Raw genomic sequence first — 72089 nt, 5'->3', positions numbered from 1 at the left:
TCAATTCAATCAATTAGATTACCAATATTATATCAACATGAAAATTTGAAAGGGAACATAATAGTATTTTATTTGAGTATTTACTATTATAATATTAGTAGCCAATTAATTTGCAGCCCGTCCTAGGTTCTGATTGGCTCTCTAGGTTAGCACTTTAGCTTCTGATGCTGTGGTGGGCACTAGTCCTAACATTGCTAACTAAACTTTTAGTCAGAGAAAAAACGTCACGAGTCACGACTATTTACGTCCACGTGCTGTAAGGAATCAGGAATACGGAAAGCACATTGTCTTGTAATAGAATGACTGAAATCACTGCAAGAACTAGTATAGGCTAGCTAGCCCTCATGAACCGGCACACACCAACAGTAGAATATGCACTAGGCTACTGCACGCACCTGTCATGTTACTGTTGGTTCCTTCCACTTGAACTTCATCATCATTAGCAGCAGCAGCTACTCTAACGCCAGCCCTTCCTCTACTAAACATGTCTGTAATTTTAGAACATTGTTCTGCGTCTTTCACTAGCAATTCTAGCTTTTTCAGCTCCACCCTTTCTTTTTTTGCATTCTCCATTTCTGCGCTTCTAGGCCTACTCGCGGTTGGGAGGAAACGTGAATATCATTCACTGATGTCTCATGTCTCATTCAAGACTGGCTAACAAAAGCATGTCTTTCACTTAACACCAAGAAAACAGTGTGTATGATGTTCACAAAGTCACCAGTAGAGGTCACTCACTCTAATGTGTTTCTGGGAGAGGCGGAGCTGGACATTGTACATTAATTCAAGTATCTTGGGGTCACATTGGACTCTACATTGACCTTCAAAAAGTAATGTGAAGAAAGTGACAAACACAGTCAAGTTTAACATCGAAAACTTCAGGCAGATCAGGCCCTGCCTGCCAGTTAATGCTGCAAGGATGTTTCTGCATTCAATGATTTTATCACACATCGAGTACTGTTTTATCAACTGGTCTCTTTCATATGTCACTACTCTTACACCAATAGAATTACTCTACAAAAAAGCCATAAAAGTATTTGATAGGAAACCAATTTCATTTCATCACTGTAATGTTTTAAAAAAACATAACATGCTAAGTTTCGAGAATTTCCAAGTTTTCAAATATACTTGCTTCATGTACAAGGTTCTGCATGGACTTGCCCCTCCCCCATTGAATGAGTTCATCCAACAGAAAGCAGACACTGGCATTACGACCAGGGCCATCAGTAGAGGGGACTGTAAGGTGCCTTTTCGGTATACTACCATTGCAAAAACTGTGTTCTCTGTTAAAAGTGGTAACTACTGGAATAGCCTACCAGTTGTGATTAGAGAGTGCCCTACATACTCCATGTTCAAGACCCATCTTAAACTGCATCTTAAGGCAAACCAGAACTGTGATCATTTTTAATCTGATTTAGTTTATGCAACTTGTTTATTGTTTTATTGCCGGCCCACACACTGGCCCACACACCGGCCCACATAATGGCCCACACACCGGCCCACATACGGCCCACACACTGGCCCACACACTACACCGGCCCACACACTACACCGGCCCACACACTGGCCCACACACTGGCCCACACACCGGCCCACACACTGGCCCACACACCGGCGCACACACCGGCCCACATACTGGCCCACACACTGGCCCACACACCGGCACACACACTGGCCCACATTAGTGGCCCACACACCGACTCACACACCGGCCCACACACCGGCCCACAGACTGGCCCACATACTGGCCCACACACCGGCCCACACACCAGCCCACATACTGGCCCACACACCGGCACACACACTGGCCCACATTAGTGGCCCACACACCGACTCACACACTGGCCCACACACCGGCCCACACACTGGCCCACATTAGTGGCCCACACACCGACTCACACACTGGCCCACACACTGGCCCACACACTGGCCCACACACCGGCCCACATTAGTGGCCCACACACTGGCCCACACACTGGCCCAAAAAAAAAAGTTAAACAAAAAAAAGGTTAAAAAAAAAGTATAAAAAATAATTTTTTTTTTTTTTTTTTGGACCAGCCCACTTTGGTTCCGGCCCATCGGGATTCGTCCCGAACGTCCCGATGGCCAGTCCGCCACTGTCTGTAGCTCAGATGTTTTGTTTGAAGGCTTGCCAAACAAAGAGACAATCAAATCAAGGATAAAAGATATCCCCATGTCAGCTTGAAGTGTCGAGCGACGCATCAACAAAATGTCAGAAAATATCAGAGAACAGCAAAAAGCTGGATTAAAAGATGCTCCGGTGTGTAGCTTAAAGTGACCAACTACAGCCCCCAGATAACGGAGCTCAGTAAAGCAAAACTGTTTGTCTGCATTGCACCCCCGCCCCAACTCAGATTTAGGGTTGATACAACCATCATAATAATATTGTTAATAATAATTATCATAAAAAATACGTGATTATGAGAAGAAAAAAATTACGATGCATGGAATATTGTTGATATGGCACAGGCACACTAGTTACAACTATATTTCAAACTGGCACTTCATGTCAAAAAGGTTGCTGAGGCTATTACTTCACATAAAATATCATGTCTAAATGAAATGCACAAAACAACAAAATGTATGTATCATAACGTTACCCTGGTATAGATCTGTATGCATGTATTTATTTATTTATTCATAACGTTATACATATTCGTTAACGTTAGATCGTGCATGGCTTTTACATTGAAAAATGTACTTGTCACGTGGTTCCGTTCTCCATTCTTCACATCAAAAACGAAAAACTGTACACTGTACATTGAAATACTGACCAAGCCATACTTGGTCATTTACTGTACTTGTAATTCTCTTGACCATCTTCACATTTCACTGGGTGAACTGTGATCTTGGAGCAATCAGCTTCTTCCAGCCCTTGATCTAGTTCATCTTTAATCTGCTCTGGGTCCCGGTTTTGGCTGAGTTGTGAGGACAGAGTGTTCTCACTTTAATTTTCACATTTCATATGTTGTAAGGTCTTGATCAGCCTCCTCTAGATCTTGACACAGTTCCTCCTGTTCCTCTTTAATCTGGAGGGGCTGTGTCCTGGGTTTGGCTGAGCTGTGAGGACTGAGGTTTCTCTTCATCATGTTCACTCTTCACAGAGACAGGAAGCTCCTCTCCCTCCTGACTGATCCAGAGTTCCTCCTGTTCCTCTTTGATCTGTAGGGGCTCTGGCTCCTCCTGGTACAGACTGGGGCTCCTCTCCTGCTGCTCAGTGGGAACATCTTCTTCACATACACACAACTGTAAGGCAATGGAGTCTTCGTCATCATCATCGAAACCATCTCCCTCGTGGTCCTCGATGTCGTACCCGTCCAGGTAGGTGAGCTGGGGGAGGAGCTTAAAGATAGAGTCTCTGTAGTCAGCCAGGTTGGTCACCTCACAGTTAAACAGGTCCAGAGACTTCAGCTGAGGAAGCTTTTTCAGAGGTTCCAGAGTGCTGATATCTTTAAACTTGTTGCCGCTGAGGTTGAGGTGCGTTAGGCTCACCAGCCGCTCTGCCAGCACCTCCAGACCACCTGATATCCTGTTGTCACTCAGCTCCAGCTTTCGGAGTTTCCCCAATTTGGGGATGTTGTCTAGGCTGGTGAGGTCTAGGTCTAGGTAACCACCGGCAAAGTGGGGTTGTTCCTGGAGAGCTCACTCTCGGCCGTGGTTTCTCAGTGTATAATGTATGGTGCTCTCCCTCAACATGCGAGTAGGGTGAGACAACACCATTCTTTAGTCCAAATAATACCCTACTTTATACTATATTATTGTCATTCGTTTAATGTAAAATCAGTCTTACATGCTTTAACGGTGCATTTACCCATAATCCATTGCTTTATTAGACTGTGCCAGTATAACTTTTGTAAAGTAATGAAGAGCAAATGTAAAGTTAATCAATACACAATGAAACAATATCTTTATCTATATCACATGTCAAAACTACTTTAATAAAAGAAGATTTCCGTTTTTCATTCCTACTCATTCATCCAAAACAAGACAGCAATTCTACTTCTACATGCACCGGGAGAATTGAGCTCATAGCACAGATTTGGAGTTGATAGAATGGACATTGCTGTTCTTAGTGTAGCAGCCTGAATATTCTACAAAGTATTCAGAAGTGCTAACTAACTGTTACTTTCCCTGTGTGTGTATAACGTGTGATTAACAGTGTTCTTTTGGATAGCTCGCCCAGTCTAACGACGAGGTGAGGTGCTACTCTTCTCCGGCTTCAGTATGAATCACTAACAATAACATTGAAGCCCTTTTTCCCTTTCTGGAGCGGTCCTAAAGTGGGATCAGTGGAGGTTGCCAGCAGGGGTCGGAGTGGCAGTGGTGGCAGGTGGAGCGGAGGAGAGAGGAAAGCAATGAGGAAGAGGGAGTTACCTGGGAGCGAGAGTACCAGGAAGCTCTCTTTGGCAGTGGACTTGACCGTGATCAGTCGCAGTTACAGTGGGCGGGTGCTCAAACGAGCCCCGTTGTTGGAGAGCCCCGTCGGAATGAGCGACGGGTGATAAGAAGAGAGCCCCGTTGGAACGAGCAACGGGTGATGAGAAGTACTTTCTAGTGACGGGTTATCCTAGAAGTACCAGCGATAGTGTGTGAGTAAGAGATACAGAACCGAAGGACTAACGTCTAGAGTTAACGGGACTAACGTCTATCGTTAGCGGGTTATAGTAGTTACAGTGTGCGGTGTATTAGCATGCTGCTAGCGGCTCCGTCTGACTTCAGTAGACTACCGGGCGCGCGGCGCTGAAGACCGGTGGTATAGCCAGCCACGTTGCGTTAGTAGTACAACCGATATAGCAGGAGGGTGCATCCAGACCCGAAGCTTAGCTGTGTTTAGGGTAGCAACAGTATTAGCTCGCGCGACAGCAGCAAGCAACAGCCAGCAGTGGACGTCCCCCAGACGGTACAGAGGACGCCTCTTCCCACCAGCAGAGGACGCCATCCAGCACGCTCCTCCAGCTAACCACTGCCTATGCTGTTCGCCCAGCCCGCTGGCTGTGCTCGCGGGATCGCCGACGCCATCTTGTCACCTGGACGAGTGGTGACAAGAGTGGGTCCGCCATCTTGGCTAAGTACTACCGGTACCTCGTGTATCAACAGCAACGTCCATTCAAGTGAACGCTAACAACCAGTGTCTAAGGGGTACTCCAAACAATTTAAGCCGGCTTAGGTTAGGTTTTATTTTGGTAACGTGGGCCCACATTTACTTGGTTTTATTTTTGTTATTCTGATTATTTGGTTATTTGAATTCCCAATGTTTCTCTACTTTATGCCTGGGTTCCCCTAGTACAAGCGGGGTGTTTTAATGTATTGAGCACGCGGTGCCTAAGGTGGGAAGAGCTTCCCCTACATTAACAGTGAGAGCACCCGGTGCCATGTATGAATAAATGGAAAGTGTTAATTGTAATTGATAACCTGCCCAGGCTTCAGTAAAGTAGACCTTATTGGGAGCATTGTCTGTGTGTCTGTTTCTTCCATTTGCTATTCTAACCCCTGGGTAAATATTGTGGCTGCATAATTATTTAACCCTTACACCCCATTCACAGAATAGCATTTGAAGGGTCTATACAGGTGGTCAAGGAAGGGTACTGCTTAAAGGGAAGCCCAATAATACTATTGACCTGACAGTCACTGGGTGTGGGAGGTACTGGGGGAAGTGAGGGTGTGTGGGGAGCTACTGCTGACCGCCTTGGAAGGCGAGGGAGACCAGAGTACCAGTCCCCAGGTTAGTAAATCCTGGGCCCCATCCACTTCAGCTGCAAGCCCTCCAGAACGACGTTCCGGGCCAAAGACGGGGGTACATATAGGTCCAATACTATAGTATCCTACTACCCAGTGTCTGTGTACTACTACTCCCACAAGCAGGGATAATCCACCCTTCTACATTTGGCGTCACGAACAGGATCAACATCCTACTCCACTTCCTTGACAGACCAGTAGAGAGACCATGACGTCCGACGAAGGGACCCGAGCCGCGCAGGAGATGGCGGCAAAGGTGGAAGAGCTGCCAGAAAAGTGCCAGGCGCAGAGGGCATGACTGGAGACACTGGAAGAACCAGTGACGAGACTGGAACAAGAAGAGGCCGTGAAGGGGTTGACCGAGAGGGCACTCCAGGAGAGGCGGTGTGTTCAGGTGGCTCTGCAGGAGCCAAGAGACGGCTCAGAAGCTGCCAACGGGTTAGAGATGACGTTCACCAAAGAGTGTATCCTCCTCGTGAAGGACGACCCCATCCGAGGACGCGCGAGCGACGTGGTCCGGGGACTTCTGCGGATGGGTGTCCTCGGCGGAGTGGACGGTCTCTTTCACGGGATGGAGGGGATGCGCCCCCCCCGCAGTTATCGCCCTGGCTCCGAGGATGTCGGCTTTAGCCCCATGGTGGTTGTTCACCACCAACCCAGCCGGGTCAGCCGGGAGGCCTACGCCCCGGTATGCACGTCAAGGAAGTCAGAACCGGAGGTGGAGGACACCGAGAGGGGCATCCCCATCGCCACGGGCCCCATCCCGTACTCGCCAGTCGGCCCCGGACGAATGGTGATCCAGATGAGGAACCGCGGGTACGACCGGGTGGAGATACGGTGAATCCAGGTGGAGGGGCCCCAGCTGGAACCAGTGGGGCGGGCAACGGTCCGAGGGATCCAGCCCCCTAAGACCTCGTTCGAGAAAGAACCTGATCCGAGAGAGCCTGAGAGGGAGCCCGACCGGAGGGGGTCTGAGAAGAGAAAGGCCGATCAGAGGGGGCCCGAACAGAGAGAGCCTGACAGGAGAGAGCCTGACCAGAGAAGGGCCAACCAGAGGGGGCCTGAACAGAGAGAGCCCAACGGGAGAGAGCACGACAGGAGAGAGCCTGACCGGAGAGAGCCGGACAGGAAGGGGCCTGAACAGAGAGAGCCCAACGGGAGAGAGCACGACAGGAGAGAGCCTGACCGGAGAGAGCCGGACAGGAAGGGGCCTGAATGGAGAGAGCCTGACCAGAGGGGGCCTGAACAGAGAGAGCCCAACAGGAGAGAGACCGACAGGAGAGAGCCTGACAGGAGGGGGCCTGAACAGAGAGGGACCGGCCAGAGGGGGCCTGAACAGAGAGAGCCCAACGGGAGAGAGCCCAACAGGAGAGAGCCCGACAGGAGATAGCCTGACCAGAGGGGGCCTGAACAGAGAGAGCCTGAGAGGAAAGAGCCTGCCCAGGGAGAGCAGGAGAGAGAGCCCGACGAGAGGGGGTCTGAAAAGAGAGGGGCTGACCAGAGGGGGCCTGAACAGAGAGGCCAACGGGAGAGAGCCCAACAGGCGATAGCCCGACAGGAGAGAGCCTGACCGGAGAGAGCTGGACAGGAGGGGGGCGGAACAGAGAGAGCCCAACGGGAGAGAGCCCAACAGGAGAGAGCCCGACAGGAGAGAGCCTGACCAGAGGGGGCCTGAACAGAGGGAGCCCAACAGGAGAGGGCCTGAGAGGAGAGAGCTTGACGGCGGAGACCGGGACCTCTGGAGGCAGAGCTACCACTGAGGTTTCCGACCAGGAGGTCAAGGAGGCGAGGACAGCCTGGAACAGGGGCCTCGTCGGCGTCGCTACCGGCGCAACTTTCAATACCGGTGCAGACGCTCACCGGCAGGTGTCAAACCGGGCCTAGAGGGTGGAGATGGGAGCGTCGGGAGGACTTCAGGAGAGGTAAAGTCGGTCCCCTCAAACGAGGATGGAGAAGACGGCGGAGACGGGGGCGAGGAGGGCGCCGCGGGCGGCTCCTCAGAGGCCTCGGCGGGCGAAGCCGTGGCCAAGGGCCTACCAACAGAGACAGATGAATCTGACGCAGAATCAGATGCAGGGGAGGTTGGACGAACCTGGCCCCAGAGGAGCACCAGAGGTCGGCTACCCGCTCGGGATCGCCAGGACGACGTGCTGAAGAGGATGGTTGTAGAACAGTGTGTGAAACTAATGGAACAATGTGTGAAACTGTGGGTCTAAGGACCGTTTTCATGTCATTAAACTGGTTCCATTGAGTAACTTGCAGAGGACTTGGCAAATTTAAAGTGGGGGGGAAATGTAGCAGCCTGAATATTCTACAAAGTATTCAGAAGTGCTAACTAACTGTTACTTTCCCTGTGTGTGTATAACGTGTGATTAACAGTGTTCTTTTGGATAGCTCGCCCAGTCTAACGACGAGGTGAGGTGCTACTCTTCTCCGGCTTCAGTATGAATCACTAACAATAACATCGAAGCCCTTTTTCCCTTTCTGGAGCGGTCCTAAAGTGGGATCAGTGGAGGTTGCCAGCAGGGGGCGGAGTGGCAGTGGTGGCAGGTGGAGCGGAGAAGAGAGGAAAGCAACGAGGAAGAGGGAGTTACCTGGGAGCGAGAGTACCAGGAAGCTCTCTTCGGCAGTGGACTTGACCGTGATCAGTCGCAGTTACAGTGTGCGGTGTATTAGCATGCTGCTAGCGGCTCCGTCTGACTTCAGTAGACTACCGGGCGCGCGGCGCTGAAGACCGGTGGTATAGCCAGCCACGTTGCGTTAGTAGTACAACCTATATAGCAGGAGGGTGCATCCAGACCCGAAGCTTAGCTGTGTTTAGGGTAGCAACAGTATTAGCTCGCACGACAGCAGCAAGCAACAGCCAGCAGTGGACGTCCCCCAGACGGTACAGAGGATGCCTCTTCCCACCAGCAGAGGACGCCATCCAGCACGCTCCTCCAGCTAACCACTGCCTATGCTGTTCGCCCAGCCCGCTGGCTGTGCTCGCGGGATCGCCGACGCCATCTTGTCACCTGGACGAGTGGTGACAAGAGTGGGTCCGCCATCTTGGCTAAGTACTACCGGTACCTCGTGTATCAACAGCAACATCCATTCAAGTGAACGCTAACAACCAGTGTCTAAGGGGTACCCCAAACAATTTAAGCCGGCTTAGGTTAGGTTTTATTTTGGTAACGTGGGCCCACATTTACTTGGTTTTATTTTTGTTATTCTGATTATTTGGTTATTTTTTTTTTTTTAATTTTTTTTTATTATTGCAAAACAAAACTTATTAAAAGTCAGTACTCAACACACAATGTATAATGAAACTTTCAGTAAAGGTGGTTAAAATATATGCAAGTACAGAAACAGGATAAAACAAAAATAGTCAATAATAACATTTTAACCGTATACCGTGTATATCCAGCGAAGTTACAATTATATAAATGTTAGTATATAATATACCCCGAATACCTATTTTCTAAAACCCTACACACATATGCTCCAGCTCAAATCCCCCCCTCCCGGACCCCCTCTTGGATAGTACCTCTATTATCCCTCACTCCTAACCAGACATCACCATTATAGGCTAGCTTTTATTCTCTCCACCACTTCTAACCACATTAACATTTTGGATTCATTGAGCCCTAGAATTCTTGCTGTTGATATTTCTTGATATATCACATCAAGATATGTAAGAAACCACACTTTCCGGCACATTTTTTCCGGTTGAAACCAACGTGATGCAATCAGTTTTTTAGCTACTGTGATACCCGATAAAACCAATCTTTTTAGTTGTGGGTTCACTGCAAACTCAAAAACATGATTATTTGGTTATTTGAATTCCCAATGTTTCTCTACTTTATGCCTGGGTTCCCCTAGTACAAGCGGGGTGTTTTAATGTATTGAGCACACGGTGCCTAAGGTGGGAAGAGCTTCCCCTACATTAACAGTGAGAGCACCCGGTGCCATGTATGAATAAATGGAAAGTGTTAATTGTAATTGATAACCTGCCCAGGCTTCAGTAAAGTAGACCTTATTGGGAGCATTGTCTGTGTGTCTGTTTCTTCCATTTGCTATTCTAACCCCTGGGTAAATATTGTGGCTGCATAATTATTTAACCCTTACACCCCATTCACAGAATAGCATTTGAAGGGTCTATACAGGTGGTCAAGGAAGGGTACTGCTTAAAGGGAAGCCCAATAATACTATTGAACTGACAGTCACTGGGTGTGGGAGGGCTGTCGGAGGTACTGGGGGAAGTGAGGGTGTGTGGGGAGCTACTGCTGACCGCCTTGGAAGGCGAGGGAGACCAGAGTACCAGTCCCCAGGTTAGTAAATCCTGGGCCCCATCCACTTCAGCTGCAAGCCCTCCAGAACGACGTTCCAGGCCAAAGACGGGGGTACATATAGGTCCAATACTATAGTATCCTACTACCCAGTGTCTGTGTACTACTACTCCCACAAGCAGGGATAATCCACCCTTCTACATTAGGAAATGTTGCACATGGTGGAAATAATGGAAATTAACATTTCTAAGAGTAACATTTAGTGTATGTTTAAAGTTGATACATTGAGGCATGGTAGAATTTCACTTTATATAACAGCAGTATCCGTTTTTAACATTACAATTAGTGTCTGACACTATAGACACATGTTAAAAGTCAAAGTCAACTTTGTCATTTTCCAATTTGTGGAAGACATACAGAAACATTCAATTACGTGCCCCCCTTCCCACAGTGTATATAGAAAGAGACAATAAACACAAAAGTAACATAGGACACACACAATATACAACACACAGGACTATGTACAATATAAACAGTGCCTACAATTAAATTAATGAATGAATTAAATAAGAGGTAAAAGAGAACTTCGTGTAAATATTCTTTAATTTGTGTCAATGTGACAAGAACAAGTTGCAGGTTGAAAAAACCCTCAGCTCGGAACTAGGCAAAATCTGCATATGGCTCGCTGATAACAAACTATCATTACACATGGGCAAAACAGAGTCCATTCTCTTCGGTTCAAATAACAAACTCAGCAAGACCGACGGCTTCTCAGTTACAGTGGGTGACAATATTGTCACAAGGAAAGACGAAATTACCTACCTGGGTTCCATCCTAGAGGCAAATCTTTCCTGTGACAAAATGGAATAAAAAAAGTCAACCAACGAACTCGATTCTTGTACCGGATCTCCTCTCTGGTAAACAAGAATACCCTGAAGACTCTGCCTTTATTAGTTGTGTTCGATTGGCTATATGATTTTTAGAGGCATCTATTTTGTTGTCGGCTAATAAAGACCGCGCTGGAATATGACTGCCTTTTCCTGTGTTGTTTGATTAATACCCAGGGATTAAAGTTCTCCTCAATTTTATTCCAAATCGCGATGGATCTCCCGTCAATTTTCTACCTGCTGCATATGATTTCTAGAGGCATACTACAATCTATTTTGATGTCAGTATTGGGTAGCCTATATAAACAATAATACGAGAGCATATACAAGAACAATGAATCTCACTGCATGTATGATGTAGCCTGCCTTTCAATACATGAACTTGAATCCCATCATATACATAGTCTGTCCACTATCTGGTGTCATTGCAATGCGTTTTCTATTCTTTCTTATACAGTAAAAAGGGGGAAGAACACTATATTCATATGACTTGTATTCTGCTTACAGCTTCGAAATTCCACTTGTTTCGTTTAACGTAAAGCCTTTTAAATATAATCAAAACGTTCCCGTGTTTCGGCGGTCTGTGCGCAAAATAATAACGAGTTGAGCTTTATGATTTATGATGAATTGAAAATGGGGGACCCTGATGTAAACAAGACGAAAGTCTTTCTCTGGTCTGCATCCCCTTAACAATTGTATGTACTGAGCTGTACTGTACTGTACCCATTCTGCAATCTGTTAATAAACTTTTCAATCAATCAATCAATCAAGCTACGCGGAGCGCAGTCAGTCAGTAGCCTACACCCTGTATATTCCGATAACGCTATATAAACCATGCTGCATTCATTCTGAGAGAAAGATCTATTATTCCAAATGCTATTTATAGGGTTTTGACCATAATTACACTACTGTTGCTATTTTACAATGAACTATAATGAATTACGGTTCATACAGAACATCCAGTGTTATTATGCACAGAAGCTCATTTCCTTGTTGTAATAATATATTCTACCACTGGGCGCCAGGTACGCATGGTCCGAGCTGTGCGTAAATATAAGCACGAAGTCAAGTTCAAGTTGAAATTGATGAATCCCACTCTTTGCTTAGAAATGATCGTACGCACAGGGTAAGCACAACTCTGTGCGTAGAACACGTTGATTAATGAGGGCCCTGGTCTACAAGATACACTATACGACTAAGGTACCCATGTACATGTCAAAATACTTCCCAAAGGTCAGTGAATACCACAACCACTACACCAGAGGAAGCTCAACAAATCATGTTAAACCCAGATTCGGCTCAAACAAGGGACTAAACACGTTTCGCAATTATGCCACATCAATGTGGAACGCCCTACCCAAAGCTGTAAAGGAATGTGAATCCCTACCCACATTCAAAACCGCTCTTAAAGAGCACCTACGGGAGGCTGCAATTCGAAACTGGCCACCGTAAATGCCCAAAACCCCCACCACCTCCTAATAGACAGTCTCCTCCCCACCGCATGTATATATTCCCTCCCCGCCGTATGTATATTTCTCTCCCACCCACCCACCCCCTCCTAATGTACAGTCCCCTCCCCATCATATGTATATACTCTGTCAGGATCTAGGGGTAACAGTACTGTATATTTGAATACCGTTTATGTCACAAATGTATCAGTACTAAATACCTATATGTCCCTATGCCATAAATGTCATGTATGTGGGATCATCCCTATGTTCCCCGGGTCCTATGTTCCCCCGGGTTCTATGTTCCCCGCTTTGATTGATTAATAGATTATTATTTTATTAATTATTAATGTCCGCCTTGTTTCGAACGGTTAAGCTTAGGCCCTCGTTCGAACTGGTTAAGGTTAGAGTTTGGAATCAGGGCTGGTGGTCTAAAATTTTCAATCTATCAATCAATCAAAGCGGGGAACATAGAACCCGGGGAACATAGGACCCGGGGAACATAGACATGCTCCCATGTATGTTGTGTTTCAAGTTTCTTTAATAGTTGTCATACAGAAGTACAGAATACTTTCATACAAAATGCTTCTTACTGTTACGCTCCAGAGACTGTGCTAGACAAGATAGTATCAAACATAGTATACATGTAATTTAGAAGAAGAAAAAGAGGTCACAGTGTTCGGTATAGACATATGTACAATGTTCTGAGTTACCATATAATATACAATACTATGCAGTGTACTAATGTACAGTACTATCTAGTGCAAAGCAGAAATGGGATGAGGTACAATTTAGGTACAATTTACAGTAAGGTGTACGAGTTGTAGTGCAATCCTTCATCAATAAATATAAAGTGTGGGTAGTGGGTGCTACAGTGTGTTTGTTTAAAGTGGGTGTGTGCTATAAAGTGTGTGGAGTGGGTGCTACAGTGTGTTTGTTTAAGTGAGTGTGTGTGTGTGGATGTGTGTGCTATGTGCGTTTGGTGGTTGTTGTTGTGTAGTGTTCATTCATTGTTCGTTTAGCAGCCTGATGGCCTGGGGATAGAAGCTTCTTCTGAGTCTTTCTGTGCTCGCCTTGAGACTCCGGTATCGCTTGCCTGACCGCAGCAGTTCAAAGAGGCAGTTGTTCGGGTGACTGGAGTCTTTAATGATTCTCTTAGCCTTGCCCTTGCAACGCTTGTTGTAAATGTTCTGGAGGGTGGGGAGCCCCCCTCCAATTGTGCGTTCGGCTGAACGTGTCACTCTTTGTAGTCTGCTTCGGTCTTGTGCAGTGCTATTCCCAAACCAGGAGGTGATGTTGCCGGTCAAGATGCTCTCTATTGTACATGAGTAGAAGTTCTTAAGGATCTTCTGACTGACTTGGAACTTCCTTAGGCGCCTGAGGAAGTAGAGGCGTTGTCGTGCCTTCTTCACAACACTGTCAATGTGTGTGGTCCATGTCAAGTCCTCGGATATGTAGGCTCCGAGGTACTTAAAAGCTGTTGACTCTCTCAACCGGTGCCCCGTCGATGCTGAGGGCTTGGCTATGAGTATGGAGGGGACTATGGTATTGAATGCCGAGCTGTAGTCGATGAATAGCATTCTCACATTGTGTATGTCATAAATGTCTATATGAATTGAAAATGGGGGACCCTGATGGAAACAAGACAAACGTCTTTCTCAGGTCTGTGTATTGAGCCGTACTGTATTGTACTTCCCAAAGGTCAGTGAATACCACGATCACAACACCAGAGGGAGCTCCACAAATCATGTTAAACCCAGATTCGGCTCAAATAAGGGACTAAACATGTTTCGCAATTATGCCACATCAATGTGGAACGCCCTACCCAAAGCTGTAAAGGAATGTGGATCACTACCCACTTTCAAAACCTCTCTCAAGGGACACCTACGGGAGACTGCAATTCAACACTGGCCCCTGTAAATATCCTAACCCAACCCCCTCCAATGTACAGTCATTTACCTAGTATGGTTTTGTCAATAGTTCAATGTACAATTGTGTTTGTTTGTACAGTGTCTCCTCCCCCCCCCCCTCAATGTACAGTGTTACTTGTTTATACAGTGTGCCCCCCGCCCCCCCCCCCCCAACCACCTCCAATGTAAATTACCCAGTATGGTTGTCAATATCCCAATGTACCCAACCCCCCCCACCCAACCTCCTCCAATGTACAGTTTCTACGTCAAATGTATATACTCCCTTTCTTGACTCCTTCTGTATCACAAACAGTACTGTATTTGCAAATCTGGTATGTCATAAATGTATAGATGTAGCAGTACTGACTATCTGTATGTCATGTATGTCATATATGTCTATATGAATTGAAAATGGGGGACCCTGATGGAAACAAGACAAACGTCTTTCTCAGGTCTGCATCCCCTTAACAATTGTATGTATTGAGCCGTACTGTATTGTACCCATTCTGCAATCTGTTAAATAAAGTTTTCATTCATTCATTCATACCCATTCAGCAATCTGTTAAATAAAGTTTTCATTCATTCATTCAACGTAATATAAAAATCCTATTGTATTCAACAAATTAATTATGATACACCACAATGTGCCCTTTTCTATCTATTCTAAATCTATGGCCTCGCATTCCATGGCTGCGCAGTGCAGACAATTATAATATAATATACATACGAGGGGGAGGAGACTACATTGGGAGGGGGCGGGGCCGGGGGAAGGGGGCGGGGCGAAATATCCAGTTTTTTCAAATCCCAATGTTGACAGTTGATTAGGAATGGCTCGCGCCGTGTTCAGGAGATTCAGGCGCATACAAGTCTATTCGATCATGTCTCTAGCACCCCCACAGCCGTATCGGCAACCACTTACAAGTTACATCACGGCTCTCATCCACATTCATTCATTTGCCCCCCCCCCCCCCCCCTCTCTCCTCCCCGCGTCTATACTTACGCCTCCTCCCCGATTTCAGAATCGGCCTGCTGCATAGTTTGTCCAATCAAAAGGCTTGTTTTGTGGATGAAGTCACGTGATTAGTCAACATGGCTTCTTTGTGAAAACTTGGGAGAAAGACAAGGATGTTCGTATTTATCTGTATTTTGTTGCTATTGATGTAAGGAATTCATCGATATCTGACATCCCACATCTATGGTAAATATAAATGTTTCTTAGATGTTTGTGTATCAGCTCGTCGGTCTCCCACAGACTCCTCTGACAGCCCTTGTGATGTCGCTAGTAGTGATGTGTAGCGGCATGACGAGGAATGGTCGGTTGTTTGGTTAAATTGGGTTAGGCTATACTTGTATAGAGTGTGTATTATAGCTAATTGTCTTGGCAGATAATGAAGTTCCGCGTCCAGCTGCAATGCAAGAACCTACACGAATACCTGAAAGAGCTGAGTCCTGAGGTCTTGGACAGATTGTATAATCACCCGTCTACGTGCCTGGCTGTCTACAGGTGGGTCGGCTATGGTTATTATTATATGAACAGCATATGAATACATTACATTACACAACCATATTCCACACGACCATGGCGTGCCTTTAATTCCTGTTGTGTTTCATGCTCCTGTTCTTCGACAGGGAGCTTCCCTCGTTGGCAAAGAACTATGTGATGCGCATGTTGTTTCTAGACCAGCCTCTACCCCAGGCAGCAGTGGCGTTATGGGTGAAGAAGGACAGTCAAAAGTGAGTCAACAACCATTGATTGATTGATTGATTGAAAACTTTATTAACAGATTGCAGAATGGGTACAATACAGTACGGCTCAATACAAACAACTGCTAAGAGGATGCAGACCAGACAATTAATTTTGTCTTGTTTACATCAGGGTCCTCCATTTTCAATTCATCAGGACATTTATGACATACAAGACATACAAATATACAGTACTGTGTAATAAAAAGAGATCATAAAAAAATATATACACCCGAAGGGGAGGAAACTGTACATTGGAGGGGGGGGGGGTATTTACCGGGGCCAGTTTCTAATTGCAGCCACCCGTAGGTGCTCTTTGAGAGCAGTTTTGAAGGAGGGTAGTGATTCACATTCCTGTACGGCTGTGGGTAGGGCGTTCCACATTATTGTGGCATAATTGCAAAATGTGTTTAGTCCCTTGTTTGAGCCGAATCTGGGTTGAACATGATTTGTGGAACTCCCTCTGGTGTTGTGGTCGTGGAATTTCACGGACCTTTGGGAAGTATTTCGATACATGGGTATCTCAGTGTTGTAGTGTATCTTGTAGACCAGGCCCATTGTAAGTTGCAGATTTTACCGAGTTCAGAGCTGAGGGCTTTTTCAACCTGCAACTTGTCCCTGTCAGAGACCAGCAGGGCTGATTCGTCCGTGAACAGGAACAAGCTGATGACATGTCATTTGCATAAATTAGGAACAGTAAAGGTCCTAGTATGCTTCCTTGTGGAACACCACAAGGTGCGCGATGTAGAGGAGTGTATACAGCCACGAGGTACACGATGTAGAGGGGCGTCTGCAGCCACGAGGTGCACGATGTAGAGGAGTATATGCAGCCGTGAGGTACACGATGTAGAGGAGTGTCTGCAGCCGTGAGGTACGGCATATGTTCCTCTACATTGGAAATTAATTGAATGCAGCCGCACTGCTAGACTTGGTTGGAGGCGGTCGGAATGGCCCTTTACAGTTACGTCAAGTTTACATACAGAGATAAGCAATCATAAATACAGTATAGAAATCACAGCATGTAAAATAAGATAAGATGATCCTTTATTGATCCCCTTGGGGAAATTCGGGTGTCAAAGCACTAGCAGCATGGGGGGGGGGGGGGGGGGTGATACAGGGTGGGAGATGCATAGCTTCACAGTCCTATATACCGGTATACACTATACTATAGGTACACTTAAAGTATAGATACAAATACAATATAATATAAAAAAAAGTACAAACACAAGATAGTCCAGTGATGAGAGTCCAGTGATATTAGTCTCTAGTGCAAAATACAAGATAGTCAGTACGGTGATGTGAGTCTCTAGTTCTCAAGTCCCGAGTTGTGATAGTTCTGGCAGCAGATCCAATCTGGCAGCAAATCACAACAACAAGACAAGGGTAGACAAAAGCAAGGATAGCAAATAAATTAAAACGCATACAACTTGATTGACAATGATTAGTGATCGAGGTCTTACATTCTGCAATAGAGGGGAGCATGTTGGGAGGGTGGGGGGGCCTCAAGGACCAGCCAAAAATGAACAATACCAGTGTGTTGAGCCTCTCCATCAGAGAGGGCCAACCAACCTTCTCACAAAGGTCACAATAACAAATCCAGCTAACAGACTACAAAGCTTTTTGTCCTTAAATCCTCTGAAGTGTTTCCACTGAATTCCAAACAGTAGCACTCTTGAGTCCTAACCACACTTCTATCATGCTCTTATGTTCTGCCCCTGGCTTCCGACGGCAGGGACCATGATGAATGTGTCTCGGTGCTGTCAGGGCTGCGTCTGTGGCACAGCAAGCAGCTCCAGGGTGGTCTGCAGGGAAACATCTTAAACCCTGTGTTCAAAGACAACCTCAGGATAGCTCTGCTCGGGGGGTAAGTTACTTTCCTAATGACACGCACAGCAGTCTTTAATTTCTCACACACATTCAAAGGCGTGTTGTTGACAGTCTTTTTAATTAGTATTTTTGGTTCCTCTTCTGTTGCTGTTTTTGCCCCATTTAACATCGTATAACATTGCTTATGACTTATTTATTATGATGCTAAAAGATTCTATTCACCTTCCTTTATTTCCTTTAGCGGAACTTTCTGATAAAGATTCTTGCTAGTGTGGATATTCCAAATCCGAATAAATAATGCATTTATAAACATAAAACCGCACACCTAGCTCATTATACTCATAGCAAAGATATCTACGAAGAAATAAAACAAGGAACTTGGCGTTTTGCATAAAAAATGCACACACTTAAAGGAAAACTCCAACATTTTGGGAAATTAGCTTATTTAACATCTTCCCTGGAGTTAGACAAGAAGATGCATACCTTTTTTGTCTCTCTGCATGCATTAGGCTTAGGGAACACCCGCACCGTTAGCGTAGCTTAGCTTCATCACTGGAAGTGGGTCAGACCTTTACCCTGAAGTTCCCTACAGTCACGAAAAAATACACTCCAAATACAACTCCAAAACGTTCCTGTAAACATGTTGTGACCTGTGTATTTACCACGTGGAGAAATAAAAAATAATTGAATTCGACATTTACGTTTTCTAAGCAAATATACTCTGAACTATTTTTTTGCCGAACCACTCCTCTCTGGGCTCAGTGATTTCACGTCACCAGTGCTATTTTTTTTTTTTTTTTTTTTTTTTTAATCTTTTCCCCCCTTCTTTTTCCTCCGATTTTCTCCCATCCCAATGTTAGTCGTTATGCCAATTCCCAATCCCCTTCCTGGTCGCTGCGCACTTACCCCCCACAGTCGGTCTGGGAGAGTGGAGGCTATCACGTGCTTCCTCCGACACACGTCTAGCCAATCGACCGCTTCTTTTCACCTGGCAGCGCGGACTCTCACTGAGAGGGTGTAAGGTGTGGAAGGATCACACTACCCCCCTTAGATCCTATCCGCGCTGAGCAGGCGCCCCGACCGAACTGTAGGAGTTGCTGTTTACAACGACCCGGACCCACCCCGCCAGCTTTCCCACCCTCTAATACTGCCAATTGTATTAGTGTGAACGGCCAGCCAAGCTGGTGACAACGCCGGAGCTGGGAGCTGGATTCGAACAGGCGAATCCAGCGTCTCCGGCGTTGGTGACGAACGCAATCTCCGCTACGCCACCTGACCGCCCACCAGTGCTACTTTCTAACGTGAGGCCAGTGTTTGTTTACTTTTTCATTTCATTCAAAGGATCCGAACCGATTGAAGTTTATGGATACCATGACTGTGGTAAGTTTTCACTTATGTTTTTAGATGGAAGGCTGTAATCCATCTGTCTAACATTAGCGAATATTGTGAGATTGATGAATAGGACAGTCACAACGTTGCTGGACTATCGACCTAGTTAGCCCCTTTCATGACTGCGATGCATGGCTACAGGGTTTGGGCGAGTGAATCCACACTTGTGGTATTATTATAACTCATTTATTGTGTAACGCTAGCCCCTTAAAACTTACCACAGTCATGGTATCCATAAACTTCAATCGGTTCGGATCCTTTGAATGAAATGAAAATGTAAACAAACACTGGCCTCACGTTAGAAAGTAGCACTGGTAGTGGTGACGTGAAATCACTGAGCCCAGAGAGGAGTGGTTCGGCAAAAAATAGTTCAGAGTATATTTGCTTTCTCCATGTGGTAAATACACAGGTTTACAGGAACGTTTTGGAGTTGTATTTGGAGTGTATTTCGTGACTAGGGGACTGTAGGGAACTTCAGGGTAAAGGTCTGACCCACTTCCAGTGATGAAGCTAAGCTACGCTAACGGTGCGGGCGTTCCCTAAGCCTAATGCACGCAGAGAGACAAAAAAGGTATGTATCTTCTTGTCTAACTCCAGGGAAGATGTTAAATAAGCTAATTTCCCAAAATGTTGGAGTTTTCCTTTTAAGGCCAATACAACCATTTGAAGGCCCTTTCTAGATACAGTGTCGCAAGCTCATAGGAAGTTGAACGAGAAAATCGACACGCTTTTAGTGAATGTTACATAGCTGTCTGCCCACTTCCACAGGGGCAAGGCGTGGGTGGATGAGGGCAGCTCTATGGGCCCCGACCGGCATCCACGTGACGTGGACAGTCTGGACCGCTATGCCATAGAGCGCTGGGAGGTCATCCTACACTTCATGGTGGGGTCTCCCAGTGCCGCCGTCAGCCAAGACCTGGCTCAGCTGCTCATACAGGCTGGACTCATGAGGAGGTACAGGACGTCACAGTGACTGCAAGACACACACACACATACACACACATACATACATACATACATACATACATACATACATACATACATACATACATACATACATACATACATACATACATACATACATACATACATACATACATACATACATACATTCACTCACTTACTCCTGCTGTCCCCCAATTTCACCTATGATGTGTAGCCCCAACTTGTCATTCTCTCTCGCTCTCTCTCTCTCTCTCTCTCTCTCTCTCTCTCTGAATATCTTTATTATCTACCTCTAAGAATGGCGCTGCTACGTCCGGCCGCAGTTCTGTTAGCTCCGTCGAGACTGCGCTTACTTTTGTTAATCTTTATAGTTTTAAGAGTTTTATTTGTACCAACTGTTGGTGCATTAAATGTGTATGACCGTCAGTCACTCATTGACATTGGATTAAGGAAAACTTACCAACTGGATTGCTCTCTGAACCGGCTCGCTGAAGAACAACAATGGCCTGCCGAGATCCTTTGTTGCGGCCCACACAAGGAAGGGGGGAGACGGCGAGGAAGGAGAGCCGGCGTCCGGAACAGACTGAAATCCAGGCGTCACAGAACGACATTGCCCAGCATATTGTTGGCCAATGTGTGCCCATCATATTGTTGGCCAATGTGCAATCAATAGGAAACAAACTGGACGACATCAGAGCACGGATTCAATTCCAACGTCTTTTGTTTCACCGAGACTTGGTTGACTCCGGATGTCCCAAACCACGCAATAGAACCGGCAGATAACTTCTTCGTTCTCCGTAAGGACCGAACGGCCGAAGAATCACTAAAGACGAGAGGAGGCGGCGTAGCTTTCATGGTAAACAAGGAGTGGTGCGATCCATGCAACGCAAAGGAATTGTCTAACCACTGCTCCCCAGACCTGGAGTTTATCACCATCAAATGCCGACCCTTCTTTCTTCCGAGGGAGTTAACGTCCATCATCCTGATCGGAGCGTATATTCCACCACATGCAAACACTGGGGTCGCACTCTCGAAGCTACACGACGAGGTAAATAAACTTCAGACAGCTAATGTTGACGCTGCTATTTTGGTTTTGGGTGATTTCAACAGCGCAAGTCTTAAAAAGGTGTTGCCGAATTTCTATCAGCATGTAACCTGTCCCACCAGAGGCGAGAACATATTAGACCATGTATACTCGCTAGGGGTGTAACGGTACGTGTATTCGTCCCGTGAATTTACGGTACGGCCGTCACGGTGCGGTACGTGCACCCATGCGACGAATACGCCCAACAGTGCAAACACACCCACATGCGCGCGAGGTCCGTGCGAGAACAGCGCACGTGGCCGGGCACATCGAGCTCAGACTTCAGAGCGGCGAAAGTGCACGGAGGAGAACATTTACATTGGAACAGCTGCAGGGTCATTACTGTTTTCTTTAGTTTTCTTGTGCGCCCAATAGTGTTGTCACGATACTGGAATTTCGACTTTGATACGATACCTTGAAAAGTATCGATACTTTCGATACTTTTGATACAAAAAAAAATTATAATAAAAAATCTTTTTATTATATATATATATTTTTTTTCTTTTTAGCAAATTTTGCTTTTGTTGCTGGTTGATTCTCCTCAGCTTCTCTCTGGTACTATACGAGAAGATAAATACACTTTTAAAAACCCTTTGTTTATCTTTAGATCAGAGAGAGAGAGAGATTTCTCCGGGGCTGGTAACGTTAACCTCATGTCGAGGAGAGAGAGAGAGAGATCTTCGGAGATTTCTCCGGAGCTATGCTCGGAGCATTTATTAACGTTACATGTTCAACAAGATTGCTGCTAATTAAACACTTCATGGAAACGGGGTAACGTTATGTCGAGTTCATACGTGTACTAGTGTAGTATGAATGAGTAGTATGAGAGATTTCTCCGGGGCTGGTAACGTTAACCTCATGTCGAGTGGAGAGAGAGAGAGAGATTTCTCCGGGGCTGGTAACGTTAACCTCATGTCGAGTGTAGTATTGTATGACCTTGACATAATGTTTAAACGTAATGTTACTCCGTTTCCATGCAGTAATTATAAAGGTAGCCGGCTAGCTAGCATAAGCTAACAGAGGAACGACTAGCAGTAGCTATCTAACGTTAGCTAATAGCTGTAACGTACAACGAATCAGCTGTTGATATTATGCGCCATCAGTAGACAACGTATCATGTATTAAACTAGAGTTAGTGGTTTAATGCTTCAGTCACAGTGACGTTGAAAGAGCAGCTGTCACGAACCTCTTTTATTTCTTTATGGAGATCCACTGCACTGCTCTGCACTGCTCTGTTTACAAACTGAAGACGGCGACTGTGAGGGGGAGGGCTGGAGCAGCCGGAGGGGCAAGCGTGCTCTGAAGAGCGCGTCAACAACTTGCTGTAGAACACTCGCCAGCTGGTACCGATACTGCAGAAAGTATCGGTACTTCGGGAAATGAGTATCGAAGCCGTTTTAAATATTCAGTATCGATATGTATCGATACTTCGATATTTTTGACAACACTAGCGCCCAATAACGTTAACCAAATGAAACCAAATGGAAAGAAACACACACGCGTCGCCGACACACACACGTGCGCCAACAAACGCATCAACATTTTCCCCCGTCGGACTCACAGGCACAATCAAATAAAAAGAAGAACCTACTTTTCCGGACAGATCATCTGAGCTCCACTGTGTTTAAATCCAAATAATCCTCTGCCATTGTTGTAATATGTCATCTGTTCTCTAGTATTCAGTCTGGTCGTGAAGTAAAATTCTCTCTGGAAGTGAAACTGAAACTTAGCAAGGATACGTTGTTAAAGGGGCAGTAAGCAAGTGGATGCCTGAACACAGAATGACACCAGTATCACTAATTACCACGGCAAGCCTATAGAAAATTATTCTATTTAATAATAATAATAATTATCATAAATATAATATATAAATGTAAAACTAAAAAAATAAATATATATATATATATATATATATATATATATATATATATATTAATAATAATTATTATAAATATTTATTTTCTGTTGTACCGAACTCGTACCGAACCGTGACCCCAATACCGAGGTACGTACCGAACCGTGGCTTCTGTGTACCGTTACACCCCTAATACTCACAATTTAAGAATGGGTACAAGTCACAGGCTCTTAGTCCATTCGGCAAGTCGGACCACGCCGCCATCTTTCTTTTGCCAAAGTATAAACAAAGTCTCAAGCGCGCGGCGCGCGCCGGTAGTATCGCGAGAGGTTAAGCGTTGGTCTGTAGAATCAGAGGAGACACTCCAGGCTGCACTTGAATGCACAGACTGGATTGTGTTCCATGATAACACAGCCAATATTAACGACTACACTGAAACGGTGCATGACTTTGTCTGTACTCTGGTAGAAGAAACAATCCCCTCTACCACAATTAGAGTTTATCCAAATCAAAAGCCCTGGGTAGATAAATCCGTCCGTGAGGCTCTGAAAGTGTGCACCTCAGCCTATAACGCCGGGCTTGTGACAGGCAACATGAATGACCAGAAGGTGGCGAGATACAACGTAAGGAGGACAGTAATAGAGGCAAAACGGCGTTACAGGGATAAAGTTGAACTTCAGTTTGAACAGGCTGACTCTAGAAGTATGTGGCAGTGCCTCAGAACGATGACGGATTACAAAGGCACCTCCCTCAAACAGTGACATCTCCTTAGCAAATGATCTCAATACCTTCTATGCAAGGTTTGAGGCTGTGAATAACAACACCAGCCTAGAAACCACTGCAATAGAGGGTGGGGGGGCACTGCTGATGGAGACTCAGTGTTCAGGATAACAGAACATGAGGTGAGGAGGACCTTTAAGAAAGTGAATATCAGGAATGCAGCAGGACCGGACGGCATCCCCGGCCGCGTCCTAAAAGTCTGTGCCGACCAACTGGCCCCGGTATTCACTGACATATTTAACCTGTCCTTAGAATAGGCTGTCATCCCCACCTGTCTGAAGAAGTCCACCATTATCCCTGTACCCAAAAAATACGCCTGCTTGCCTCAACGACTACCGCCCTGTAGCTCTCACCTCCATAGCCATGAAGTGCTTTGAGAAGCTAGTGAAGGGCTACATCTGTTCCTCCCTCCCCATCAACCTGGACCCCCTGCAATTAGCATATCGCCCCAACAGGTCCACGGAGGATGCCATAGCCCATGTGCTGCACACAGCAGCATCACACAAGAGGCAGGGGAACTATGTGAGAATGCTGTTCATCGACTACAGCTCAGCATTCAATACCATAGTCCCCTCCAAACTCATAGCCAAGCTCAGGGACCTGGGCTTGAACTATGACCTCTGCCAGTGGGTCTTGGACTTCCTGACGGGTAGACCCCAGGTGGTGAGAGCAGGCAACTGCACCTCCTCATCCATCACGCTCAACATAGGGGCCCCCCAGGGCTGTGTTCTGAGTCCCCTCCTCTACTCCCTGTACACACATGACTGTGTGGCACAGCGGAACAACACAATCATCAAATTAGCTGATGACACAGTAGTGGTGGGCCTGATCTCTGCCAATGACGAGAGGGCCTACCTGGAAGAGGTAGAGAATCTGTTGCAGTGGTGTCAGGAGAACTGCCTCTCCCTGAACGTCAGCAAAACAAAAGAGATGATTGTGGACTTCAGGAGGTCGGGCGTCAGGGACGCCTAAATATTAAAGGCAACCAACTTGTGTCTAACCACGCCCAACTTGCGTCTAGCCACGCCCCCGCGGAGCTCCGTCGCGGCAGCATTATGTAGCAGTAATCCGCCCTTTTTTACTATCCAGAACTAGCTCAATTGGCAGCGCTGCATTGCTGTGGATCCTACGGCCCGTTGCTGGCAAGTTCGATTCCCTTCAATTCTTTTTTTTTTTTTTTTAACGTGCATTCGCATTCTTTCGCAGTTAAGTTTAGGCTAGAAGGGTTAAGTTTAGGCGCTGTTAAGGAGCTGGTTAAGGTTAGAGTTTGTCTTAGAGAATGGCAATATTTTTTAACGTGCATTCTTTCGCCGGTTAAGTTTAGGCATTGTTTCGGAGTTGGTTAAGGTTAGGCATTGTTTCGGAGTTGCTTAAGGTTAGAAGGGTTAAGTTTAGGCGCTGTTAAGGTTAGAGTTTGTCTTAGAGAATGGCAATAGACAGCCTATTTCCGCGCTGCAGCGCGAGGCAATAGACAGCCTATTTCCGCGCTGCAGCTCTCTCGCGCTGCCGTGGTCACATGGGCGTATTGGCCAATCAGAGAAACGCTAAACACAAGTTGGTTGCCTAAAATATTCACGCGTCAGGGACTACAGCCCCCTCAGCATCGACGGGGCACCGGTTGAGAGAGTGAACAGTTTCAAGTACCTCAGAGTCCACATATCCGAGGACTTGACATGGACCACACACATTGACAGTGTTGTGAAGAAGGCACGGCAACGCCTCTACTTCCTCAGGCGCCTAAGGAAGTTCCAAGTCAGTCAGAAGATCCTTAAGAACGTCTACTTATGCACAATAGAGAGCATCCTGACTGGCAATATCACCTCCTGGTTTGGGAATATACCGCACAAGACCGTAGCAGACTACAGAGAGTGGCCTGTTCAGCCGAACGCACAATTGGAGGGGGGCTTCCCACTCTCCAGGACATTTACAACAAGCGGTGCATGGGTAAGGCTAAGAGAATTATCAAAGACTCCAGCCACCCAAACAACTGCCTCTTTGAACTGCTGCGGTCAGGCAAGCGATACCGGAGTCTCATGGCAAGCACAGAGAGACTCAGAAGAAGCTTCTATCCTCAGGCCATCAGAATGCTAAATGACAATAACACTATGTAACAACCATCAAATGCACGCACAGCACACACATCCACACGCACACACTCACTTTAAACAAACAACTCACTGCAGCACCCACTTTACCCACTTTAGAACACCTAAACACACTTTATATTTATTGGTAAAGAATTTGCACTACAACCCATACCTCATTACACCTTACTGTAAATTGTACCTCAATTGTACCTCATCCCATTTCTGCTTTGCACTGTATTGTAACTCAGTTACTTCTACTCTGCATTGTACATTGTATATAATATGTATATACTGAACACTTTTGTCCACGTACTTGACTTCTATTTTATACTTGTTATACTTATTTTATACTTATCTATTTTTGTCTAGCACAGTCTCTGGAGCGTAACAGAAAGAAGCATTTTGTATAAAAGTATTCTGTACTTCTGTATTACAACTAATAAAGAAACTCTGTCTCTCAGTGATCCAGGAGAGGCCCCCTGCATCACATCAGCTGGTTTCCAGTTTCTCCTCCTGGACACAGCCTCTCAGCTCTGGTACTTCACGCTACAATACCTCAACAGTGCACAGGTACCACACGTTACTACCACATTACTACCATGTTACTATCGGGTTAGGCTATGTGTCCACTAATAGCCTTTTTTTCGAGGCGGACCGCTTTGAAAAAAGAAGAAAAAAAGCTCTGAGCGTTTTTCTGAATGCAACTGAGGCTTGCGCCAGCCGCGGCTCCGCCCCTTCCTTGATGAGTTACATTGATGAGCGCGCTGCTTTTCCAAAAGTTGAACTCGTTTCAACTTTATGAGCTGGGAGCGCTCCGCCAAAAACGTTGCCGTCGAGAGCTCATAAAACGCGAGGCGCGGCTCTTGGAAGAGGAGCGCGCCTGACGCTTCTCCAGCATATAAATGAATGACAGAAAGGAGCTGACAACTCATAAAACGTCCCCTATGGACACAAGCCCTTACTATGACATTACTATCGGGTTACTACTAGAGATGTTCCGATACCATTTTTCCCTTTCCGATCCGATTCCGATACCTAAGCTTTGGGTATCGGCCGATACCGATATTTATCCGATACCAGTGCATACAAAAAAAAATAAAAAAATATATAATTTTTTTTTTTTTTTTTTTACAGATACTGTTATACTGTTTTTAGTAATAACTGGAAACTAATGGTATTTATTCAACAACAGGTGATTGTATAGATTTGTATTAGTATCATTAATCAATGAGTATGGGCTGCAGCACTGCAGATATACCCTACTCCAATGATCCACACAGACATTAAACGGTGTTGCACTCGCTACTCCGTGGCTCTGCAGATATACCCTATTCAGTCTGTAAGCTAGTGGCAGATAGAACGTTCATGTTGTGATTTTTGATGCAAAATAAATATTCAACATTCTCTTTTGAAACTCCGCCTCAGACTCTTATCCTTTGGCACTTGCTGTACTTTGCTTGCAGGTCTGCAGCCATTATTGCTGGATTATAAATAGCACCAACTTTAGACACGGTAACGTTATCAAGCTAAGCTAACTGACCTAGCTCGTCTTCCCGCATTGACATTTGATAACGTTAGTAATAGTCAGCTAACGCTAGTCAGTAGCTTCTTAACTTAAATACAATTCACCGTGGGTGCATTATTGTTGATCGACGGTCACGGACAGTGTTAGGTCCTGGAGAAAGGACAGGCGATCATCTGATTTGATGTAACGTTAAAGCGGATGTTGTTCCAACTAGCTATCTTTCCAGCTAATGCTATCATAACACCAGCAAAACACATCCCGTCCGAGCTCCCCGTCACACCGCACTGTCGGGGACAATGGAATTTAAGAAAGTGTATCTGCTGTTAAAATGACACAGCATCACACTTAACATGTTCATTTTATAATCCTCACTCTCCGCAGGACTCGGCAGGAGATAAATTACATCATGGGATCGGAGGCTAGAATTTACGTGTACTCGCCGATACCGATACCAGCATTTTAGGCAGTATCGGCGGCATTTCCGATACTGGTATCGGTATCGGAACAACTCTAGTTACTACCATGCAGAGGTGGGACCAAGTCATTGTTTTGCAAGTCACAAGTCAGTCTCAAGTCTTGGTACTCAAGTCCCGAGTCAAGTCCCAAGTCAAGACAAGCAAGTCCTGAGTCAAGTCCCAAGTCAAGACTGACTAGTCCCAAGTCGAGTCCCAAGTCCTAACCTTTGAGTTTCGAGTCCTAAACAAGTCATAATACGCGTTTCACCAAAAAAAATCATTATCAACTTGTTGGCAAAACATAATCTAATTACTATAAATGTAATAATATTCAGAATCAGGGTTAGTTTTACAACTAGATACATTTGGGCAAGAGCTGCTTGATAAAACCAGTTCAGGAGTATATTGAGAAAAAAAAAATAAGGATCACCATATCCATTTTAAAGGTAGGATAACAATAACCTAGATATTGTCTTCCCACTTGGACCAATCATTTATTTAACGTCTGCCTGCCCTGTATATACAGTCTAATGAGTCTATGGCACATGATCCATAATAGCAGACCTTGGTTCAACTAACTAGTCTACCTTAACCCTTTATCAATTTTGGGGTATAAAAAATCTGTACTGAAATGACAAGGCATCTCTGCATTTCGTATATTAGGTAGTTTATTAGGTATTAGAATTAGGTAGGGCCTAATTCGTGTGAGTTCTCTCTCTCTATCTTGGATCAAATAACAAACTCAGCAAGGCCAACGGCTTCTCTGTTACAGTGGGTGACAATATTGTCACAAGGAAAGATGAAATTACCTACCTGGGTTCCATCCTAGAGGCAAATCTTTCCTGTGACAAAATGGCAACCAATGTAATAAAAAAAGTCAACCAACGAACAAGATTCTTGTACCGGATCTCCTCACTGGTAAACAAGAATACCCTGAAGACTCTGGCAGGAGCACTCATTCAAGGGTACTATGACTATGCTTGCACCTCATGGTACCAAAGCACCTCAAAAGCGCTAAAAACGGAATTACAAACATCACAAAACAAACTGGTCAGACTACTGCTTGACCTTACTCCTAGAACCCACCTCACCCCTGCCCACTTTGACTACCTAGGATGGCTTAGAGTAGACGACAGAGTACAGCAACTTGCTATGGGCCTGGTCTACAAGATACACTACACCACTAAGATACCCATGTACATGTCGAAATACTTCCCAAAGGTCGGTGAATACCACTACCACAACACCAGAGGAAGCTCAACAAATCATGTTCAACCCAGATTCGGCTCAAACAAGGGACTAAACACGTTTCGCAATTATTAAAATGATAATACTTTTATTAATATTAATTAGCTACTGCTGGCCATTCATCAAGCAAGACATTGCTGATTGTTTATGTATTTTATAAGACAAGACTACAGAAGCCGTGTATCTTGGATGTAATGATTGATTGATTGATTGAAAGAAAATTGTATTAACAGATTGCAGAATGGGTACAATACAGTACAGCTCAATAAACACAATTGTTAAAGGGATGCAGACCAGAGAAAGACTTTCGTCTTGTTTACATCAGGGTCCCCCATTTTCAATTCATCATAACATGACATACATGACATACAGATACAGTACTGCTACATCTATACATTTATGACATACCAGATTTACAAATACAGTACTGTTTGTGATACAAAAAGAGTCTAAAAAAGAGAGTATATGATAACGTTAGCACACTGTCGATGGCTCATTGATTTAACTGTAGCTAGCAAGCCAAGTTACTTACTATGGGGGACCCTGATGTAAACAAGACAAAAGTCTTTCTCTGGTCTGCATCCCCTTAACAATTGTGTATATTGAGCTGTACTGTATTGTACCCATTCTGCAATCTGTTAAATAAAGTTTTCATTCATTCGTTCATTCACTTAACGATCTTTGTGCAGCTTCTTAGTTCAAGTGTCGAACGAAGTTGGACGTTGCATCTCCATCTGTGATCCTCGAACCGCACGTTTTGCATACTGCGATTTGTTTTTTGTTTATCACCCCATCGTTTTTATAACGAAACGCAACAATCCTGGGTAGCATTTTACATTTCCAACTGGATGCGCCGTTCTGAATGAGTGAACTCAGCTGTAACGTTACTTCCTGACTGCTATCGCGCAACGTGATTGGTCGGATTGTTTCAAAACAAAGTGGATCTGGGAAATGAAGTGTGGATTCGCGCAAAATGAATTAATATATATATACATTTAATAACGTTAATTCTTAATCGTTGGGCATGGGGGGAGGTATCAAGTCTTTTCAAGTCAAAAGGCTCAAGTCCAAGTGAAGTCACAAGTCATTGGTTTTAAAGTCCAAGTCAAAGTCTTTTTTGTTTTGGTCAAGTCGAGTCTAAAGTCATCAAATTCGTGACTCGAGTCTGACTCGAGTCCAAGTCATGTGACTCGAGTCCACACCTCTGCTACCATGTAACTACCACATTACTATCATGTTACTACCACATTACTACCAGCTTACGACCAGATTACTACATTACTATCACATAACTACCAGGTTACTACCACGTTACTACCAGGCCAATTCCATCGTTATGGATGTGACGCAGGGACTCCAAATATATTCATGGCCCTCCTAGGGAGCGCGTAGACGAGGCACAACATTCTTTAAATACATTTTCATCATATGGCAACATGACTAACAATCTGCGTCATGGATCTGACATGAAATAAACAGGCTTTTGTGGCAGCCTACTATTCTAAGGTGGAAACTTTCCATGGGAATTAACAGGAATACAATGGAAATATAGAGTTATTTGCAATGGCTGTGTTTCCATGTCGTATTATAGAAACTAGGGCTGCAACAACTAACGATTATTTTGTTATCGATTAGTTGATTAATCTAAACTATTAATATACCAGAAAACAATTGATTCTATTTGCAATTTAAAGGGGAACTATCTTATAAATGTCCTTTTCCAGTGTTTAGCATTGTTTTCTAGCAATGTGGGGTTGTACCAACACTGTCTGTCTCATTTTGGCGCATTCCTCCAGTTCAGATGAGACAAGGTCCTCCCCCAGTGAACTAAGCCATTCTGAATTTAGCATTTCTGTGATACCTAACCCCTTCTGTGGTTGTAGCCACCGCCCACAATCACCAATGACTAAAACGGAGCGAGTGGAAATGACAAAAAAGAGAGAGAGGGAGAGACGGGGAGAGAGAGAGAGAGGCTCATACGGAGCGATCTCTCCTCTGTCTCTCTCCCTGCATTTGACACACAGACTCGCGACTCGAAGCACGCACACGCGTATTCCGATCCGTGCAATAATATTCACGGGGTATATATTGTCATTTGAAACAAGTTACCAATGCATTGTCCTGTGGGATTATGCCCTCCCGCGGCGAAATTAATTAGTCCCTCTCGATCTGCCAGTGCAGCGCAGTGGGTGACTGTCACTCAAAGCACATTGCGAGTATGGGCGGAGCCCAACCAAAAACAGCTTGGAATCTTGAAGGGCAGAAACGGCTGCTCTACAGTTAGGGTGACGATAATGGAACGTTTGTCCCGCGTTGCTCTGCAACAGAACAATGTCCCGCATTACAAAGATCATGGTAAAAACAATAATAATTATGTTTTAAATGTTGTTCATTTAATGCCTCGCTCCAATTAAAATAAAAAAATCGGGCGATGTCTGTGTCAAAAACCAATGCACAGCCGAGCCAAGCAGTTCGAGCTGTCAGCCCGAGCTGTCAGTGTGGCGTCCAGGTGCGTGATGACGCGGTTTTATGTAGACAGTGGCTATCAGTGAAGTGGAGAAGAAAGACTGCCGAAAACTAGGGATGCTCGATATTGGCTTTTTTACCAATATCGATATTGTCCAACTCTTAATTTCCGATACCGATATCAACCGATACCGATATATGCAGGGTTCCCCCCCCAAAAAAACTGAATAATTTCAGGTAATTAACATTACATATCTCTTGTTGTGTAATTAACACAACATTATGCATACTTTGACAATAAATAAAATAATAATTTGTTCTTACTTGCTTGCCTGGGTAAATAAAGGTTAAATAAATGTAAAAAAATAAATTTTAAACCGATACCGATATTTTCCGATATCACATTTTTATGCCAATATCGGTAGGCCGATAATATCGGACATCCCTACCGAAAACGATAACATTTTAGCTAGCTAAACAAAACGAGAATATGGAGGCAACTCCTAAGAAAAAAAGACTTTGCTCATACAACAGAGACTGGGAGAAGAAATATACATGGCTGAGATCTGTTTCAGACAATCACCAAAAAGGCGAGTGCAGGATTTGCCCTCGGAGCTTCACCATCACTGGTCTGGGAGGGACCTGATTTCAATGTTTACTAAGAGAAGTGAGACTCATTGGCCTTGGCTCATTTTCTGTGAAGAGCAAAAGAACACGTTTTCATTGGGTGCACAGTTTGCACTATACACTGGACCCGAACGTGTGGAAATTGTAGGTGAAAACAAGTAAACATGGTAAATATGAAGCAAACAGGTTCACTGTGTACCTTCACAGTCTGCCCCCACCTTGTTTTATTCATACTGTTTTAAATTTTGATCACACAAAACAAATAGCACTTGTATTTATAAATGTGATCTAGCAGAGATAAATGGCTAATATTAACCATACTGTTTATGCTGTATTAGTTGTAATTGAGATAACAGTTAACATATGTTACGTATTTTTACATAAATGGTTATGGCTTTATTGTTTTAAAATTTCAATAATGTTGTGGGTTCACCAGACACACACATATTGGGTGAGTAACCAAAACGGGTACACCACACAAGTATGAATATGACTTGTATCAGCATGTACACATCAAATCAAGAACTGGCCATTCATCTACTAATCCTATGGAATATTGAATTATTAACACTTCACTGCTAATAATGCTCAGGAAAGGATGGCTGAAAAGCTTTAGCTCCTGCTCTTTCTATTAATGCAGTGATTTTATCAGCTTGGATACCAAGATTGATGGTTAATGATGAAAGTGTGATTTAAATAAAGATGTTGGTGACATAGTGGTGGCTGAGAAGGTGAAGCATCTACAGTTTAATAAGATTAATAACAAAATGTGCTATATATATAGCCTACCGTCGGCGTCGAATATGAAATAAAGGCATTTAAATGATAATATATATTTTAAGTACATTTTTTAAAGAAATCATATATTTCCCCCCCTCACATATACGTGTCCCGCATTGTCGCGCAAAAGCAGTGCTGCTGTCCTGTGACTGAACAATTTTGACCTGGTCACCCTATCTACAGTACTTGATTAGAAATACAAAACAATGCATTTTTTTTTTTTTTTTTTTACTTACAGATGTGTTCCATAGACTCTCAGGAATTGTGTAAAATTGCCCAAATAGTGAAAGAAATGGTAAGATAGTTCCCCTTTAATATTTCATTATTAGTATCCTCAGGTCACATGGGTAGTTGCCTCTTTGACACCACCTACTGCAGGGGTGTCAAACTCATTTTCACAGAGGGCCACGTCAGCACTGTGGTTGCCCTCAAAGGGCCAAAGAGAGTATAAATGTAAATGTAATGTACGGTAAAATAAATGTAACTACTCCTTTACATATTGTTAAATAACTTTCTCTATTTATTACTTCTATTCTATTACTTCAAGTTACAAATATTACATATTGTGATAGGAAAATCTTTATTTTTGTATTTGCTCTTTAACCCTGCTCAGAAAATGTCTACAATGCACTTCTGTGGAAATTGCCTACGTTTTTCTGTTCTATATTTCTTCATAAAGATGCAAGGAGACACACAGGTGTTACTTTCAGTCCCCCACACATCCTGCTATAGGTCAAACACGTATATCATGTATTGTGAACCTACTGCATTGTAACGATAAAACTGCCCGTTGCCAGGGCAACACAGGAAGCTTGTTTCCTGTTAGAAATGGTAGGTTTGCATTTTGTAGTCCATACATAGCCATGTCTGAATTCCACTATTAACATACAAAGCGCAGCTTCTTAGACATGTCTGGTTTTGGGCAGCCCCCCACCCCCGGTATCCTGCCTGTCTCTTTGCATTTAAACCGAGTCCGATCTTCAATCGGGGCTCTTTTCAGCTACACCTTGTAAACTGAAGTGAGACTCTGTGCACAGATAATACATTTATCTTATCAGCTTCTATCCTTGATTCAAGTAATCATTCTTTCACAGTTCCAACTGGGTCATTGTTTCCACCACAATACGCATTTGCATAGATGTAAAAAAGATACGTTAGCTTATTGCTCTGTTATTTTTAACATAAATCCTTTTGATTTATCAGGTTAAGAACCCCATATTACTCAATCAATCAATGATCAAGCTATTCAAGTAAATAACCAAGAAAAATATAATCAAATACAAGCTATGACATTAACGTTGTTCAAAACCTTTTTGTCACAGTCAAGAGTGGCAGAACTACTGTATGGTGCAACCAACACTTGTGAGCTGCTAAGAACACGTGGGACAGATGTAGCATTTGGAGACAGTTTTATTACAGAAAACATGTGTCTGCATGAACACACAACTGTAACTGTACTAAAAAATAAGGGTTGTCTCAGTTCACAACTATATTGGTCAAGTTTTGGGTGAGACTTGTTTGCGTCCCTGCAGCTTCTGATTAAATTGGGCGAGATGCTCTGTTATGTCACACAGTTTGGATCTGACAGTTCAGACAATATTTCTTCAACCACAATAAAGCTAGTTTTCACTGCTGCATGGTTTTTGGCTGTAGCTCCTGTGAACATACTACCTTTTAATTCTTGGACAATTGTTTTTCTTGGAGGCTAAATCTGGCATGTGTTTGGTGTCAAAATGCAGACGTAGATTGTACTCTTTGACGACAGACGCCACATCATAACACAAAAGACATACCCTTTCTTATCCTTGAAGCACAAACATGTATTCACTTTCACATCTTTCTTGAAACTGCCTTCCATCTGCATCAACTTTTCTCTTACTGGACATGTTGGCATCACTAATGAAGATTCTCAATTCGACTTGATAGTGAAATCGCCGTAGTTAAACACTGATGTAGGCTACATTGCCTTCTACATAGGATGCCGTCACTTTGCCTGTCACATGATTTACATCCATTGTGGGAAATGTAGTTCATGGTCAATGCACGCTTTAGAGCAGCATAGACTTATTATAAGACAATCATACACACTTTAAGCTCTCGCAGGCCACATAAAATGACATGGCGGGCCACGTGTATCTCTTGTGCCAGCACAGGAGACCATTAATGATTAAAATGTATTTTTTATATATAGGCTATCATATTTAAATCAAGATTCCTTTTGAACAAATGTTTTTTATTTCCCCCTTTTTTTTCTTTCTTTTTTTTAAACTTACATTTTTATTAAACAATTATAGACATACAACACAACATATACAATAACATCAACAACATTATTAAACAGACATAGACAATAAAGAAAAAATTTAATACCCAAAAACGAAAATAAAAAATATTATCTTAAGCAAAATTTCACATACATAAATGGTGAAGTGGAAAAACATAAAACAATTGTCATACCCTAAACAAATGTTCCCCCTTTTTTTAACATAAAACCAGACACACAATATATAAACAATGGAAATCCACAATAAATCACAGGACTATGATTGACACAATGATGACATAATGACAGTCCAGTACTTAAATCAAAATAAATGTAAATGAAAAGATGTACCCATAATAAATGCAATACAATACCTATGCTCTTGCTCGCTCTCCCCCCCCCCCCCCCCCCCGACCCCCTCTTGGACAATCCATCCATTATTCCGTTTAACACCAGGAATTACAAATTCATATGCTAACCTTTAAGGAATCAGGATTGTTAAAGCTAATTAGCCTAATCTATAGTAGCCTATAGTAAATGTATACACGCACACACACGCATGCATGCACGCACACACACAAACACACACATAAGAGAGAGAGAATATTTATAGCAGACTTAATGATTTTACAATATTTTTGCTAATGAAGTGAAATATTTATTATCAACTATCCAGTTCATTTTTATAGTGTAACGCTACTTCAAATAATTCAACGTACAGAGAGAGGGAGAGAGAGACAGACAGGCTCAACCCCATGAATTAATCCATTGGAATAGATAGATAGATAGAATAGATATAGAACATCTGTTTCATGCCACACACTCTTTATAGGCTATACAAGCATGCCACGTTTGCCAATTTGGAAGAAAGATAAACAGACTGCTAAAGTGGACCTAATTAATAACCCACTGCTATCAAATTGGCTATCCACTACTGCAATAGTTGTGCAACAGAAATAAATCTCAACAATTCAGCTCTGATTAAGATCTAATATCCTCTCCTGTTTTTAATTCTCATCTCTGGCTTCATTAGAACAGAGTTGTTAATATAGAACTCTTTCTACCATGTGTTTCTAATACAAGTGTTTGTAATGTAATTGCTCATCGTTTCCCCATGCTACACTTCCAGTCAGGGGAAACATGACAAGGGGACAATCAGAAACGCTCCTAAAATAAATTGAAAAAATTTAATCGATTTATTCCATATTGGAACAAAGTGTGGGAAGGGGTTAACAGGGACAAATATTAACGGGACGGGATTCAGGGGGTTGATAATCCATGAAATTATTATACCTATGTTCCATGAGATCAAAGCTCTAGCTGAGCATCCATTGTGACTCACTGTACATGAGGTATGATCACCTTTTAGGTTATTTTGTCTTAAAGGCGCACTTCACCAAAAATCAATGCTGATTTATTTTGCCCATACATCCAAAAACTAAACTCTTTTACACACATTAATTTAGTTTGACAGTTATTGACAGTAAATTAGCTGTAATTAATCCCCTAAGCCCCCACTGGGCCGTGATTTAATTTTACGCCATAAATGGATCAATACAGTCCGTATTAATTAATGTTGTGTTTTTCTTTTCTAATGTAGCCAAGAGTAAAGACCCTAACTCTATCAAAACAGCAGTCAAAGTATTTTCAGTGATTGATTTTATGTTATGCGTTTATAGAATTCTCTGTACATTGCATTGGAAACCTGATGTTATAGATGCAAGGAAATTACGCTGTCATTCATCTTTGTAGTCCTAAGAAAGAGGAGACCCAGGGCTTTCATAAAACTACCGTACTTTTCGCACTATAAGCCGCACCTGACTATAAGCCGCAGCAGCTAAATTGAATGATGTGTACATATATAAGCCGCACTGGACTATAAGCCGCACGTGTTTTAATGTTTAATTACCATATGTAATTAGCATTGGGACACAATACTGTCGGACAAATAACAAGAATTAACTCATTTACAAGTTGTATTAAGTTTAGCAAAAAAGGGAACAGATAAATAACATTTCAATGCAGTCAAAAAAGCAATATTTTGATTTTAACATTTTCGGGTTTGGTCACGTTGAGTCACATATAAGCTGCACCGTTATATAAGCCGCAGGGTCGAAAAATGGGGGGAAAAGCCGCGGCTTATAGTCCGAAAAGTACGGTACACTACCCAGCTCACACCAGCCCCCGACAAGCCGTCTGACATGAAATCATTTTTGAACGTTATTCTTTTGATTATATCTCATGGGTCGAACAAACCTGAACGTTCTTGCAATAAAATACAACGTATATAGTTTCTTTACCTTTCTTTGAACGTCTACAAAAAAAACACGTCTCAATCTGGTGAAAAATGGTGGAGCTATAGACATTATAGAAAAGTAACTGTACTTACTGTAGATTTCATTAACTGTCTTTGCTGCCCTGTAACGGGCACCTGGTGGTACCAAATCCAGATTTAACTCGGCCATTGGAAAGTGGAGATTTGGCCCAATCCATAGATGTATGACTTGGTCATAATAAGGCCATTTATAGACCTGATATTCTATATTCATATTTCAAATTGCATGTGAACGGATGGCAAAATTCCGTACTTTATCTACAAAAAACCCTGTAAATCATCTGCCCTTTATTAATTTGCTTAGATTTCTTTGTACACTTGATCTCAAGAAGGTGCTGAATGAGCTCAGTGGTGATTTCTCACATCTGGTCAATGTTAGCATGGTGTTATTCACTATCAAAGATGGGGGGGGGGGATCTAAATAATAATTGATATTCTCCTTTGGTTCATTTCAATTTACTCAACTACTCAAGCATAGTAACACACAATATTTCTGACACTGGGAATACATTCCCAGAGGTCCCTAGATACCAAGAACATGCAAATGGACCTTGTAGAAATGAAGCAATCTTCCATTTACTTAGGTATACTTTTAGGCGAATCTTCTTAAAATATGGCTAGGGCTTACCTGTTCCACTCGACGGGGTCGGTACAGACCCCTTTTGACATTATAATCATATAGGCATATTTTTATGAATGATGAAAATAATTTGTGATTTTAAAATCAACCGTTTTCAAGTATTAACATCACCACTATGTCACAAATGCATGTAGAATGTAAAACGTTAGGTTGGCAATAGTTTAGCAATAGGTTAAAAGTGTACTTATATCGTTTTAAGTTTTCGATATGCAATCGCCTATCTGACCCGGAACCGGAAATGGAAATGTTGAACCATGGGAATTGTAGTTTTTTGTAGAGGAGATTCATAGCTATCGGCCAGCGTTGAAATTTCTCCGATCTACACTTCCTGTCACATACTATGGTGGTTCAAAGTTCAGCGTTCTGAATGAATCATATCAATAATTGTTATGATTCGCGATAATAAGCTACAAAAGGTAACGTTTTTGACAAATATTGAAACGCAGTCAGTTTCTCCTCACTATTGTTACCATGTAGGAACAGTTAGATCTGAAATTAGTTTCAAAATGGTTACACTGTGGGGGAAATAAAAAAGTACAGTCGATTACAGTAAATATCAGTATCTGTTATTATGCACGCCTGGTGATACTATATCCAAATTGAACTCGGCCATTTGAAAGATACTATATATATATATATATATATAAATGTGCGAATTGGCTATAATAAGGTAATGTATAAGCATATTCTATATTCTATAATAATATTTCAAATTGCATTGGTCCGGATGGGAGAATTCAGTACTGTATATACAGAACCTTCAGTTTTATCATCTTCCCTTTATTAATTTCCTTAGATATTTTGTACACATGATCTCAAGAGGGTACTGAATGAGTTCAGTGGTAGTTTTTTAAGTTTGGTCATTATTATCATGGTGTTATTCACTGTCAAAGATGAAAAGAAAAATCATAATTCATATTTTCCTTTGTTTCATCACAATTTAAGCAAGCCTAGTAATAGACACAATATTTCTGACACTGAGAATACATTCACTGAGGTCCATAGATATACCTAGATACCAAGAATATGCAAATAGCCCTTGTAGAAGTGGAGCAATATTCCATTTACCTAGGTATACATTTTATGCAGATTTTCACCTGGGGTGGAACAGGTTAAGAGGTTAACACAAAACAAGGATTCAATGTCCTCGATGAAATCACTGGTGGCCATATTGAAACTCATTTACTCCCAATAACTGTTGAACTAAATGAATGTGTGCAAAACTGTTTTAGAGTTTTTGGATGTATGCGAGTGTGTGCAAAAGAATCAACATACATTTTTTGGTGAATTATTTTGAGCACTAATGCACCAAAGTAAATTCCTATGAACCTTTTTTGACATGGCAATGAAGTATCTGATGTATAATAACAACGGGTCTGCTGTGCTTCTCCATCTCCCAGACACGAGGGATGGACCTGGTGGAGATCCTGTCATTCCTGTTCCAGCTCAGCTTCTCTACTCTCGGCAGAGTGAGTGCAACCGAGGCAATTCTGCTAATATTAATCTAAATTTGAACAGCTCCCTGTTAGGATTGACCATGTGTTACCTCTGTGCCTCAGGATTACTCAGTGGAGGGCATGAGTGAGTCGTTGCTCACCTTCCTGCAGCACCTGCGAGAGTTCGGCCTCGTCTTCCAGAGGAAGGTGAGACATCTTGAGGGAGATAACACGGTAGTAGGGCTGACCTCGACGAGTCGACTAATCGATCGAAAGGAGCCGTAGTCGACTGCCAATCTCTCAGTCGAATGCAATCATTCCATTTGGGCTGTGGGGGGTGCTTAATGTTTGATTTAAGTTAAATCAGACATTTAGCACCCCCCAACAGCCCATCATTTAATAATTTAAGTTAAATCGGACATTAAGCACCCCCCCACAGCCCAAATGGAATGATCCAAAGGAAATAATAAAAATGCCAATTTTGGCCAATCAAAGTCGACTATACAAATCCTTAGTCGGGGGCAGGCCTACACGGTAGAGACAAAAAAGAGTCACTGATACCGAGCTTCAGATATTACCATATCCTGTCTTTTATCTGTGATTTCCCCCCCCCCCCCCCCCCCCCCCTCTCAGAGGAAGTCTCGGAGGTACTACCCCACCAGACTGGCTATCACTCTGTCTGCTGGAGTCACATCCAACTCTTCTTCTTCTTCTTCCTCCTCCTCCTCCTCCACTGCCATGGGTGCCATGCCCGGGACTGGAGACACCAGCTTCATCGTGGTGGAGACCAACTATCGCGTCTATGCCTACACAAGTGCGTGGTGGTACAAGAGAGAGGGTGCCAAATCTCCAAACATTGCATGTTCATGTTCATGCTGTTGTTTTGTAATGACAATACAAAATATTTGAAGGATCATACTGGCCTAAATATCAGTTACATTTTCCTGAGCATAGGATTTAAAATCTTTGCTTTGTTTACCTTTTTATGGTGATATAATATAGAAGAAACATACCAAAAATTATCTTCTGGTCATGCTCTCGCTCTCTGTCTCTCTCTCTGTGTACCTCTTTGTTTACATCCATAAACTCACCACTTTCCATAGCGCCTCTGCTCCAGTGCGCACATTGATTTCTTATGACAAGAGGCTACCAATTTATCAGCGTGACCAGGAGATACATTTAACCAAAGAGGCTCTATAAAAGGAGAATCATCGATTTTTAAACGTAGGTTTATCACCGTGCCGTTATGGTCCTTTCGAGTGGATTATATTTACTTAACTGTATTTCTCGTTCCCAGACTCTGAACTGCAGATAGCTCTGGTGGCTCTGTTCAGTGAGATGTTGTATCGGTTCCCCAACGTGGTGGTAGCTCACGTCACCAGGGAGTCTGTGCAGCAGGCCATTGCCAACGGCATCACCGCACAACAGGTACATGGCTACTTTACACCCAAATAATATAGCTAAGACGCAGAGTGTCATAAATGCATAGTGTTTGTGACAATACAAACACGAACACCGCCCAGACCCGAGGCGCAATTGGGAGTAGGCTTTTGCATTGCGCCTATATGACCCGAGCAGGCGTCCCACAAAACGTCCCTTGCAAAACACCCATGTATGAGTTTTATTTGATACATTTGCCTTGTATAGCCCACTGCGGCAGTCCTGCTCGCCATGGGGAATAGGTGTACTACACGAAGTGCCATGCCTGTGTTAGCCGCCACTAGGGGCAGAGTGGCTAACGGCAAATGCAAAGTTACTGATTTGAGTTACATACATTGGACCTCATGATCGAAAGTGTGCGTAACTATCTGCGTAACTGTCTTCGTAAGAACAAACTTATGAAAGATCTCCTCCGGATGCCTGAACGCGTGAAAAGGTGTTAGTAAATAGCCAAAGTGTTCTCAGCTGTGCTCCCCTGAATGAAGAACATCACTCATTCTTAAACTGAAAGCGCTTTCTCGTACACCTGTATTTGCATACAGAAACACTCCGCCAGCTCCTTATAAGGCATGCACAAGACCGTGTGCAAAATTTGCAAATAGATTAAACAGGAATGCAATTTGCGACTGATCAAAATTAAGTTTGATTCGATTCAAATGTATTGTCATTATACAGCACAAGTACATTACAACTAAAATAAGTTTGGCATCTAACCAGAGTACAAATGTAATGGTAACATACAATGCACAGGTGATTAAACTGGGTATAAAATATATAAATAATTAGTAATAGTGCTCATCAGATGCATGTACAGTGTTGTAGTATTAATATGTGCAGTGATACAGGGATAAAGACCCTATAGTAGTAAGTCATACTGTAGAACATGACATCTTACTTTGTAGTGTCAATACGCGTACAAGGTCACCCAAAAAAAGGCGGCATGGGACGAGATAACAGGTGAGTTTAACGTGGTGCCAGGAGAGGAGCGCACAGCGGCTGAAGTAAAAAGAATGGGCTCAGGTGAAATCGGAGTCCAAAAAAATAATGGCAAAACTCAAGGTCATGGTCAACTTTATTTATAAAGCACATTTAAATCAACCGAAGTTGTACCAAAGTGCTGTACAATATAAAAATAGAAATACTAAAAAAAGAAAATACAAAATACAGTAAAACACAGGAGAGAGAGATGCTGGCCGCTGGAGGAGGAACAGCTGGCTCAGGGTTGTCTGAGGTTTTGTCAGCTGCTGTGTCCAAACACATCCAGTGTCTTTTTAGCAGTCCGATGATGCGCTTGACGGTGGAACGAGTGCACGCGTGGCTTTCATTGTAGGCCACCTCCTGCCCCGTCTAGGGGCCCAGCGCATATCCGCAATCTCCTGATGGAACAAGTCATTAGAATAATAGAAGCCTACTGTTGAGTTTAGTTCTTATTTATTTATTCACTGTCATTTGCAATGTTTGTGTGGTGCTTGTTTTTATTTATTTTCAGACACCACGATGCCTCATTGAGTCATGTCTATAAAGGTAAAACGTAATTGTTAATGATACAAATATTGTCATATTTAATATTATTATACTTATTTAATTCTGAGGATGACTGTAGAATCGACGTGAACGCAATCACCAATGATTTCTCCCAAATGAAGCCCACCAGTCTGTCCTATCTACGACTGCCTTTCCGTGTTCGTAAATTCTCTTCTTAGCTACGAATGAATCTCCGAAAATAAACCAGTAGATCATGCCCAAATTTACCCGAGAAGTTTGTAAGTGGAGTTTACGAAGAAATGTCTCCATTCGATCATGAGGTCCATTGGAGGTGGGGATGGGCACGAGTAAGGTTTTCCCAGATTGAGTACTCTCATGAATTACTCGAGTAGTGCTCATGTAATTGTTCAGGGAAATCAATTTTAAGAACGCATCTTAAAGAGCATGGCAGCAGCAATAATGAGATATTACACAAAGTCACACAGACATACGCTACATATTTTATTATATGTAGCTTCGTAGCCATAACTATGCACAGTAATATAACCAATGCTTGAAAAACCACTTGAGTTCAGTTGAAACAGCGAATACTGGAGTAATCGTTTACTCACGCCCATCCCTAATTGGCAGTCTACAAGATGCTTTGCATCAAAAAAGCTAAATGTCTGGTGAAAACTAGATTTGAAGCCAGATTGTTTTACACTACATCAGACATCTCACTCTTCTGAATATTATTATTCGTCCCTGAGATTATCAGATCATGCAATTACTGAATCTGCTCTGTGTATTATGACATAAAGCGTTTTTTTTTCAATAGAGTGGTTATTCACGCATGCTCTCCTATCCCAGACAATGCCCAGCTATGATAAAGTCTTACTGCTCTGTGATTTTAATGTTCACGTATGTTGCCCAAATAAACCCTATGGAATGGAATTCCTGCACTTAACTGAGTCTTAATTTTAGCCTACATGTTAATTCCCCAACACACAAACTCTGTCACATTTTAGATTTGGTTTTAACAGGTTTTTCCATCGACAACATGGAAATAGGTGACCCAGTCCTTTCAGACCACTCAGTGATCTCTTTTGATGCTCGTTTCGTCCCCATTTCCAAAGCTATTGTCTCAGCACGTTCCTCTTGCCACATTAACCCCTCCACTGCCAGTAGGTTCTGTGCTGCCTACATAGCTGCCCCTAACACCTGCAGTATTGAGGCCTCCTGCCGAGCACAGCACTGAGATCCTTATCTCAATGTTCAATTCCTCCTGCTCCTCCATTCTCGACCCCTTAAACTCCTGCCAGGCTCTTCTGAGCAACTTCCAACCCATCTCTCTAACCACTCAGAGAGCTGGTGGCCGGCATGAGGACTGTCACATCCCCACTTGATGCCCTCCCTACCCATCTTCTAAAAGAGTCCATGGACATAGTAGGCCCCAGTATTCTGTCCATTATAAACAGCTCTCTGGACTCTGGCTCTGTTCCCTCCTCCCTTAAGCACACCATGGTTTAGCCCCTCTTGAAAAAAACTAACCTGGACCCTGCTCTCTTCAATAATTACAGGCCCATATCCAAACTACCCTTCCTATCTAAGATTTTAGAAAAGGCTGTCCTGGTACAACTCCTCCCAGGGTTCGAAATTAACGGGGGCTTGGGGCAAAAATGCCCTCGAAAGTTGACCAAATGCCCTCGAAAATCAGTTAAGGGGGGGCAAGAAAAGCCCCAGACAGTTTACTCATTATATATATGCTCTACAGTGCGAGCATTTCCCTCGTATTTGCCCCTAATAATATGTGTGTGTGCGAACCGGAAAAATCATTTACTTGCAGTGTGCGAGACGAGTGAAGATTACAAAACAGCTCTGCTGTTAATAGTTCAGAAACTGGACTGAAATTCAGTTTTTGGGTGGAATTTGTTGCAAGGAGGGAGGGAGGCGGGGACCGCTGCGTGTTACAGGGTACTTGAGAGGTGCGAACGCAGACGGACAGAGAGCTCTGCTTTCATCAAGCATGCATAGTGTAACATTAAGTTACACTGCTATCTTAACGTTAGCAAGCTAAGCATCTGCATAGCGCAACCTGTGTAACGTTAAGTAACTTGTGTTCGGCGGGGAAAGACATTCCATTTGTAACACAACTTCAAAGAATAACATCCAAATCCGATCCCGATGCGCATTTCCTTCATTCCACAGCGCTGAGCGTGCAACGTATTTCATTGATAGATTTGGCCAGAGCCTATACTCACAAACGTTCCAGTGCTGTCTTCGGGATGATTTTAATCCAAACGTCCATTCAAAACTTGTATTATGAAATAATTCTGGGATGTCTGACTATTTCCCTATGCATTGGTGCGAGTTCAGCTGACAGTCCATACAGACTCTGTTCTTTTGTTGTGTTTGAGGTGGATGTTGTTGCGTGTGTGGGGTTTTTCATGTATCAATTTGAAACAAGCCTCTTGACTGTTGGAATTAGGGATGTTAAAAATAGCTAATAATATTATTCAATATTAGACATTCATTGATCCAGAGGCAACCGGCTATTCGTCTGCCATTTGTAGATATATCAAGACGACAACACAACTTGCCCTCAGGGACAATCATATTTAATCTATTTAGATAGAGTATGTATGTATTATTTACAGATAATTGAAGGTACCTCAAAACATGAAACCAAGCCATGTCACACATTGTGTGTGTTACTTGAACAATTGTCACTGTGCTCTTAAATTTCTTTGTGTGCTCCTAAATTTGTATTTAGATTTTATTTATTAACATTTTATTTAGGAGCACATGTTCTCCTTGGGAAAAAGGTTAGCGTAGAGCCCTATATATGGAGACATTAACATTACGTTATCAAACATAGGGACGAAGACTGTAAAAAAAAGTGTCAACAATGTTTTATAATCTTTATGTTAATTTTCATTATAAAAATGTTGTGCCCCCGAAATACAAAAAAAAGCTCCCGAAAATCAATTAAGGGGGGCAAAAAAAGCCCTTGAAAAAAAATGTTAATTTCTAACCCTGACTCCTCCCCTTCCTACACCACAACAGCCTCCTAGACAAATTTCAGGTTTCAGGGCAGGCCACAGCACTGAGACAGCGCTAGTCAAAATATACAATGACCTGCTTCTCACCATCGACTCAGGTAGCTGTGCCATGCTCCTCTTCCTGGACCTCTCCGCCGCGTTTGACACGGTCGACCATTCCACCCTGGTGGATCGTCTCGAACACAGGCTCGGTATTGGGGGATCTGCCCTAAACTGGTTCTCATCCTACTTGAGCGACCGCTCCTTTTCGGTCAGTTTGGGTGGACACTCCTCCCTCACAGCTAGTCTATCGTATGGGGTCCCCCATGGTTCCATTCTGTCCCCCATACTCTTCTCTATCTACATGCTCCCCCTGGCCGAAATCATCCAGAAACACAATATTTCATACCATTTTTATGCCGATGACTCCCAAATCTACCTTCCCCTCAACCCCTCTGACACAGCTAACCTAGACTTGCCGTCGGTTGTGTGATAGTAAAGGGTTAACCTTCTGTCGTGTGGCAGTGAAAGGGTTAACCGGCTGTTGTGTGGCAGTGAAAGGGTTAACCTTCTGTGTATTGTCGCAGTGAAAGGGTTAACCGATTGGTAGTGCGGCAGTGAAAGGGTTAAAGACTGTCTCGGGGACATAAAAAGCTGGATGGCCCACAACTTCCTTCAGCTCAACGAAAACAAAACAGAGATTTAGTTTGGCCCCCCCTCCTCCACCAAAACACTCTCCAATAGCCTAGGACAGTGGTGCCCAACCAGTCGATCGTGATCGACAGGTAGCTCGCGGGCTGATTTCAAGTACATCTCGATTAATAAAATTCGATTATAATTTTTTTTTTCTTTTTTTGCTAAATCAACTCTGCCTCTCTTTGTTAACTACAACAAGCAATGCTGTCTGCTATTTAAGATGAGGTCGGACTCTGCACGGACAGATTTGTGTTCATTATGCCATATAAATATGTTCTGTCATGTGCATATTGAATGGGTATTACTAATACTAATACTAGCCGAGAGTAGGTCAAATTTTGGCTGGTAGCTCTCGGCTAGGTGGTAAATTAAGAAGTAGATCTTGGTTCAAAAAAGGTTGTGCACCCCTGGCCTAGGACAACTCTCCACCCACCTCACGTCAAGAGCCTGGGCGTAATCTTCGACCCAGAGCTCAAATTCGCCGGCAGGTAAATGCTGTTGTAAAATCCTGCTTTTTCCAACTCTGCAACATCACTAAAATAAAAACAATCCTTTCACCCGTTGACCTGGAAAGAGTAGTAAACGCATTCATTACATCACGCCTTGATTACTGCAATGCCCTCTACACCGGCATTAGTCAAGCAGCCATGTCCCGCCTTCAAATGGTACAGCAGCTAGGTTCCTCACTGGCACCAAAAAGAGAGAACATATTACACCAGTGCTAGCGTCCCTACACTGGCTCCCAGTCCCATTTAGAATAGAATTTTAAATCCTCCTCATGGCCTTTAAGGCACTATCGGGTGCAGCACCCCGGTGACTCTGCACCGTCTAGGCCGACTTGTGACGGCAGTTAACGAAAATATCTCTCATTTCAGAAATACCGGTAGGTCAAAATAGAAATATTGCATTTTTGACTGCTTTGAAATGTTCTATCTCTGTTTCCTTATTTGAAAAACTTAATACAACTTGTAAATGAGTTAATTATTGTTAGATTGTCTGTACAGTAGGGCTGCAACTAATGACTATTTTGGTAGTCGACTAATCTGTCGATTTATTTTTTCCGATTAGTCGACTAATCGAAAAACAATTATATTAAAAAAAAAAAAAAAAAAGTTTACACTACCTATCTTTGTGAAAGTGGCTTCTCAGCTCTGGTCCAGCTGAAGACAGAGCAGAGGAACAGATTGGACATTGAGCATAACCTCAGAGTTGCTTTGAGACTCTTGTCAGGACCAAACAACATCCCCAGTTATCCCATTAGTTCCCCCAAACTTACTGTCTGTCTGTTATGTTAAGCTAAGAAGTCTTCAGCTGGCTGGACCAGAGCTGAGAAGCCACTTTCACAAAGATAGGTAGTGCAATTTTTTTTATTATAATATATATATATATATTCTTTTTTATGACTAATCGACGCAACAATTCCTCGTCGACGATTTTTTATAATCGACATCGTCGATTATGTCGACTAATCGTTGCAGCCCTACTGTACAGTATGTATTCCGAAGCATTGGAAAAATACTACATTTGCAGGGGGTCTGGTGTGTGCGAGCGCCTGTTCATTACAGCTCGGCTTCGATTTACACACACTCGCGAGTTGCTCACTGGGTACTTGAGAGGTGCTGAAGCACACAGACAGAGAGCTCTGATTTCATCACAGCGGAGAGAACGAAATGTTCGAAAAAAGCATGCATAGCGCGACCTGTGTAACATTAAGTTACACTGCTACCTTAACGTTAGCAAGCTAAGTATGCATAGCACGATGTGTGTAACATTATGTAACTTGTGTTCTGCGGGGAAAGACCGTTCATCACTGTATACAACTTGGTTTAATCCAAACGTCCATTCAGAAACTTTGTATTATGAAATAATTCTGGGATGTCTGAGGTGGATGTTCATCTCTTGTTGTGTTTGAGGTGGATGTTGTTGAGTGTGTGGGGTTTTTCATGTATCAATTTGAAACGAGCCTCTTGACTGTTGGAATTAGGGATGTTAAAAATAGCTAATAATATTATTCTATATTAGACATTCATTGATCCAGAGGCAACCGGCTATTCGTCTGTTATTTGTAGATATATCAAGACAACAACACAACTTGCCCTCAGGGACAATAACATTTCATCTATTTCCATCTATAATATCAGTGATTATGACCAGACGGAACACTCACACAGGAAAGGACTAATTTAGATACAGTATCTCCCCTGCTATGTATTATTTACAGAAAATTGAAGGTACCTCAAAACATGAAACCAAGCCACGCCACACATCTTGTGTGTGTGCATGTACTATATGCATGACATGTGCATCTCTATGGCACCTCTAGCCTCTACAAGTCAGGTTTTCATTGCCATCAATTATTTTTAGTTCCTTTTCTCCACAAGTGTACACAAGTATACCCACATACCCCCCTCCCACTACATAAGGTTAACCTTTCACTACCACACTACAGAAGGTTAACTTTTCACTACCACACTACATCACTACCACACTACAGAAGGTTAACCTTTCACTACCACACTACAGAAGGTTAACTTTTCACTACCACACTACAGAACGTTCACAAGACGGTCATTGGAATAACAAAGGCCCTCAGACTGGAAAACTGCCAGGTGTGAATTGCTGTAGAAAGGAGGGGGTGGCATTGATTACATTGAATTCTGGGTAGAGTAGTTGTCTTACATTGTAAGATAATTGTCCCCATTCTCTCGTAAGGCCCTGTATCTCTGAATATGTATTGTGATATCACCATGATTCATAGGACATGATATCACCATGATTCATAGGACATAGATTGAAAAGTATCCCCCCAATTTTTTCAAGTGATGGCTTATTTTGAAGGTATGAATCTGTACTTTCATATCATGTAAAGAAAGAAAATTGAAGACGTCTCTAAAGGACCCACGGTCTATACCTAGTCACCCCTGTACATCACAGAGCTCATAACCCCCTACTCAGCGCCCAGGTCACTAAGGTTTTTTTTCTCATTAGGCACGGTAGGTCTGTTCTGTCCTTGCTCCGTTCTCGAAAGCGATAGCCCCTCCTCCCCTCTGGTCTGTGTACACACTACAGTCTCGTTTCGTTCCCAAGCACAATTGAGGAGAGCAACACTCTGGTACAGCAGGTGGCGTATGCACCTAGTTGGTTTGCTATAGCTGGGGTTTAAACCCTTCTTGCTCTCGGATAAAGCATTTTGCGATCAAATGAGAGATTTTAGCGAGTTAATAATAGATGATGCAACAATAAGCGCTCCCTGCGCCCTGATGTCGGTTTAAGCGTGCAGATACTTCAGGGTTCCCTTGTACCGACCAGTAGGAGAACATGCGCACAACAACCAGGTAGGGGAGGGGGGGAAATTGGCACAACGATTAAATTGGGATGGCGAGAAAAACAGAGAAAAATCTGAGAAAGAGAGGGCGTTCTCATCACACTTATTTTGGTGCGATCGTGCTCGGATTCGACCCCGGATGGCTAGTGAGAAAGCCCCCTAAGATCCTCCAACCAGGCTAGGCTGGTCCCCCCCACACCAGACTCAAAAAAGAGAGGCGATCGCTCTTTTAGGGCAGTGGCCCCCAAGCTGTGGAACCAGCTACCACTGGAGATCAGAACTGCCCCCTCGCTGGAGACATTTAAGTCCCGACTAAAAACTCACTTTACTCCCTAGCCTTCAATAAACCCTGATTTTCCCACACCCTATGCAATTTCTCACACACTCCCATGCAATTGTATCTTGCCCCTTCCCCCCTGTATCTGTGCTTGTGTTCTTCTATCCCCTGTGTGCTATATTGTACTTTGTGCTACTCTATCCCTGACTGTGTTGGCCTACTGTTGTCCTATTATCTAACTGTATTGTCTTGTCCTGCTGTGCCTTTTCTGTAATTTTGTATTATGAATTCTATGCTTTGACTGGACAGCACTTTGGTTGGCTCTTGAGTTTTTAAACGTGCTTTATAAATAAATGACTTGACTTCATGAAAAATCTTGTTTTTTAGATTCTCCACTTTCTAAGGACCAGAGCGCATCCCATCATGCTCAAACAGGTACGTTTTAAGTATCTTGCTTTTCTTCTCCACCCTCTCTTGTTCATACACTGTGGTAATAACAGTTCTAAGTGTTGAGTGACCTGTGTCAGACCCAGCGCGTTCCATATCCATGTGTCCAGTTGCTTAGCATCGACCCTCAGGCTGACTGACTCCACCCACTCTCTCACCTCCAGACCCCTGTGTTGCCCCCAACCATTACAGACCAGATCAGGCTGTGGGAGTTGGAGAGAGATCGGCTACAATTCACAGAGGGTGAGCTTATATATATATATATATATAGACGGTATTTGCATGTGTGTGTCTGTGTCTGTGTGACAATCATGCTGACCATTTACTTAGAAATTACCTTTTTTGTTTTCTTCATTAATAACATGAATTTAGCCAAATTATTGTAAGGGATTTAGAAGGGGAAAAAATGCTTTGGGCCAAGCTTTTATAATTCTTCCAAGTATAGAAGAAAAATGGTCTCCGAAATCTGAATCAATTTATTGAGGAGGGAAATGTAGCCTAACTGATCTGATAAGCTAAATGGTCTCCTGGTTCTCACCTCGGGGTAAACGCTCCTCTCTTGAGGAGTTGCAAAGCTGATTGATTTCTCTTTTCATTTGTCCCACATGAAGGTTGTGACTTACACAGGTTGGCCTCCCGCTGTGTCGATGGCGCTCCTTCCTGCATCAATATGGCTCTGTGTTGTAGCCATTGCCATCTTGATATGCTTTAAACCGTAATAGAGTGGCGGAGTATTGATGTCGCGCTGCACTTTGACCCCGCTTCTCAACCATCCGTTTGTTATCCCCTCTCTCTCTCTCTCTTCTCTCTTCTCTCCTCCACCTGTGTTTTCTCCACCTATCCAATCTGTACATCTCAGGGGTGCTGTATAACCAATTCCTGTCCCAGGCTGACTTCGAAGTGTTGCGGGACAGAGCTCAGGTTAGACATTCCGTCCGTTTTTTCCTCCCTCACGTAGTCGATTACATCACTAATGGACCAGATGGTTTTTTCCGGCGAGACAGACGGTGCCTTCAAATGGGGTGGTGTTTACCTCGTTCACGAGAACGGTCCGTATGAACAACCCACTTGCGTGGTATTAATTATACATTGAATTTTTTTTAAATCTCCCGAGTTCACGGGTTGTTGATGACATTTCTCATAGTAAATTAATAATATATCTGAGGAAAATGTTGATATTCCAAACAGTCCCAATCTTTTCCTCTGTCATTATGCCTCTGCAGTTAGTTAGCTAAATCATCGAAGCATCCCCCAGTTGCCTAGCAACGGTGTCTTCACATCTTTAACCACTTGAACGCCAAGCATATCGTGTACTGGACTTCCCATGTCGAGACCACAAACTCACAAGTTCCATTTGAAGGCAGCAAAATGTACCCCGCAAATTAGCCTGCGTGTCTGTCTCCGCCGTCCCACCTGACCTTTTCGGCCAGAACCTTTTCATCTTTTTTCCATTGTTGCTCCATCACCACTTGAGTGTAGGGTGACCTAATGTCCCAATTTGTGCAGGACAGTCCCACATTTTAGCCCTTTGCCCCGTGGCCTGCAACAAAACACCTTTCAATAAACTTGTATATAAATAATTTGAACTATATGAATATATCTTATTGCTTTGTCTAGTTTCTTGTCTCCATTAGCTATGTTCAGCCTGGCTGGGGCTAGCCATGGCCAGGCTTGGTATAGTATGGTTGGGTTTGCATCTTCATTTAGTTTCGTTTCAAAATTCACACCAACTGGGTATACAAGCTAAACCATGATGATATAACAGTTCGAGCCAGCCAGCTTTATCAGAAGACTCTAAGCAGCGCAGTCCAGCAAGAAATATGAACTCATCAAAAGGTCTAGATGGCGGGCGGCTGGGTGGCGCAGTGGGCAAGGCGCTCGCCGCCAACGCAGGAGATACTGGTATCGAGCCCAGCTCTCTGCGTTGCTTCCGGCTTGGCCGGCCGTTGTACTAACACAATTGGCAGTGTTAGAGGGTGGGGAAGCCGGTGGGTGGGTTCTGGTTGTTGTAAACAGCGACTCCTACAGTTCGGTCGGGGCGCCTGCTCAGCGAGGAAAGGATCTAAGGGGGGTAGTGTGATCCTTCCACGCGCTGCCAGGTGAAAAGAAGCGGTTGATTGGCTACACATGTGTCGGAGGAAGCATGTGATAGCCTCCACTCTCCCAGACCGACTGTAGGGGGTAGGTGCGCAGCGACCAGGAAGGGGATTGGGAATTGGCATAACGACTAACATTGGGATGGGAGAAAAACTGAGGAAAAAGGAGGGGGGAAAAGATTAAAAAAATGTATAAAATAAAAAGGTCTAGATGGCACATTATGCACTGCACTCTCGATGGTGTTGAAACCATTCTCAGATTTACTAAATTATGTTTTGGGAGAGGTAGGCACCCAGTAACCACTATGAATACATAACTTATATCCGCCTACAATTTCTGTTCTGTTCTACAGTGTTTCTGCTGCTCAGCCATTTGACCTATTTTACCTACCCTATGATCATAGTTAATTCAATCTCATGAGACATATCTGCCAAACCTAAAGGTCCAACCACTGAAAATAGCCTAATGTAGCTATTCGTTTTTTTCAGGACTATTTGACACTATTCTAATTTAAATAGGCAAAGCAATTTACAGCCATGTTGACAATACTTAATACAAGTCTACAGGCAAATGGAGCAGAGAAGAATGGTTGGTTGGATCTCCCCTGTCTGGCACTTCCAGGTCCGGTTTGCAGTCGCCTTTAGCCTACTATGCTTTAATAAATGAGCTAATCTAAATGCTTATATTTAGGTAAAATGCTTTATACATTATGTAAACACATCCTTTTTACATGAGTATTCAGTATTACTTTACTGTCCTGCAAAATCTGCATGCTGTCCTGCATTTGGATCATAATGGATTTGGTCACCCTACTTGAGTGACAAGGATGTCTTCAGGCCTTCATACAAAAGGAAACGCTTACCGTCTTCTCCAGAGAGAGACAAGAAGATAGATACCCGTGTCCTCTCTGTGCGTTCAGTAGAAAGCTATCTGGCTGCATGTTAGCCTAGCACAATCAATGAAAGCGGACATGACCGGGTAGCCTTCGGGAGAGGTGTTAGTTGGACAATCCCTAGGCTACCCGGTCATGTCCGCTTCCATTCACTGTGCTAAGCTAGGCTAACATGCAGCCAGATAGCTTTCTACTGAATGCACAGAGAGGAAACTGGTATCTATTCATCCAAGACGGTAAGCTAATTTCCCAAAATGTTGGCGTGTTCCTTTAATGTATTCACTCTGTGTTCACCAGCGACAGTTGGCTGTCTCGATTAACCCATCGCCCTCTTTGCCTTCTCCAGGGCCTGGGCTGTCTGGTGTGGCAGAACGTTGCTAACAGGGTGATGGTGGTCACGCCCCACGGACACAGTGAGGTCAAGAGGTTCTGGAAGCGACAGAAGTCTCACACATAACAGGAGTAAACGGGATGGAGGAATGATGGTTTCACATTCAAGGACAATTTACTCTGGAAGTGCTGATGATTTTCTTAAAACAATCCAGGGATTACCTGCTGAGATTTGTGCCTGGTGTGTGACCCAACCAGATGAGAGAACAACTTGGGTTGTTGTTGAGAGAATATTGAAATATTTTGTATGTTTGCTAAAATATTAACTGTCTGTTCTGCTTTGAATTAAATTGTCACATTAATTAAAGTGAAAAATTAATCTTATTTTTTTCCCCTCCACAATGTTTGTATTTTAACAAGTTAATGCAAGTTATACTAGGTTTATTTGCATAATTTGAGGGATAAACGTGGATTATTTGGATAACATGTCATGTGGAATTACTTTACTCTTTCCTGTGTACAAGGCCAGGGCAGTGGTTCGAGGTGAACCTGGCTGTCGAGAGATTCCACACAAAGTTGGAATCACTCAAGTCGTTAGGATGCAATGTGTTTGCGGTTTACATGAAATGTTCTTTACCTCATTCTTGATTTATTGATTTTATTTCAGTGTCGTGCACCAGAGTTGCCATCCCACTAGGACGTATAAGACACTACATATAATCATCGCAATGGTGTACAACAAAGTAACTAAAAATAAAAAGACACACTGTAGTGAATCACTACCCACCTTCAAAACCGCTCTCAAAGAGCACCTACGGGAGGCTGCAATTAGAAACTGGCCCCTGTAAATGTCCAAACCCAACCCCCTCCAATGTACAGTTTCCCACCCCACCTACCAACCCCCTACAATGTACAGTTTCCCACCCCATCTATTCAACCCCCCCCCACCTACCCAACCCAATGTACAGTTTCTTCCCTCAAATGTATATACTCTCTTTTTAGAAACTCTCTTAATCAGAGTTTCCAACGCCAGGGTCTATGTGACAGGCGTTGTACTCTTAAACAGTACTGTATATTTGTAGATCTGGTATGTCATAAATGTCTGGATGTAATGTATTTCATGTATGTCAGATGTCACTCACTTCACTGGCTCCCCATCACCACCCAGACTGAATACAAAATATCCCTTCTGAGTTCTGACCCATCAATGCATCCACGGAAACGCTCCCCCCTACCTCAAAGATCTCCTCACCCCAGAACCCTCCACCTGTAACCTTCGCTCCGCCAACACAAACCGCCTCCTTCCCCCCAGGACCAAGCTCCGCACCATGGGCGACCGGGCCTTCTGCTCGGCTGCTCCTCGCCTATGGAATGCCCTCCCTGACTACCTCAGAGCACCACAGACCACGGCTTCCTTTAAAAGAGAACTTAAAACATACCTCTTCACGAAAGCCTTCCCTTAGTTTTAACCTTTTTATACATGTCGTGTGTTTTATCCCTTTTTTATGTTTTATGTCTTGTTTCTTTAATTGCCTAATGTTTTTAAAGTCTGTTTTTACTCTGTAGCACTCTGAGACTTGGTTTCCAGATATAGAGTGCATTATAAATCGAATTTATTATTATTATTATTATTATTATTATTATTATTATTATTATTATTATATGTTATGATGAATTGAAAATGGGGGACCCTGATGTAAACAAGACGAAAGTCTTTCTCTGGTCTGCATCCCCTTAACAATTGTATTGAGCCGTACTACTGTGTCTGTACCCTTCTGCAAACTGTTAATAAAGTTTTCAATCAATCAATCGTTTTCATACAAAGATTCGGTCTCTTTCACGGTTTCACCACGCCTTACAAATAAAATGTGCCAAAAATAACACCTTTCCTAAAATAGAATGCAAGTATTTCATGAGCATCTAACCTAAATAAGTTAACCCAAATAACTTAGACATTTTACTAGAAAAAGTAACTTAAAAGTAACCTATTTCAGTCAAACAAAAAATGGATTTCATTTTCAATTTCTCCCAAGTCTCATCATAACAAAATATTTCCTCACGAGTAACTTTACCAAGGAATCATCTATGTCTATCGTGACTTATCATCACACTTTTGTAAAAGTAAAGTAAGGTTAGACCGCAGTAGTGACTGATACTGATGTCTCCACTCCACTGTGCAGAAGAGAACACAGCTAGCTGCTGCTAGCACTGCTCCTGGCTAAGCTAACGTTATTAGCTCATTAGCGCGCTTGATGATGCTGTGTCGATTGCTGGAATAATATCTTACTGTAAGATGTAAACTGAATGTATTTGTCGACATGTGCTGCAGCACATCAACACGTAAGCCACCAGACTACCGCAAAGACTAACGTTACGCCAGAGAGCGAGCTGGTTTTAAAGGCAGAAGAACTGCAACGAACACAACAACACGCCGCAAATGGAACCAGGGAGCTCGGGTGAAAGCCCAGCCGGTTCTGGAGCGCTGCATGAAGCAGCAGATCTGCGAGAGGAGACTCCGGGCGGAGAATCAACTGATCCAGGAGGCAACAGTGTGGTGAGCATCCCCCTGGTGGGAAGAGGAGGGGACGGGCATGTGGTGGACACAGGCAGCAACGAAAACACCGAGGAGGACAAGAAGATGAAGGCAGAATGTGAGGATGATGATGGGGATGCAGACAACCCGAAAAAGACTGAGGATGAAGGAGATGGCAAATACGAAGAGGAACTGGACCCAAGAATTCAGGCATGTTTATGTTGACAAACATGATTATTAACCACGTCAGCCAGGCTAGTTTATGTACCCTTTATTTATAACGTTGTGCAATATTTACTGCCTGCGCGGTATCATCCCTGCTGCATGTTATTTGCTAAATGCTTAGTTTTACGTTACGTGGAACAACAGCTAACAGTAGTTTAATATTACATACGGTTTTAGGCCAAACTTTACATGACTGTAACACATCATGTATTCTCTCCTCACCGTATGTATATTTCTCTACCACCCACCCACCCCCTCCTAATGTACAGTCTCCTCCCCATCATATCTATATATTCTCTGTTAGGATCTATGGTTAACAGTACTGTATATTTGCATATCGTATATGTCACAAATGTAACCGTACTATATACCTGTATGTCATGTATGTCCCTATGCCATAAATGTCATGATATCTCGCCACATCAACAGTCCAGCCCAGTCCCGTTTATCTTTGATATTTCCTCCCCATTCCCAGGAGGAGCTGGAGCACCTCAACCAGGCCAGCGACGAGATCAACAAGCTGGAACTGCAACTGGACGTGAGTGAGCTCATTGTCACCGAGCGCAATGCTTGTGACAGGCATCACCCTGCACAGTGTCTCTGTGTGACTGATGGTTCCATTACCACTAGCTCTGTCTAAAATGTCAAAGAGTGACACGGTAGCCAATGGGCTCACTGTGCAACCTCAGAGATGTGTTTTTATACAGGCATGATGTGCTGTTTGAGCTTATTCTTTGTGGTGGTGGTGGTGTGTTGTGCTTGTTTCCCCCCAGGATGCCAGGTCAAGCTACAGAAGAATCCTCACAGATTCTGCCAGAAAGCTTAATGCACAGGGCTCCCAGCTTGGCGCCTGCATTGAGAAAGCGAGGCCCTACTATGAAGCCCGTAGACTTGCCAAAGAGGTGTGTGTGTGCGTCTGTATTGTTTGTGCACAGACATAGAATGTCCCAAATCTGTTCACTGTTTATCAAGACGATACAAACAAACAACAACATCTTTCTATAGCCAGAGAGCTGCTGTGAGCCTTACATTTGCATAACCAATTTAGAACACTGGCTTATTGCAGATTCTGGAGTATGCTAATACAAATGTAACCTCTATGATTCCAGCTAGCGATTGCCTAAGCTAAATTATATTGCTGTACTGAATCTTAATTGATTACGTAAAACATTTAACTCGTGGTGAAACAGGGCAGGAGTTGCAGTCATGTTTAATCAATATTGTGAAGGGTAATTTCAGTCTGTAATTTAACTAATGAAAGTCATTGGGATAAAGACCAAGGGTCTAATTGGAAACAATTAGGTAAATAATGGATTGGAAATCTGACCCGGTTAGCGCCTACCATTTGCGGAGTTATGAAAATGCAGATTAGAAAACAAGGAGAAAGTCTAATCAGTCTAAATCTGTAAATAGTATGTCACTGATGGCGCAGAATAAAAGTTTTCATTGTTTATTATGCTGCCTGCGACAACAGTTGCCACAACAGGTCTGACAGCTATTGAGCAACACTGTCATGTCAAGGCTGTTGCTTCTCACGCATTATAACGGCATCATCAATCTTTCACCGACGACCTTAAACTTTGGACAACCTTGTGTGTCCAGCCGGGCCGCTTCTGCCGCTGTCTCGTACAGAAACGTTGGCTGTATCCTCCTCTGTCTCTTGAGTCACCTTGTCTTAAACTGCCTATTCCCAAACAACCCTAGACACATCTCCCCTCAGGCTTCAACATTATTTGCTCGGTTACATGACTGGAATACAATCTGCTCTTCTTTTCTTTTTTTCCCAACGCATTATGTCTCTATGAGTGCTGTCTGCGGCTGCCTCCTTTGTGCCACGTGATCAGTCCTATACCTTTCTCGCCGCTGCTTTCTAAGAATGACATCGTCGATGTGTCGCCCCGGCTCCGCTCAAGCTGCCGGTGATTGATGTCTCGGGAGGGCAATGTGTCACAGTCTTTGTTTTTTACCGAGCCACTATTGGCTGTTGTTCCCGCCTCAGGCCCAACAGGAGACCCAGAAGGCAGCGTTGAGATATGAGAGGGCCGTCTCCATGCACACAGCGTCCAGGGAGATGGTGTACGTGGCGGAGCAGGGCCTCCTGGCGGACAGGAACACCCTGGACCCCACCTGGCAGGAGATGCTCAACCACGCCACCGCCAAGGTAGGTATCTTCAGGGAAGGGTTGGCCCAAAGTAGGACCGCCCTTTCTTAGTCAGTTAATCTATGTCACCTGGGTCTTAGGACAATTTCTTTGTGAATTAGTGTGGTTACCCTTTTTTTCCTTTAAAATGGCATCCTAGTCATACTCTTAATATGGCATCATAATAATATTCAATGACCAATGCTTTGGTCTTCAGGATGCAGCAGATCTGAAGAGCTCCTTTTGCACGGTTCAGTCATTTACGGAATGTGTAACATGTCAGGGATCTATAATCAAATCTTGATTCTCTGCCTTTTTCACACATAGAACGATGTTAAACATCTCTGATGGATCGACATGGATTATATATTTCAATTATTTTCGTCCACTGACCCCAAACCAATGGTCCAAGTCTACGCTGTTCAGAAGAATGAATGGTCCGTTCAGTATCCAGTAACGGTCGATACTTGCAGTTTAGCATTCAGAATCAATATAGTAATATACTAATATAGTGGCCTAAAGGTTAGACTGGTGACCAAAAGGTCGCCTAGTATTGGATCCCTGGACCAGTGAGAAAATCCGGGCAGCCAAATTAAATCAATACGCGCTGCTGCCCCTCTCAACGGCAACTGTTGAAGGGCCCTTGATCAAGGCCCTTAATCCACACCTGCTACAGAGGAGCTGCTCAGTGTCCAGCAGTAGAAGACTGTGATTGTACTGGGTCAGCTCCTAGTGGTCAACAGTGTCAGACTGATTGTACTGGGTCAGCTCCTAGTGGTCAACAGTGTCAGACTGATTGTACTGGGTCAACAGTGTCTGACTGATTGTACTGGGTCAGCTCCTAGTGGTCAACAGTGTCAGACTGATTGTACTGGGTCAACAGTGTCGGACTGATTGTACTGGGTCAGCTCCTATTGGTCAACAGTGTCAGACTGTTGTACTGGGTCAGCTCCTATTGGTCAACAGTGTCAGACTGATTGTACTGGGTCAGCTCCTATTGGTCAACAGTGTCAGACTGATTGTACTGGGTCAGCTCCTATTGGTCAACAGTGTCAGATAGGGGTGGACGGTATGGTCTAAAATTTATATCACGGTATAATTTGAAGTATAGACGGTAACGGTATATATCACGGTATCAGTGTTTCCGTTAGAATTATTTTTTGCCTGATAGGCAGGCTATATAAAGAATGACATCCTCAAGGCATGTAGATTTATAATATTTTTACTTAAAACTAGGCTACTTTTGCGTATACAGTCATTATATTCCAAATAAAATAAGTCCCGAGTCGAGACTCCGTGCTGCTCCCAACGAATCCCAATAGTATGCAACTGCAGAGCCGCAGAGCAGGGGCGCTTTCAGGTCCGGTCACAGGCCCGCTCAACAGCGCCCCCCACCCAACGGCTGAATTGCCAATGGCTGAATTGGAGTATTGCACTGTGCAGGCACAGCGGCCCCGCTCTCTGCGGCTCTGCAGCTGCATGCTTCTTGCAAAATCCAGCATCCAGCTCCCGCTGCCCAGCCGTCAGAACACTACACATATCATAATGTTCACAGCAAACTGTAGTTGATCACCAGGTATGTTTTATTAACGTAGAATAATTCATATGAGAAAAACGATAGGGAAATCTATTACCTTTCTCCACTGGTTAAAAATGCCAGGAACTGAAATTGAAACTTGCTGTGCGCCGTGGTGATATGTGTTTATTATGAAATGACAATTGCGTGTTGACACGCCCACTGCGCGAAGCCTCCTAAATAACTTTTTCCAGTTTGCACATATCTATTATCTATGACTAATTCTATCTATTTTTAGGGGCAAATGCGAGTGAAATAGTCGCGCTGTGGTTACATGACGTCATTGCTATTTTAGAGCTGCTCTACCGGTTACAAGGTATAGTCAAAATCCATACCGTAGAGCAAATTCATACCGTTTATACCATCCACCCCTAGTGTCAGACTGTTGTACTGGATCAGCTCCTATTGGTCAACAGTGTCAGACAGATTGTACTGGGTCAGCTCCTATTGGTCAACAGTGTCAGACAGATTGTACTGGGTCAGCTCCTATTGGTCAACAGTGTCAGACTGATTGTACTGGGTCAGCTCCCAGGTGGGGATCATGTGTAACTGTGTGGAGTGTGAAGCAGGGCATTGCTAGAAAAGACCATACTCCTCTCGCTTTTATCGCAAAGTGTATGGTTTTTATTCGGCTAAACCACTATATATATATATATATATATATATATATATATATATATATATATATATATCATGAGGATTGTCTATACAGGGTTTTTAAGTTGAGTGAGAGCTACGTGTCTCTGCATATAGACAATGCGTGTTTTTGACAAACAAGGTCTGGTACACATTTGAAAAACACATGTAAAAACTATTGCAAATCGCCTGTCAGAGCGAGGTGCCCACACCAGCTGCTTGCTATGTAGTCAGAGAGCACTCTGACCTCTGGGGACAGGTGCTCTCCGTTGCTAATCGATGATGATTAATGTGGACCTTCTCTTAGATCAAGGTTGGCCGTTCTTATGCACATCCTCACCCTCGCTCGCCCCAGCTCGCTCTCCAAAGCATCTGTTACATATCGTATCTCTCGCGCCGTGTCGACTAGATTAGAGCACTTAACGACACATGGTATTCACAGCTTCACAGAGTGACCATCTTCTCAGAGGGTTTTAGAGGCTTTTAGTCTCGAGAGTCGAGACAATCGAAGTTTCAAATTAATGCAGGGGGGGGGGGGGGGGCGTGCATGTGTGAGGCGCAGATTAGGTAAACAAGTTGTGTCTGTGTGAATACCATTAAACGGCGTGGTATTATTGCAGCATAATTTAAAGCCCCTATTCATGGTATTGTCATGATGTGTCCAGCATGACACGCCACAATGCCACCGCTCATTGGCCACGGTTGTCATTTAATGATCATCACCTGTTATTTCATTGCACTCACCTGTTGTTTGCTGACCAAGATGTCTGCAAATAACCTAATCGCTGGAGCTCAAAATATTAAGTAACAGCGCAAGCTCCAGAATGTCAACACAGGTGTTTTGATGTGAACATTACCTTCTGGCCGTACTCTTTGTCGAGACTCTGAGCTTTCTGTTGATCCCTTTGAAAACACAATGCGAATGTGCAATAATTTGTTAGAGCTTTGTGCTATATTCACCCCGCTAGTGTATTGTTTCACTGATGAGACGTAAGCCCGCTTGATCCTCCAGCCCTCATTGTGTACAATAACAAATGCAAGCAGGGCTGTTTCTCCACAAATCAGTTATTGTGCCTTTTAACCCCTTATGCATCCGGCACATTTAGCATAAAACGCCTGCCATGAAAGTAATTAGCTATTTATACCACTTATAGCACGCATGAGTCTGGTCTCTTTTGAAAGGAAACATTCTGAACTTTCTTCCACAACAGGAAGAATCACTTTTTTTTTATCCACTTTTTCTCCTCCTGTTATTCTGTGATTTTCTCCCATCCCAATTTAGTCGTCATGCCAATTCCCCCCTCCCCTTCCTGGTCGTTGCTCGCATGTGCCCCCCACTGGTCTGTCTAGGGAGGGTTGATAGATACTATCACATGTCCCCTCCGATACATGCAGAGTCAGCCAGCCACTTCTTTTCACCTGCCAGCGCGGACTCTCATTGGTGAGGTGTAACGTGTGGGAGGCTCACACTACCCTCACCATCTCCCTTCCTTGCTGTGCAGGCGCCCTGACCGACCTGTAGGAGTCGCTGTTTACAATGACCAGATTACCACCCGCCGGCTTCCTTCCCGCTGACTCTGCCAATTGAGCCAGTATGACGGCCTGCCAAGCCGGAGGCAACGCTGACAGCCGGATTAGATACCAGTGTCTCTCGCGTTGGTGACGAGCGCTTAGTCCGCTGCGCCACCCAGCCGCCTAGGAAGAATCACTCTTGAGTGCTATGTAATAGAGTTACAGTGGTTTGAACACACTGAAATAAAGGTTTTGTTTACTTGTTGCCAGATGCCTGTTTTTGAGTTCCAGCTGAGAGGTAGGAGCTGTAAAACAAAACAGTTCCATAGCCTGAAGTCTTATCTAGTACAGGTCCAAAGTTGATAACAATCCCACGGAAAATTTGTGTTTTTGTAATGTTCATATCGGTAATAATTAGTTAAAATGGCCGACCGCTCAATTCATTTGGACGGGCGAGTGAGGAATTCTCAAAACAAACAACTTTCCCGTCTTCTTCTGTCCATTTACAGTAGGAATCAGCTCTCGTGTAAGGTACCGTTAGCTCCAGAATTTAATTGGCTACAAAAATGGTCAATCATTTTCACCGTCGAAGGTGACTGGTCTGTTCAGGGCCAGCCGAAACTGGACATGGTCACCAAAACTGACGGCCTTGTAACCCGAGATTGGAAGCACGTAATTTGTTATTATAGTTTTGTATTTTTCATTTGTTTTTATTTTTATTTCTTATTTAGTTTTTAGTTTTCAGTTTAATTTAGTTTCCAGAGTGGGTTTGCTAGTTTCAGTAAATTTTTTATGGTTTCAAATGATTGTTTTGGTTTTATAAATTTTTTAGTTTTAGTTTGCTTTGGGGGTAATTTGCCAGGAGCAAGATTTAGGAAGTTCAGAATAGATCACTTTGTGAAGGCAATTGACTCAAAGTTGTCTAGACATCCTAGTCTCATAAACATTATGCACAAATAGCGCCTCATGCTTGTCATGTTGACAAATCTGACCAAATTGACAAATACTAAAGACATTTTCTGTATATCTTTATATTATTTTAGTTCGTTTTGTAAGTACACAATATAGTTTAGTTTAAAAAAAATTCTAAAGTCTATTTTTTTATTTTCATTTCAGTTAAAGTAATCATTTTGAACATTTCCATATAAATAAATGCCTATTTTGCCACTCTCTATCGCAAATTTATACAACACAATAGTGATTCTACCTATACACTGTTCAGTAAAGTGCTGCTGTGGATATCACACCGGACCAGGACTCCTGCCCACTGGAACTAGCTATGGCAGAGGTGTGTACAACCTTTGAAAGGGTTAACACACAAGGCTCCTGGCCCGGATGGTATCCCTGGTCGACGAGCTGGCGGATATCTTCACGGACATCTTCAACACATCCCTGCTACTGTCTATAGTCTCCACATGTTTCAAGAAGACCATCATTGTCCCTGTCCCCAAGAAAGCAAAAGCCCTCTGCTTGAATGACTACCGCCCTGTAGCTCTCACCTCCACCCTCATGAAGTGCTTCGAGTGGATGGTCAAAACCCACATCACCTCCTCACTACCGGACACAATGGACCCACTACAGTTCACCTACAGACCCAACAGGTCTACAGACGACGCAATCGCCCTCACCCTCCACACCGCCCTCACCCACCTGGACCAGAGGGACACATGAGAATGCTGTTCATTGACTACAGCTCAGCATTCTATAACATTGTGCCCTCCTAACTCACCATCAAACTCGGGACCTAGGATTCAACCCAGCCCTGTGCAGCTGGATCCAGGATTTCCTGACAGGCAGACCCCAGGCTGTGAGGATGGGCTCCATCACCTCCTCCACACTGACTCTCATCACCGGTGCCCCCCAGGGCTGCATACTCGGGCCCCCTCCTGGCCTGATCACCGGCAATGACGAGTCGAAGTATAGAGAGGAAGTGAGTGCACTGGCAACATGGTGCCAGGAAAACCACCTCAACGTCAGTAAAACAAAGTAGCTCATCGTGGACTACAGGAAGTCCCAGGGGGGAGAGGACGCCCCCATTCACATCGGCGGGACAGCGGTGGAGAGAGTCAGCAGTTTCAGGTTCCATGGGTCAACATCACTGAGGACCTGTCCTGGTCTCATCACACCGGCATCCAGGGAACAAACTTAACTTTTTGACTTACCAGCCATTTGGCTGGTCGATTTTTAAAACTACCAGCCGGGCAGATTTTTTACGAGCCAAAAATCCAATTAGTATTTATATTGTAACGTTTGGCCACTTTAAATCATTGAACAGAGAGAGAGAGAGAGGTAGATAGATAGATAGATAGAGAGAGAAGGCAGGCCTGAAAACCTACCTGTTCAAAAAGGCCTTTGACTGTTAGCTTTTTATTTAAATTTTATTGCGCTTTTGTTTTTAAATTGTCTGTTTATACTATGTTTTTAATTAACTATGTTCTATTTTTATCTTATTTTTATTCTGTATTTTATTTTATTTGTTTTACTAATAACAATTTTATTTCTATTTTTTTAACTGTTTTAACCATGTAGTGTAGCACTTTGGGATCCCAGTGAAAAAAAAGTGCATTACAAATCCAATCTATTATTATTATTATGTGTGGCTGCCGCCCTGGCGGACATCTGTGCTCTACTGAGTGCACCTTTCTAGTCTAGAGAGAGAGCGCTGATTCTCTGTAGCTGAGCAGGGTTGCATTTTGTCAACACAAGTTGGAACCCTGGAGGAAGCGATATAAGGAAACGAATTGCCAATAAATGTGAAGTTATCTTTGAACCTGTTGCAGGGAATATGCCTCCACATATTTGGTCAAATCAAATGCGAAATAGTAAAATATCAGAGCACAATCAAAAATGCGATTGCAGGGTTTTCTTGTAGGCTAAAGAACGGGTGAAGTAAGACCTCATGTGCGTCTCATGTTACAAACTTGACCTCGTGAGCAGAGCGCATCTCATTTACATTTAAAGATCATTGTTTGTAAACATTAGAACGGACATGTGACACACACACACACACACACAGTTTCAACTCACCACCGCCGCATCATATTGATGCCGAGCACAGCCGACCCATTACTTGCCGGCCGAGGTAGATGCAGTGTATTTTGTTAGCCGCCAGGTGGCGGGCAGACTTTAAATTCTAGTCGCCAAACAATAAATCTACAAGCCAATGGCGCTGGGCGTGTAGTTATTTTGTACCCTGCCGGCATCATTGTCAAGACAGCGAGACAACGGCTCTTCTTCCTCTGTAGGCTGAGGAGATTCGGCATGGACTCCAGGATACTCTGCTACTTTTACCGGTGCACTATTATATATAGAGAGTATCCTGACTGGCTGCATCACTGCCTGGTATGGCAACTTCTCAGCCATCGGCCGCAAGGCTCTGCAAAGGATGGTGAATTCAGCACATCACCAGGACTGAGCTGCCAGCCATAATAATAATAATAATAATACATCTATTTTATATAGCGCTTTTCCAGGTGCTCAAAGACGCTTCACATGGGCAGGAGAGACAAACTATGGCAAAACAAAAAAACAGAACAAAACAGAACAAAAATAATACATATAATAATAATAATAAATAATAATAATAAATAAAACCGACAGAATTAGAGGTCAAAAGCAAGATTGAAAAGGTGGGTTTTGAGGGCTGATTTAAAAGATGTCAGGGTGTTTGCATCACGCATGCCATGGAGGACCTCTACACACAGAGGTGCAGAAGGAAAACCCGGAACATTATCAGAGACACAGTCACCCCAGTCACAAACTGTTCACTCTGCTACCGTCTGGCAAACTATAGCCCTATTAAAAACACACACACCCTGTACTGCACCTTATGCACATACACTTTTATGCAAGACACTTTCTGTAAATAATTTACTATTTTATTTTATCTTACCTCATTTTATATTTTATTTTATTTGATCTTACTACTACTACTTATTGTTATTGAACACACACACACAAACACACACGCACCCTGCACTGCACCGTAACATCTTACTACTACTTATTGTTACCATTCTTTTTTTTCTTCTTTTTTTTTAATCCACTTTTTCTCCTGTTTTTTATTTTATATATATATTTTTATTATCTTTTTCCCCCCTCCTTTTTCCGATTTTTCTCCCATCCCACTGTTAGTCGTTATGCCAATTCCCAACCCCCTTCCTGGTTGTTGCGCACTCCCCCCTACTGTTGGTCCGGGAGGCCGGAGACTGTCGCATGCTTTCTTCCGACGCATGTGCAGCATGCCAGCAGCCAGCCTGGCAGCGCAGATTCTCACCGGGAGAGTGTAACGTGTGGAAGGTCACACTACCTCCCTCCAGATCCTACCCTCGCTGTGCAGTTCAAGTTTCTTCAAGTTTCTTTAATAGTTGTCATACAGAAGTACAGAATACTTTCATACAAAATGCTTCTCACTGTTACGCTCCAGAGACTGTGCTAGACAAGATAGTATCAAATAACATAGTATAGCATGTAATTTAGAAGAAGAAAATGAGGTCACAGTGTTCGGTATAGACATATGTACAATGTTCTGAGTTACCATATAATATACAATACTATGCAGTGTACTAATGTACAGTACTATATAGTGCAAAGCAGAAATGGGATGAGGTACAATTTAGGTACAATTTACAGTAAGGTGTACGAGTTGTAGTGCAATCCTTCATCAATAAATATAAAGTGTGGGGAGTGGGTGCTACAGTGTGTTTGTTTAAAGTGGGTGTGTGCTATAAAGTGTGTGGAGTGGGTGCTACAGTGTGTTTGTTTAAAGTGAGTGTGTGCGTGTGGATGTGTGTACTATGTGCGTTTGGTGGTTGTTGTTGTGTAGTGTTCATTGTTCGTTTAGCAGCCTGATGGCCTGGGGATAGAAGCTTCTTCTGAGTCTTTCTGTGCTCGCCTTGAGACTCCGGTATCGCTTGCCTGACCGCAGCAGTTCAAAGAGGCAGTTGTTCGGGTGACTGGAGTCTTTAATGATTCTCTTAGCCTTGCCCTTGCAACGCTTGTTGTAAATGTTCTGGAGGGTCGGGAGCCCCCCTCCAATTGTGCGTTCGGCTGAACGTGTCACTCTTTGTAGTCTGCTTCGGTCTTGTGCAGTGCTATTCCCAAACCAGGAGGTGATGTTGCCGGTCAAGATGCTCTCTATTGTACATGAGTAGAAGTTCTTAAGGATCTTCTGACTGACTTGGAACTTCCTTAGGCGCCTGAGGAAGTAGAGGCGTTGTCGTGCCTTCTTCACAACACTGTCAATGTGTGTGGTCCATGTCAAGTCCTCGGATATGTAGGCTCCGAGGTACTTAAAGCTGTTGACTCTCTCAACCGGTGCCCCGTCGATGCTGAGGGGGCTGTAGTCCTTGACCCCCGACCTCCTGAAGTCCACAATCATCTCCTTTGTTTTGCTGACGTTCAGGGAGAGGCTGTTTTCCTGGCACCATCCCGCCAGGACCTTGACCTCTTCCAGGTAGGCCCTCTCGTCGTTGGCAGAGATCAGGCCCACCACCACTGTGTCGTCAGCAAATTTGATGATTGTATTGCTACTCCGCTGAGCCACACAGTCGTGTGTGTACAGGGAGTAGAGGAGGGGACTCAGAACACAGCCCTGGGGGGCCCCTATGTTGAGGGTGATGGATGAGGAGGTGCAGTTGCCTGCTCTCACCACCTGGGGTCTGCCAGTCAGGAAGTCCAAGACCCACTGGCAGAGGTCATAGTTCAAGCCCAGGTCCCTGAGCTTGGCTATGAGTATGGAGGGGACTATGGTATTGAATGCCGAGCTGTAGTCAATGAATAGCATTCTCACATAGTTCCCCTGCCTCTTGTCCAGGCGCCCTGACCGAACTGTAGGGGTCGCTGTCCACAACGCCCAGGACCCACCCATCAGCTTTCCCACCCCTAATACTGCCAATTGTGTTAGACTATGAACGACCAGCCAAGCTGATAGCAACGCCGAGAGCTGGACTCGAACCCAGCGTCTCCAGCGTTGATGGCAAGCGCCTTGCCCACTACACCACCTAGCCGCCCTTTCTCCTGTTTTTCAATTTTTCTCCCATCCCAATTACCCGCTGTGCCAATTCTCCCCTCCCCTGTCTTGAACGTTGCTCGCATATGCCCCCCACTGGCCTGTTGTAGGGAGGATAGAAGCCTTGCATCACGTGTCCCCTCCGATACACGAGGAGGCAGCCTGTCGCATCTTTTCACCTGCCAGCGCGGACTCTGATTGGCGAGGTGTAACGTGTGGGAGGCTCGCACTGCCCCCGCCATTTCCTGTCTCTGCTGTGCAGGCGCCCTGACTGACCTGTAGGAGTCGCTGTCCACAACGTCCAGATTACCACCCATCGACTTCCACCCGCTAACTCTGCCAATTGAGTTAGTATGACGACTGGCCCAAGCCGGAGGCAACGCCGACAGCCGGAGTCGAACCCGGTGTCTCTTGTGTTGGTGACGAGCGCAATGTCCGCTGCGCCACCCAGTCGCTTATTGTTATCATTCTTGTATTCATTGTTGTTTCTTAATTGTGCACTGTTGAGTCTGAGCTCGAAACACAAAAATGTCATTACCTGCAATGCCCCTGTTGTATAATTTGACAAATAAAGAACTTAAATATATTTTATGTCATCAGCAGCAACAGCAGTTTATTTGGAATAAAAAATGCAACAGCATAACACCAATGTCAAACAACAAACGAGTGTCACCTAAACAAACAAAAATTTGGATATTTCGGGTTACCACTTTAACTAAAATGTTTTAGCGCCTAGTTTTAGTTTTTAGTTCAGTTGTAGTTACCGGTAACTATGATAACCTTGGTGTGTATATGCGTGTGCTCATGGTTGCGTGCGCTCACTATCCTAGGTGAACGAGGCGGAGGAGGAGCGCCTGCGGAGCGAGCGGGAGCACCAGCGCGTCACCCAGCTGTGTCAGGATGCTGAAGCGCGTGTCCAGACTCTCCAGAAGGCCCTGAAGAAGGTCATCGTCAAATCCAAACCTTACTTTGAGCTGAAGGCCCAGTTCAACCACATACTGGAGGTGGGTATCCATGGGAGACGGTATCCGTGTGGCACTGTGACGTTCCAGGGGGTACTTAGCTAAGCCATTCTCTTTAACAACCGATAAAGGACAATGGTGTTAAATAGGGCTTCCCTCTGAAATGACATCATTATCCTTTCAACAGTCATCCTACAGTGGCGGATGAATGTTCCTGCAAATCCGACGCCGAGTAAAGCTAGTATTCCAAGGACGCCACCTGAAGCGGCGGCTCCGACACATCGGTCGCTACGACTCACGCGTCCCTATAGCGATGCCCCTGGAATGCTGGTTTTATTAAGCATTGGGTTTAACGACGCGCACTTCACAGTGCGGGATGGCCGCCGGTTGGTTAACAACGTCATTTCAAAGGGCGGCCTTATTTAACGCCGTGGTCCATTATGTACTTGGCAGGAGCACAAGGCGAAAGTGGTGCAGCTGGAGGGGCGAGTGGCGAAGGTGAAGATGCGCTACTCCGTCGCCCTGCGCAACCTGGAGCAGATCAGCGAACAGATCCACGCTCAGAGGAGACACGCTGGGGCGAGGCCCGTGGCGTGCGGTGGGCGGAGCTCCCCGGTGGGTGCGGAGGCCGAGGTCAGAGCCACGGTCGCTATCCACGTAAGCGCCTGTGGCGGCCTAGCGTCGGGAGGGCTGGACCACAACTGGGTGGATCAGGAGAAGACCAGGCAGTGGGTGGAGAGGCACAGGGAGTCCGGCTGGGGCCAGAGGGAGAGGCTGGAGGCCGAGCAGGCCGGCTCCGACTCCATGTCGGTCATCAGCCTGCAGACCATCGCCTCCGACCTGGAGAAGTGCGACTCGGTGGAGCACCTGGGGAACATGAGCGATGTGGGCAGCCTGGTGGTGGAGGAGTGGGACAAGGAGAAGGAGAAGGAGCGGGCTCTCAGAGCCGAGGAGAGGCACAGGGAGAGAGACAGCGGTGCCAGGCCACCGGACGGGGCGGCAGGTAGGGAGGCGGTCAACGGCCCAGGTGCACCGGAGGACAGAGCGGACGAAGACAAGAGAGCCACAGGGAAAGAGAAACAAGAGAGCTTTGTCAAGCAGCACCACAGAAGCGTTAGCTTGTAATAACCTGCCTGAGAGTGAAGTTTATAAGCGACGAACGACCGTGATCGATGAAGGATCATGTCGGCCATATGATGAGGGATCAGGGAGGAAATTGGAGGTGAGCGAGGAAGAAATGAGACAGGAGAGGTCGTGAGACGAGCCGCCGTATGTTTCAGATGTAGAACACAGACACTGATTGACACGGCATCATAGGGAGAGACTGCAGAGTTGGGAATAGCAGGAGGAGGGGGCGCTGGGCGCACATTAATGAGTCACTACGTGAGAGCAATAAAGACAAAAGAAAAAGAGAGACTGAGAGAGAGAGAGGAAGCTCACAGAACGGCACAGATAAAGACAAAGTAAGTCAGACCGAGAGAGAGAGAGGGGAAGCTTATGGAAAGCGGCGATCCCCCGTGGGACTTGTAGTTCTCGTGCTCTGATGCCATTTGTTGCAGAGTGCCATGAGATGTCAACGACAGTGCATGAAAAGAACGTCAGGTTACAAAAGTCTAATCACTGTTAAGTAGTGATACTGGCAAAAAACGTAGAACTCAAGTGCGTTGACTACTGAGCATTTCCTGCTGCACTGTTTAACGTGCATTTGTGTGTGTGTAGAAAAACAAGTCTGTGCTTGTTTTTAACGACGCTTCTCTTTTTTTTTTTTTTTTTTTTTTTTTTTTTTTTTACACGTGTCGCTGAACAGCATTTTGTTTTGAACTAATGGCTGTTTTATTTGACGGCCTCCAGGCTCAGTTTTGGTTTTTATTGATGGCTGTTTATTTTAACGTCTCCAGACACTGTTTGTCTTTTATTGCTGTTTTTTTTCTACTCTGGTGTCTCTGAACAGCATTTTGAATGGGCTCCAGCTTAACTTGCAGAGGGTTTCTGTCTTCTTCTGTCTTCCCAGAGAAAAGGCAGATTGGCCTACTTTTATTGCTGGTATTATTGCTCATCAGGGTGGAAATTATATGTGTGCGCGCAAGCAAGTAGCACACACGTACACACACACACACAGAATGACAACTAAACTACAAACACATAAAACACCAATATTAAAAGATAATATTTAATAGCTCAAACTGAGGGATAATGTGTCTGATAATAACTTTTCATGTTCCTCGTGTTTAAATATATCGTCTTTCTTTTTTTATACAAGCTTCATGAATAGCATTGAGACGTCTTCCCCCCCCCCCCCCCCCCCTCCTGGCTTTACTACCTAAACTAATATTCATTCACTCATTAATGCGTTTTATGATTATTTGAGGAATGGATTGATGCGAACCTGGGGGGTGGGGTTTCTTTCATGCAATTTGATAAACTGTGTTCTGTGTCCTATGGGTATTCTATGGATTGATGCCAGTTGTCAGAATAGTCCCTCTACTGAGAACAGCTGTCATTTTGGCGTTGACTCCCCATAACGCCTTTTCTGTTTGACCTTTAACGATCAGGTCTTCAGGGGGAAGTGGCTGGCACGGTCTCTGCTTAGATGAAGCTGTTAACACACATTTTCTAGCCTGGCTGAAGGCCCTATAGTCTTGACTGAAAATCAGTACACATTTATAGGCCTTTGCTATAACCGTGCATTGATATACAGCATACTGTATGGATCGTTTTGCACGCAAATTCATTT

The 72089-nt window shown here is 43.9% G+C and overlaps 2 protein-coding genes across 2 annotated transcripts; both read left to right on the top strand.

Annotated features, from left to right (window-relative positions):
• Positions 1 to 15331: 15331 nt before the first annotated feature.
• On the top strand, positions 15332 to 54456 carry gtf2h4 (general transcription factor IIH, polypeptide 4). The gene is made up of 14 exons (XM_084312610.1): positions 15332 to 15465; positions 15653 to 15771; positions 15897 to 16001; positions 17743 to 17874; positions 19995 to 20180; positions 26439 to 26547; positions 39717 to 39785; positions 39876 to 39959; positions 40386 to 40566; positions 41050 to 41180; positions 50383 to 50430; positions 50607 to 50685; positions 51302 to 51363; positions 53778 to 54456. The coding sequence occupies exons 1-14, from the start codon at positions 15463 to 15465 to the stop codon at positions 53886 to 53888; spliced, it is 1419 nt and encodes a 472-aa protein (XP_084168736.1). The 5' UTR covers positions 15332 to 15462; the 3' UTR covers positions 53889 to 54456.
• Positions 54457 to 56198: 1742 nt separating this feature from the next.
• On the top strand, positions 56199 to 70654 carry sh3bp5lb (SH3-binding domain protein 5-like, b; the record flags this gene model as incomplete). The annotated part of the gene is made up of 6 exons (XM_084312425.1): positions 56199 to 56504; positions 56995 to 57057; positions 57293 to 57421; positions 58519 to 58680; positions 69224 to 69397; positions 69809 to 70654. The coding sequence occupies 6 exons, from the start codon at positions 56199 to 56201 to the stop codon at positions 70478 to 70480; spliced, it is 1506 nt and encodes a 501-aa protein (XP_084168551.1). The 3' UTR covers positions 70481 to 70654.
• Between the last annotated feature and the right edge of the window lie 1435 nt (positions 70655 to 72089).

The sequence above is a fragment of the Notolepis coatsorum genome (genome assembly GCF_963971535.1).
Source record: "Notolepis coatsorum genome assembly, chromosome: 4".
Lineage (NCBI taxonomy): Eukaryota > Metazoa > Chordata > Actinopteri > Aulopiformes > Paralepididae > Notolepis > Notolepis coatsorum.
Note: the sequence above shows the minus strand (reverse complement) of the source record. Positions and strands in the feature narration are given on the sequence as shown.

What these genes read in the sequence shown, in the direction of transcription:
- gtf2h4 (XM_084312610.1), top strand. An exon ending in AGGATAGCTCTGCTCGGGGG is followed by an intron (nt 17,875 to 19,994) that starts GTAAGTTACTTT and finishes CCACTTCCACAG; the next exon opens with GGGCAAGGCGTGGGTGGATG. An exon ending in ACGGCATCACCGCACAACAG is followed by an intron (nt 41,181 to 50,382) that starts GTACATGGCTAC and finishes CTTGTTTTTTAG; the next exon opens with ATTCTCCACTTTCTAAGGAC.